Consider the following 70469-nt stretch of genomic DNA (forward strand, 5'->3'; position numbering starts at 1 on the left):
GCCGAAAAAGTGGTGGGTTCGATCCCCAGTGTCCACAGCCTAACCAGGAGGAAGATTCCTAACCCCTACTTGGTCCTTAAGGACATGTCTCTGTTTAGCGCGGGTCGCTTGGGATAAAAGTGATTCCACAAAATATATGGAAGTTTCAATGGACTTTTCTATAGTTTAGAGGCCAAGGGATAATCCACTTCCAGCTGAAAGGTACTGCTATTGATTCCCAGTGTCTGCGGCTGACCTGAATGCATCCTATCGGAATTCACTGTACTTCGATATGAGGTAGAGTTTAGGGCATCTTGCTCAAGGATGCTTCCATTAGATGGCTTCGGACATTACAGTTCAAACGCAGTACCCTTGGAACAGGGAGTTTGACACCTTAACCAAAACCGTTTTCCCTTCTCATACCAGTGCAGTGGTGCGAGGGTTAACGGCCCCCTCTGTCGCCCCCTGCTGGTTCTTCTGGTTCTGCTCCCTCTGCTCCTGCAGCCTCTTCTGTCTCTGCCGGTCCTGGTTCCGGGTCAGAATCCCTGTCATGCTCATCCGGGGCCCGGGGAGGTTAAACTGGTAGCCCAGTTTGATCAGCGTGTGGTTCTCCCTCAGGATCTTCACCATCTCCATCTCCACCTGAAAGAGGGGAAAAAGTGGATGGGTGGGTTGGTGAGACTGGTGTTTAAAAGGGGGGGTTGAGATTGAGAGAGTGGGGGTAATATTGCATGGAATAGCTATTTTAGATCCAGTTTCTAGTTTAGTTTCAGTATCTACTCGTTTGTCTAATAGAAGAGCAAGGAAGGACAAGGTCAAAATACATATTGCCACTTTCACTCCATCTCTGGTTTCATTAAAGGATCCCTATTTTACCAGGGTTGAGGTTAGGAAGTTGATCAGTTGATCATCAGAAGCCATTTGAGAATATACACACATCTGGCATCATCCTGAAGTGTCCTCCCATGGTCCCACCCAATCAAAAACCCTCAGTCCCCCTCCCTGGTGTACTGCACCAATCGGTAGGCTCGATTACGATGAACGAACCTCACACCTGTTGGTAAAATCAGTGGAGGGCGCTTTAAATAGCTGCAGTACGCATCCCAGGGAATCGTTCCACACCACCCGCGTCCATCCACCCCCCCATCCCCCTCTGTCCCACCACCCACCTGTCCTCCACACATGTGCCTCTGGTTGTGGAAGCGCAGCTGGGTCAGGGTGTGGTTGTGCGGGAGGGCTTGGACCAGTGCCATCACGCCCTTGCCGCTGACGTAGTTGGACTCGATGTTGAGGCTGACGATGGACGAGTTCTCGGCCAGCATCTTGGCGATGGCCAGGGCCACGGCGTCGTCCGCCCGCGTGTTGGCCAGGCTGAAGGTCTGCACGTGGCCGTTGGACCGCAGGGCCTCGGCGAAGCGGATCAGGTTCTCCTGAGGGACAAAGTGGGGAGCTTCACGCTGATGGATGGAGGCCCCTGGCTTCTGGATACATGGTTATATGTGTCAGCGTGGTTGCTAGTGGTTATGGTGTCGGACTCCTAACCCATTGTGACTGGGTTTGGACCATAGTGTGACTGCAGTCTACCTGTAGACCTCCTTGAGAAGCACTTCTTTGTTTATGTGTGTTGGAAAAGCGTCAAAAGCTACCTGATGAGATCCTAAATAGTGCTGCAAATGAGGCAACAATAGGCTAATCACTGTCCTAATCTGTCTTCCTCATAAGGCCCATGTCCTATGCTGTGTGAGGCCAAGTTGTTACTTCTGTTATCTGATTGTTTTTTGCCCAGCTGTTACACTCGCATGCTAGGAGGCAAATACCAAACAACGGAGGCCATTGGAATCAGCCGACACTGAGGTACACCTCAAACAAGAACTTAATGAAGCATTAATTACTGAGGAGATGTTAAGTCAACACAGTGGAACCCACACCTGTTATGCTACAAAGTTCAACAGCCACCGGACAATCAGCATATGGTCTCTGTCCTCACAGGCTTTACCTTGGAGATGTCATCGATGTTGTTGAGGTTGACCTCTCTTAGTTCCGGGTCGTCGCTTAGGATACGTTCCAGAACGTCGTCGACAATGGTCGGGTTCCCAGTGGCGTTGCAGTCCGCTGCTGGAGGGGGCGGAGTCACACGAATAGGCTCCACCCTCTGAGGTTTTAAGAGCTTAGGAGTGTCTTCCTGTGTGGAAAGAGCTGAGTCAGCTCTTTCCACAGAGAAACTGGAGCCGACCCCAGAACACTTTGGCTGTTCTGGTTTTGTTTTAGTCTCTTCCTCCTCCTCCTCTTCGTCCTCCTCTGTCTCAGCCTCCTCTTCTTCTTCCTCCTCCTCCTCTTCTTCTGTCTCCAACTCCTCTTCCTCCTCACTCTCTTTATCCTCTTCATCCTTGTTTTCATCTTCTTCCTCGTCTTCCTCTCTTTCATTCATCGATTTCTTTATTTCTTTCTCTGTGACGTCGTCTTTTTCGTCCTCTGCCTCGCTGCTGTTTTCCGTCACGCATTCTGTTTCCTGTTCCCCATCCTGTGATTGGTTGATTTAAAAGTTGAAATTAATTCCCAACAGTATTTTTAAGACACAAACACAAACAAAGGTTTGAAAAATGTCTATGCTCTTGCATACTTGAACATATTGTTTAATAGTACTAATGGTAAGTAGCACTTAAAAGCGTTACTTAATAATAGTACTTAACAATATTATTAAAGCAGATGTAGGTAAGAATGGAGAGTTAGGTTTAGGACAGCAGAAAAGAGCGGACTAATGAGTGTTTCTATTGAGCACCTGTGATTGGCAGGCAAGATGGATTCTCCGAACCAATCAGGGAAGAGATGCCTTGATTAGTCAGAAATCAAGGCATTAAATCTAACTTGGCTCATACAGAGGCAGGCGCAGTCAACTCAAACATATTCTCAATATTCTCTCAAATAATTTCACTCACTCAACGGCTTCTCCAAACAATTTGCCCTCAAATAATAGCATTTTAATCTGACATACAGCACCTTTAAATTCAACAATAACAACGACCCTGCAAAAAAGTAATTCCGAACCGACCATTTTAGGACTGCCCCCGCTGATCTCATCCTCCATCAGTTTCTGCGTCTCGCACTCCCAGTACTTCATGAGGGCGTCCCTGCTGAAGGTCCCCGTGGGGGTCTTGTCCGTCTGGTCCCTCTGTCTCAGCCCGGTGGGTACGTTGGCGTCCGGGTCGATGTCCGTCAGCTCCTTCTCCAGCTCGGCCAGCTCCTCCGGGCTGAGGGAGGCCAGGAGCTCGTCTTCGTCCACGTCTTCGTACTTGCTGAGCTCCCGCCGGTAGCCGAAGAAGCTCATGGCTGAAACGTAGTCAACCGTCGATCCCAACAGTTTTTTTTAAGAGGGTTGAGGCGCTCTCAACCTCTCAAAACGTTTCCCCCCCCCCCCGATTCAAAAACTTCCAACAAGCCCGGAGGACTTCCGAATGTATTCTCAACACCTTTTAAAAAAAGTTCCAGAAACGTTTAGTGTTTTTCCCCAGAAAACACTCCAGGGTCACCAAGTGAGTCCAGGGTGATTTGTGGGCTTCAAAGAAGTCAGCGGTCTGGCAAAGACGCCCTCATACCCAGCGGATCCGTCCAGACCCTTTGTCTCAGTCACTAGCTCTTGGATCAGGGGCCCGGGGTCTGATAACAGCGAGTCTATCCCCCCTTGGTCCAAACTAGATCGACTCCTGTCAGCTGCATCAACATAGGTCTGACTTGGGTTGCTGGCCGCTTGTAGATATGGATAAGTGTGTGTATGTGTGTCCGTCTTCCCCTCTTCTAATCTCTCCAGCTGCTGTTACGGCCTTAAGAGAGGGGCCGGGGCAGGGGGGCTGAGGGGGGAGAGGGGATAGGGTTGGGTTGTGCCCCCAGACCCCCCCCCCCCCACCCAACACCCTTCATGATGCATCGTCTGTTTTAGGACGCGCTGCACTGAGAGACATGGCTACTAAAAGATTGTGAGCTCAGAGTGTGTGGAGGACGTAGCAGCTGGTCACCTGCCGGACGGCTTTGTTCATGTCCAAAATAAGAGCGCGGTCGACAAAATAAGAGCATCGTGGGCAGATGCACGCAGCAAGAAGCACACATAGGTGACACGGAGGTCTAGACTCTAGCTAGTTCATAATGCCTTTTGAAAGGTAATCACCAGATCTCAAGAACATCTTAAAGTCGTCTATGTATTTTGCATGTCAGATTGAAGTTATTGGTTATAATGCATTTAATGCATAGATGGATTATTCTCTTATTGTGAGAACCGTATGTATTGTCAACACAAAAAGCAATACCAACTCCAAACACCAATGTTGTTTCTTTATTATATATTTATTCCTTATTCCTTTGCTAATCATTTATTCATTACAAAATAACAATAAAAAATAAGTGCTATCAGAATCACCTTCATCCAATGGTTATCAAATTCACAGCTTTGTAATCATTATTCTAGATATTATCAACAGAACAATGAACGATATTGGTATTACCCCCCCCCCCTTGAGACAAAATATTCATAGATGTCCAAAATGAAACGACATACATCAAACGTCACATTTTTAGAGAATCTATTCCCTTTGGCTTACGGAAGGAAGGGCATGCATTGTTTGTCCAGAGGGAGGTTATGCAGTTGTATTATCAATCCTAACTATTAATAGGCTCCATTCAGTCATTCATTCCTTTGACATATCCCCTCCATCAGTACCCACAAACACATTCTGATGATCGCTGATTGCTCAGGTGCTCTCTGTGTAGGTCAGGTAGGTCTTCAGCCGAGGGGGGAAGGGCACGCTTGCCATGGCAACGGGGTTGTTGAGGGTCCTGAGGCTCATGTGACCTCTGATGACCAATCGGCAGAGGTGTTGGAGAGGCCTTGGCTGTTCTATGGACCCACATAATGGATGGTGAAGATGTACATTGAGTGTACTTGGGTGTAGGTCAAAGGTCAGTCCCAGGTAAAGATATCTTAAATAGCTCATATTTTACCAGCAGCCCCTATAGTGTGGACTGTACCAACTATGAGGGCCGGATCAATCCATCATACATCTGGCTGGACACTCGCATGTGACATTTTGAAATGGCTTGTAATGGGTATTAGACTCCCAGCAGAAAGGTACTGGGTTCTAAATCTATGTCCGCAGACTACCTGTAGCTTTGGATACAAGTGTAATGATTTATATCAACTACAGACTCATCAACTGAAATAAACTGCTTTACCCAGAATGCCACAGATCTCTGGCCACTCGGGCGTGGTCTCCAGGATTGTCTGGAGGTTGGGGCAGAGGCGGACGTAGCTGACGTAGTCCAGGAGCATCCTGACCACACCACCCACCAGGTGAACCAGCCACGACACCGACACAAACTCACAGAACTGGGAGAGAGAGAGAGAGAGAAATGTGTTTAATTTAAAGAAAGGAAAGAAAGAAACAATCAAATGCTAGTAGTTTATCTGTATTATTGTTTACAGAGAAAGGAGCTAAGAGACTTCCTTTGTAGTAAAATGGTAATGGTAGGTCTGCTGTAAAGTAGTAGTAGTTGTATTAGCAGCATTTTTACAGCAGTAGTGGGTTTAAGGTATATTATAAGTTGGAGTGCAGTAGTTCCTACAGTAAAAGTAGTGGGTTTACTGTATAATATCAGGAGTGTAGTTTTTACAGTGACAGTATTAGGTTTACTGTATAGTATCAGTAGGAGTGTAGTATTTCTTACAGTGATAGTAGTGGGTTTACTGTATATTAACAGTAGGAGTGTAGTATTTCTTACAGTGATGGTAGTGGGTTTACTGTATATTAACAGTAGGAGTGTAGTATTTCTTACAGTGATGGTAGTGGGTTTACTGTATATTATCAGTAGGAGTGCAGTAGTTCCTACAGTAACAGTAGTGGGGTAACTGTATAGAGTCAGTAGGAGTGTAGTTCTTACAGTGACAGTATTAGGTTTACTGTATAGTATCAGTAGGAGTGTAGTATTTCTTACAGTGATAGTAGTGGGTTTACTGTATATTATCAGTAGGAGTGCAGTAGTTCCTACAGTAACAGTAGTGGGTTTACTGTATAGAGTCAGTAGGAGTGTAGTTCTTACAGTGACAGTATTAGGTTTACTGTATAGCATCAGTAGGGGTGTAGGAGTTCTTACAGTGACAGTAGTGGCATTGCGGTATGCTGCATACGCCTGGTTATGAACGTTGATCCAGGAGCTGTCAAGTTCGTCGCTGTCGTCATGGTTACACTCAAAACACCTACCGGAGAGATTATGGTTTCAGATTTAATTAGAAAATCTTCCTTCCGATTCGGGGTATATCTGAAGCTAATTTAGTGAGACATTGAACAAGATGGATTCTGCCTTTGATTCCCCGGGCATCCGCAGTCTATCTTTAGGCCTCCCTGAGCAAGACACCTTAACCCCACCTGCTCTTTAAAGGGGATCTATTATGCTTTTCGACTTTTATGACCTATAAACGTTGTTATAATGATTGATAGTCATGTTAAACCATACACAAAAAACAATGTCGATTTTCGGGAAACTCTTCCTCTCATCTGGGCGCTTTCAGCCTTCTCTGTCAACGCTCCGTTTCGTCCTTCTCCGCCCCCTCGCCCCCCTCCTGCCAACCCAACTCCGGTGTGATTGGTTACCTTCCTTGGAGCGCGCGCGCGGGCAGATTTGACCAGGCATATGGGGGCGTGGCAGGAGTGCCTCTACGTAGATGATTGCCCGGAAATGTGAACAAATTAATCGCAATCGTTGTCCCGAGTGTTTAGCGCTCTGCACAGCCACCCCAGACTGTCAGCAGGGAATACGTCGAAATGCATGTACGTCATTGTTTGACACTTTAGTATGGTTAAACATGACTATCAATCATTATAACAACGTTTATAGGTCATAAAAGTCGAAAAAGCATAATAGGTCCCCTTTATGGACCTGAAAAATCAACACTGAAAGTCTCATTTGTTATGAAAGCCTCAAAAACTAAAAGACATGGGATGGTATGATCTGGTAATGGTGGCCCGCCCCATCAGTAATCCTCGGTTTTTGATTTGTCAGTCGAGCCTACTTGCTGGCCCCGCCCCATCAGTGATCCCCGGTGTTTGATTGGCCGGTTGGGCCTACTTGGTGGTCCCGCCCCATCAGTGATCTCCAGTTTTTGATTGGTCGGTTGGGCGTACTTGTGGGCGTGGTACCCGTGGTCGAGCAGCAGGCGCAGCATGGCGGCGTCCTTCAGGGCGTACTGCAGGGCGGTGGGGAACGACGTGTCGTTGATGACCCGGAAGTAGCAGTTGACCTCGGCGCCGTGAGACAGCAGCAGGCGCACCATCTCATGCCTGGAGCCACGCCCCCCGGTGGAGGTCAGAGGTAAGACACACAGAAACGTTTGTCACTTATTTTTCCTCGCCATGCTGTTGCATACGTCAGATGTAGTATTTTGGATGGTAATCAGAATATAACATGTGTACACATATCTAGGAATCACTTCTGAAGTGAGACGATTTACAATGGATTAGATTAGATTTGACTGGATTAGAGTCGATTTCTGATGGTTTGGTGGTTTAACATCTATACATGTTCAGCTTTCTTATTTTTCATCTATGTTTTCTTCACTTGACTAGATGATTAGATACGTTTGGGTCCGATTGAACCAGACTAGCCTGGATTATATTAATAGGGATTCAATTGCAGTAGATTATTAGATTATTTTACATGTTCAGCTTTCTTATTTCTCATCTACGTTCTTTCGACTTGATCAGACGAGATTAAATGACATTGGATTAGTTCATATTTGGTTTGGTTTGGTCTAGACTAGTCCAGATTAGATTAGCAGGGCTTCAACTGGACTACATTATATTAGCTGATATTATACTGGAGGAGCACCTCTCTGCTCGTACAGCCACCAGGAGGCAGCGCAGGTAGTCCAGGTCGGTGCGGGCCCCGGCCTTCAGCAGCATCTCGGTGCAGGTCAGGTCTCCGTTGGACACGGCAAAGTACAGCGAGCTCCTCCGCAGGTCCCCGTAGTTCTCTACAACCCCCTTTCATACGTCAGTATCATGTCGTCAGCATATAACGACACCTTTCGATAGCGCCGCTACGATGTTCTACTGGGAGGATGTTGAGCTGATGAAATCGAATGATCGTTACTAGCATCCAAGCCTTAAATGACTCATATTACGAAATGATAAATGAAGGAAATGCTGATAATAATATTGCCATGACTACTTTCAACAATACTACTATACTACTGGATATGAAGTAGGGCACTATATAGGAAACCAGATTTGTGCACTCCCATTTCGGACAACCCACCCCTAAACAGTGCTCTAAATAGGGCACGAGTTGACCAATCCTATTCAAGCTCAGTCACCATGCTGGAGCACATTAGGCACTCGAAATTGTTGACCTGAGGAATTTGTTGAAGGGTGACATATTATACCACCAGGTTTGAGTTTGATTAGCCCTTGCAAGCCATTTTGAAGCCGTTCTTCTAGCATCACAAGCGTGTCCACCTAGATGTACTTTTGCTATAGCCCACTGGGTAGGCTGGTAGACTGATCTACCCAGCACACATCTAGGTGGACACGCCTGACGGCTAATCACGCTCGCACCGGATGGTATAATATGTCACCTTTAATTGGATAGCTAGGAAATGTTTAGTAGCCAGGCCAGGAGGAGCAATGTAGGTGGATAGGTGGGGATGGGCCCGTGGGCTGACCGGATATGTGGGTGGCCAGCAGGGCGTTGACGTCGAATCCCCTCTGGATGAGGAGCTCCAGGCAGAAGAGGTGACCCCCGTCGGCCGCCGAGTGCACCGGGCTCTGACCCGACAGACGGATGGCCCTCTTTGTGGTGATGGGGACCAGGCACCTCAGAGCTCTGGGGGGGAGGGAAGGGAGGGAGGGAGGGAGGGAGGAGGGAGAGGAGGGAGGGGAAGGGAGGGAGGGAGGGAAGGAAGAGGGGAGAGGGATAGGAGGGAGGGAAGGAAGAGGGGGAGAGGGAGGGAAGGGGGGGAGGGAGGGAGGGAAGGAAGAGGGGGAGAGGGAGAGGAGGGAGGGGAAGGGAGGAAGGTAGGGAGGGAGGGAAGGAAGAGGGGGAGAGGGAGGGGAAGGGAGGGAGGGAGGGAAGGAAGAGGGGGAGAGGGAGGGGAGGGAGGGAGGGAAGGAAGAGGGGGAGGGGAAGGGAGGAAGGGAGGGAGGGAAGAAAGAGGGGGAGAGGGAGAGGAGGGAGGGAGGGTAGGGTGGAGAGGAGAGGAGTGGGGAGGGAGGGGGGAGGTAGGGAGGGAAAGAGAGGGGGGTAATTGGAAATCATCGAAAAATGTTGGAAACAATTAAAAAAGATTGGTGCATATGGAGCAATAAGGAAAAATGATTATAACAACAATAGACAGTGAAAGAGCCAGTGACAGGATGAAAGAAAAGAATGACAAAAATAATTATAGAGGGAGAGGGAGGGATACAGAGAGAGAGACACACACAGCCAGACAAAGGGAGAAAGGACGAGTGTTTGGTAATTGGAATTAACGAGGGAGGAGAGAAAGCAAGAAAAAAAAAAAGTTCAGTTTAACATTGACCAGAGACGTTCCCTCCAGTCTAAATCACTCCGGTAGAATGTGAACTCTATCAGAGGATCCATTAATGTCTCTCTAAGCAGAAGAGCATAAAAATCAATGCTCTAACACACAAGCAAACATACAAGTCCTTCTTACAAGAAGTGTCCTTCATAAGCAGCTCTGTGTATAGGTAGCTGGCAGGCATAGCTTGCTATGTTAGGGTTAGCTCCGTTCTGCAGGAGCAGCTCTATGCAGTCCAGGTTCCCCGATCCAGCCGCATCATACAGGACACTGTCTCCGTTACTGGCCTGAGCATTAACATCGCCACCTGGTGGTGAAACGGTCAAACAGCACTGCATTAACATCGGCTGTTATAGGTATTTTGCATTTCGTTGGTCATTCTTTCGAGGAATTGTATGAATGTTATAATATATTTTATGCATCGTTTGGCTACAAGTTAAAATATTTTTTACTTAATTAATAGTTCAATACACATATATTATGTGGGATATGGCATGGATAAAAATCGTAATTTCTTTCACTGCTATGCTAACTAATGTCTCCACCAGAACTTGGATACGTTATGCTTCTCTCTGACTTGGTTTCTTAAGATACATTTTACGGCCCTGTCTGAAATTGCTCCTATTCCCAAATCCCTGAATCATTAACAATTCATAATACACCATTCCGAAAAACAAATAAGTACCGAAATAGGGGGAATTCAGAGACTTATTACTCTGCATAAATCAGTCGCTACGACGCGTAACTCATTCTCTTAAAAAGCTGAATTTGAACCGCACTGAACAAAATGGCGGCGCCCCCAAAATGGTAGCAATAGACATGGAAGCAGTCGGACGATGGCGCCTCAGTCCGCGGTGCTGACCATGCTGGAGCAGTATGTCCAGGGCCTCGGTGTGGCCGTATTCGGCGGCCACGCCCATGGGCGTGACGCCGTGGCCGTCGGTGCCCGTTGTCTTGCCCCCGTGTCTCAGCAACAACATCAGGATGGCCGGACAGCCCACCTAGAGACGCCATGATGGGGAGGGGAGGGAGGGAGGGGGAGAAGGGGGAGAGAGGGAGGAAGAGAGGGAGGAAGGGAGGGATGGAAGAAAGGAGGGAGGCAGGGAGGGAGAGAGGGAGGGAGGCAGAGAGAGAGGAATGGAGGGAGGGAGGGTAGAAGGGAGAGAGGGTTTGAGTGAGGGAGGTTGGGAGGGAGAGAGGGAGGAAGGGGTGGAGGGAGGGAGGAAGGGGTGGATGGAGGGAGGATAGAAGGAGGGAGGGAGGGAGAAAGGGGGAGGGAGGGAGGGTAGAAGGGAGAGAGGGTTTGAGTGAGGGAGGAAGGGAGGTTGGGAGGGAGGGTAGAAGGGAGAGAGGGTTTGAGTGAGGGAGGAAGGGAGGTTGGGAGGGAGGGAGGGAGGAAGGGATGGAGGGAGGGAGGGAGGTTGGGAGGGAGGGAGGGAGGAAGGGAGGGAGAGAGGGAGGAAGGGATGGATGGAGGGAGGATAGAAGGAGGGAGGGAGGGAGAAAGGGGGAGGGAGGGAGGGTAGAAGGCAGAGAGAGATGGAAGGAAGGAGGGAGGGAGGGATGGAGGAAGGGAGGGAATGATTGATGGAAGGTGACATGGGAGAGGGAGGGGGGGAGGGAGGGAGGGGGGGGAAAGGGAGTGTGGGATGAAGAGATTGATGGATGGAGGGAGGGAGGAAGGGCGAGAGGGGAGGAAAGAGAGAGGAAGGAAGGGCGAGAGGGGAGGAAAGAGAGAGGAAGGAAGGGAGAGAGGGGAGGAAAGAGAGAGGAAGGAAGGGAGACGCACGGAATGATGGAGGGATGAAGGAAGAGGGAAGGAGGAGGCATCAGTATCAGAGAGAGATGTACCAGAGTGGAGCACCATGAGGTGGTGTTGTGGTGGGGGTGAGGGGCGGGGTGCTCACCTGGGCAGCTTCATGCACGGCGGTGCAGGACTCCACCAGCGCTCCGCCCGTGATGAGAGAGAGCACGATGTCGTAGCACCGCTGTCTCACCGCTGCCAAAAGTGAAAGTAAAAAGTAAAATAGGGGCGTTGACATTCAAGATTCAAGTATTTATTTGTCACATGCTTAATTTGAGACACAAAAAGCAGTGAAATGGGGATTGCGACTGCAACTCCCAGCTGTGCAAAGTTAATTAATAATTGAAAAGTAAGAAGATTGGATTAAATAAACATCATTGACCTGATGACATAATGGAGTGAAGCGTGGGGAAGAAGGTTTTGTCGGTTAAATTTGTATAGGTGTTGTTGATGTTGCTGTGTCGTGTTATTTGTGTTGTGGTTGGTTGCGTTTCATTGTGTTAAAATGGCTTTAACTATGTTGTCTTGTGTTATGACGTCTTTGAGTTGTTATCATTGTTTTGCTGCCGTGTATTGGCTGGAGTGTGTCATGTGGTACGTGTATCTACCTATCATCAGCGGGGATTTTCTCATGCTGTTGTGTTATTGGTTGGAGTGTGTCATGTGGTGTGTGAATCCACCTATCGTGAGCGGGGACTCGTTCCTGCTGTTGGTGCTGTGCGGAGATGCTCCGTACTGCAGCAGCAGGCTAACGTTGAGCCCCAGGCCGGCGTGTGCAGCCAGGGTCAGGGCTGTCCCACCACAGCCGGCCTGCTCCTCCAGGCTCTCCTCACTGGAGGCCATCCCTACACACACAAATGCATATGCACACGCACACACACACACACACACACACACACACACACACACACACACACACACACACACACACACACACACACACACACACACACACACACACACACACACACATAATGCATATTTACACACGTGCGCCGACACACATCGACATGGATAGCTGCACACACAGAGAAAATCCCGCACACACACTCACACACCCACACACAGACATCAAATACTCATGCACACATTTATTCAGCCACATACACACAAACACTGAAGGATTTGTATATTTACGCCGGTATGCAGACTCACAATGTATGTAGGCTCACACACACACACACACACACACACACACACACACACACATAATCACTCATGAATAACCCCACATCCACACACACTGCACTTGTGTCTCATCTGTTTCATGAGAGTTATTAGAGAGAGAGAGAGAGAGAGAGAGAGAGGGAGGGAGAGAGAGAGAGAGAGAGACGGAGAGGGAGAGGGAGGGAGAGAGAGAGAGAGAGAGAGGGAGAGAGGGGGGGAGGGGGAGGGGGAGAGAGGGGGGGAAGGGGAGGGGGAGGGAGAGGAAGCCGGAGGGCATGCTAATGATGATCAGCCTCACCTGTGGCACAGTAAGAGTATTCTTTTATCATTATATAAGAGATATTCTTCACAATCTGCCTCCCACCTCTCCTCTGCCTGCGCTACTGCCTTCGGCTTCTTTTCACAGCCTTGTTGTTGGTTGGTTAATGTTAAAGTTGGTTTGTTTAGTTAGTGAAAAAAAGGCTCGGCCCAATCGCCCGTAACACGTTTGGATCCTGATCTGGTCACAGTGTCGTTCCTCTGGTTCTGTCTGTGCTCTCTGGCTGTTTATATTGCATTCATGGGTCTTACAGTTGTCACCAGGTTACTGTTATACTACTATCTTTTCTTTGTATATTTTGTTGTTTTTTATAGGCAAGATGCAACAATGCAGTCTTATAGCCCTTGTAGAGACGGGCAACATCGGCATGTTGAATCCAGCGGGCGATATTTTGGTTCTTTGAGAATGTCTTAATGTGAAATTTGAGAAATGAGAACTGCCACACGTTTCCTCATCGTTTAGCCGGAAGCCCAGAGCCAAGAGCTCCGTGGTCTTGGAACGAACTTTTGATCCGCACCGTTGAGGATCCCTAAGTTGAGAAATGACGCTATTTCATTGTTCTGAGCTGATCGTTCAGGCGGTCCTTGTTAGTAAAACAAGCAGAAATCCAAACAGACCATCTTAATCATCCTGGCAAAGAAACATTAAAACACATTGAACACACCAGCTGCCACAGAATCACCACCATCACTGACTGAATCTCTATCTTTATCTTCATCATCATCCTCAACATCATGACCACCATCATCATCATCATCAGCATCATGCCCCCCCCCCCCCCCCCCCCCCCCCCCCCCACACACACACACCATCATCAATCCCACCATCATCAATCCCACCATCATCATCACCATCCTCACCACCACCATCATCAACCCCGCCATCATCAACCCCACCATCATCATCATCATCCTCATCATCATCCTCACCACCGTCATCATCGCCAACATCGTCATTATACTCTGCATTAGCACCAGTGTCCTGACCTTGCAGGACGAGCTCTAGGACCCTGGGGCTGAGCTGGGAGGCTGCCCGGTGCAGGGGAAGCCTCCCCTGGTCATCCCTCTGCCTGAACCCCCATACGCAGCCAGACAGCTTGGCAATAGCCTCCTCGTCCCCTAAGGACAGCACAGCACAGAGGGTCAGCTTTACACAAGGGCTAAACATGTGCATATGTACACACAGACATGAACACATGTACATACACATGTATATTATGCACATGCACACACTCGTATGGGCAACCGCGTTTAGACATCTAGGCGCTCAATTACAAACAGGAGCATCTCATACACATAGACACACACACGTACGCGCACACACATATACACACGCTCACAAACACATTCACAATAACACACATAGAAACGTCCCTGGTACAGATGTGTTTGATCAAACTAATTTAATAATAATTCCAGGATTCTTGGAACCCTACCTTGATCAATGGCGGATAATATCTTCAGAAAGTCTTCATTTTGGGGCTTGTTTCTAACAACCAACCAACAAACAACAAATGTGTGTACAGAAGAAATTGTAAGCTATGCAATATTTATATACAATGTAATTCCCTTCACATCTGTCATTCATTATGGATTTTCTAGACAATAATCTAAATTAATTTCAAACCTTTAATCACACTCTTAGGGCATAATTTACAATGATGACACTAATCTTAAAATTCAACATGAAATGCTCATGTTTTTAATAAACAAAACCTAAAACTATACATATATTTAAAAACACATACACAAATGAAACATCAGTTTAGACTTGCAGTTCCTTTGGGTATTTTCACGGAGGGAAGTTGTGTTACCATCTGTCATTAAAGAGAGTCTATTAAAAACCTTCTCAGGAAGTGTTACCCCTTAGAGTGGGCGTCGCCGTTCCGCCTACAGGTGTCCCGGAGGCTCTGCTGAATGGCGTACTGAAATAGCTCTTCGTCGATACCATCATGTTCAGCGTCAGCCATGTTTGGAGGAGGCCACCATGACCGTTTATCTGCAACACAAAATGGAGGACAGATTTTTGTCCAATCCACTAAACAAAGTATTACAAGGTAAAAAGGGCGAAAATAAAGAAATATAAAGTGTAAATACTTAAAGGAGACATATTATACCACCAGATGTGAGTGTGATTAGCCTTACAAGCCGTTTTGAAAATCTGCCCCATACGACATCACTAGTGGGCGTGTCCACCTAGATCTGTGCTGGATAGATCAGTCTACCAGCCTACCCAGTGGACTGAAGTAAACGTTGCTCATCTATCCAGCACAGATCTAGGTGGACACGCCCGTTAGTGATGTCATATGGGGCAGATTTTCAAAACGGCTTGTAAGGCTAATCGTACTCACACCTGGTGGTATAATATGTACCATTTAAATACGTATGTATACAATATTTGATTGTTTATGTTATGAAATGGATTGAAAAGTGTGATTTACTTTGAATTTATTTTATCTGCCGACTAAATTAAGACAACTCCAGAGATAAGTTTTCTGTGTGTTTGGTTACAGTGCACTACTGAGTCAAATTATTGTAGTAAAACAGTTTTCCACTTCTCATGTGGTTGTCTTCCAAATGTCCCCGATATTGTTATAAACAAAGTCGTAGTTCTATTATCTTATCACTGTCTCTAAATCTATCCAAACTGGGGAAATCACAATGCAACATTATTTTCGGCATTTACACTCCCTTTCAGATACATTCTTAACTCTCAACTTTTTGGCTATCCTTTTGGATTGAGATGAGAGTTTCCGTTTGTTTTCTTTTTGACCTGTCCTATCATGCCAGACTATTGCTTATAGTAATGAAACATTATTTTTTAATGTCGGCCTTGGTGCCAATAACTAAAATTCAGCGGAAAAGAATTGTAACAAAGTGCAATCAAAGCGCAGTAGTTAGTTTAGCTCCCAATAAAAGGTGTTGTATGTTACTACTAGGTCCAATGAACACCACGTGTTAGGGTTAGAAACCCTAGTGTCAAGACCCTGAACTATGACCTTTGGTGAGCTATGGGCCAATGCAAGTACCATGCTCTTTCTCTCTCTAAAACTGCTTATACCACTACTACTACTACTACTACTACTACTACTACTACCACCGCATACCTACCATAACTATTCTACTACTGAAGCAAGTATCCTACTCCTTTCTCTGTAAAAAAAAATTACTACAGTAATACTACTACCATTCAATTCATTCTTTCTTTACGTTTGTCAAATTCCTCTCTGTCTGTCTGTGTCTCTGTCTCACTCTGTCTCTCTCTCTCTCCCTAATACAACCTACTTCAAACTTCTCTCACCCTCCCAGAGATCTCCATGTTATTCACATGCCCTCTAGTACAAGTACTCCCATTCCACAGCATATGCGTTTTGCAGTTCTCCAGTGACCTGTAACCTTTTAAACAGGCTGGAACACATTTATTCAATGCAAATATAGTCCGGTAGTAACAACGTCGCCCCAAAAGCCCACTCACCAGGTGGTGTGTGTGTGTGTGTGTTCCCGGTGCCCGTTGAATCCTTGCAGCTTGCAGCTCCTGTGTTTGTGTTTTGCCCGGTCGCCTGCCGGGGTATTTTTAGAAGCAAACGGCTTCCAGCCCCGCTGAGTCCAATGAGTCGTATGTGCACTACCGTGAACTGGAGGAAACGATTTGTTGACTATTTATTGAATCAAGCCTTAATTCAATAAATTATCGGATGAAGTGATACTGAAAGGGGAATTTAATGACGGCAGGGGCATACATACATACAAAAACATATACATCAGGTTCCTAACACAGATATATATGAATCTTAGAAAGACAACACGCTTTTGAAATACATGAGGAACACAAAAATGTAAATGAATTTCTGTGACATATTAATGAACCTAAATTTCACCCTGTAATTACTTTGACATCAATAACAGGGTGTGTGTGGATGATGACTGGTTTAAGCAGCCTCTCCTGGCCCGAGTCAGACTGATTGGACTCTAGCGCTGGGTGAGCCTGCACACCTGTTGCACATTGAGTAATCAGTGTGCACAGGTTAAACCAGCCATCACCTCATACACTCAGGGAGAGATCGCCTGCAGCCCATGCCACCTAGGTGGTGTGTTATTGCATTGCAAAGATAGTCTAATAGAAGTCTATTTGCAACTTTTCCTTAATGATTGCATGTGTATTTTACATTGTAACATTATACATTACGTATAAGACCTTTACAACTCTGCAATATTTAACATTCAAAGGCTACAAAGTTCAACTTTACTACTATGTTTCACATGTATAAATCTTGACTATAGTTCTGTCTCTGTATGTCTCTTCTATGTATGCATGTATCTGTCTCTGCATGTCTCCCCTTCGATTTCCTCGACAACCGTACAGCCGCCCTCACTGGCACGTGTACTGCTGTGGACCCCAGGAAGTGGTGTCAAGTTTGGATGAGCAGTTCCGGAGAAAGCTGCAGTCTACACAGTTAAAATGTTACCCCTTTACAACTTAATGTTACACAAAGGTAGACTTTCACGGTACAATTTTAGAAAGTTACACCTTTACAACTCAACGTTACACTAACAACTCGACAAATGTTTACGTGTACACTTGTACTGCACATTGTTACAAAGTTAAACCTTTGCAACTTTGCACTACACACTTACAGCACTACAAAGTCACAACCACTATGTTATGCTACAACTTCACTGCTATGTTACAAAGCACGTTTGTGTAAGTCTAACATAATATTACCACATAACACTGTGACATATTTTCAACATTACAGAACAAAAACGTTGCATCCTTTAAAAGTTACAGGAGGCGTCAGAACAGCGGCCGAGTTCCCCCCGTGCGTGCAAAGCGCCTTGCCCTTCTGAGAGGATGAGACGCGCGGCCGATTTCTCGGCATCACGTAGGAGTCTTCTGGAGAAGCGTGTGTAGCCGCGGACGCCAGCGGTGACGGCGAACACAACGTGGTCGTGTCACACAGTGAGTCAGCCTGTAGGCGGCCCCCCGGCCCTCGTCAAAAGGCTTCAGTCAACTGTCGTCTGGACTGGAAACAGACCGGCCTCCCATCCTCTGATCACACTCTGCTCGCTCTCTCTCTCTCTCTAACTCTCTCTCACTCTCTCTCTATCTCTCACACGCACCATCTCCCTCTCTCACACACACTCTCCTCTCCTCTCCTCTCTCTCCCACACACACTCGGAGCTCTATCTGATATCTCTCTGATCTGAACACTGATCTGAATTTCATGCCTTGGATTGTGGAAACCTTCAATTTTCGTTCCATATGAGGGATAAAGTAAGTAGTGCGCTCGTTGTTTCTCTTTATTACCATTTTGTTGGGCTGGTGGGATCTAGATGTCGGCTTGTAGTTGAACTGTTATGTGTGTTGTTGTTTGTGAATAGCTCTGCCAGTAGTTTGTGGAAGTCTAATTAGGCTGTGGAAGAAAAACCTGTATTTTGCAACGTGGTGAAGCATGATTTTTGTTTGAATGGTGTAAGAAGAAGCAAAGTGGATTCAATCACATTCTATTCTGAACTTCTATTTCAATTAGCAGTTTAATTACACGCATGAAATTCAGCTACATTGAAGGAATCACATTTAATTTATTGAAAGACACTTTAAATACTTTCATGATCCTTCGAACCAAATGTGATGGCTGCAAAGAGGGGTCAAAAATGCATCACACCATACTTTGTACAAATGACTGTGGTGGGTTTATGGTTGTTGTTGTTGATGTTGTTGTCTTTGTTAACCATAACCACCACCACAGCGGTAATGGTTTAAGAGTTGGGGCATTAGTGCACTATATGTTTTGGTTATGTATTACTGACGTGTTGAGCCAATCTTTTTTTGACATATTACAAGTGTGTTTAATTTTCCATAGCGCATTTTCCACTCGGTAATCTGGTAAATCTCATATGTTTTTGTGGAGTTGTTTTATGTTTTCTGCCACTTGATATTAGATGAAAAAAGTAAATTTATGAACTGGATAAACTGTCATGGCAGCATTAGACTGATATAGCATGGCCAATTATAGCCAAATTAAACTGGTCTTGCTTGACTTGCTTTTAAAATTAAAAAAGTGCTTACAATTCAAAAACGCACCACCAAAAGTAATGGATACTTTGAGGTAGAAAGGGCATTTTAGGTCATAACGATTCCTAGAATAGAAATCTCTTGGTGTTATGAAACTCTGTAAAGGGTCATTGCTCATTGATTTCTTTTTTTTTGCTGAAGCATCAAAAAATATGCTTTGCACATTTCTCAATTGGGTCTATAGTCATCAAGACAAGGTTATTTGCCAGCCACGACAGCAATATTTTTATTTCAGTTTCTTGGTTCACGGTATAAAACGAGTCATGAGAAAAATGTCATTCTGTGATTAAGAAGAAATATCTCGGTAAACTTCTAAATCCATATTCCATGTTATTGACACATCTGTCAGTGTGTCGATCTTCTGACAATCTGATAGAAAACCAGAACATCTTGCACCCATTTGGGTCAGAAGTTATTCAAGATGTTAATTTTCTTCCAAGGTTTTTTTTCTCACATTAATTTAAATATTTAGTTATTCCCCTTTAATAACACCAGACATGATGTAGACAAGATTGCCGAACAAGCCTAAAGCTGGGGTCGGCAATTTTGGAGGAACAAGACAGAGTAAACTAGATATTGAAGGTATCCAACCGAAAAAATCCCACCCCGCCCTTCAGGCCTCCCTCCAAAACCACGCCCCCAAAACACACAATTAGCTCCCTGGCTTTAGCAATAGCTCTGCCAAGCCTTGTGGAAAACTCTGGTCATGCGCAATGAGTGCACAGGCAAATTTCAGGCAGGCGGGTCATAAGGTAGACGGACAGGTGGGCCATCCAATCCTTTCATTCTGGGAGAATTAAATGATTTGACGGGCTTATAAAATGACTGCTAAAGAACCGGATACCCTTTTTTTTTTACCCATTTGTTTTATTAATGTATGTCGGGATGTAAAGATAACAATTGTGGGAAACAATGTTTATAACATTATATATCGTCTACGCAAGCATTACTTGGAAATGTTTTTCAAAACTGTGAAGCTGGAAATGCCCCTGATTTCAAAGTACAGAAAACATATCCTATCATGGATATTTATTGATGGCACTGATGTCGTTGGTATTTGTCGTTGGCTTGAGTATGATAAAGCCCTCAATGTTTACATTTTTTGTTAATGACGTGTATATGACGTTTTAATGACGGTATGTCCGCACAGTTGCACAATCTTTGATGCCACAAAGTTCCTTGAACACTTCAATGAAAACCACATGGGTCCCACCGCAGATCGGTCGAGAGATTTATTATTTTTAGCAGCACCGGAAAATCAATTAACTTGATGAATGGGACGGGAGTCACTTGTCTGAGAGGAAATCAGCATCCCTGAGCTGTCACATGTGGGACACCAAACAGCGTACACCTCAAGGGTAGAGAGACCTCACTGAGGAACGTTGTGGGGGATGGAGATAGAAGATGACAGACACGGTGAACAGAAAGAAGACTTTGGGGCTTAAAATCTCCCCAACTAAAGCTTTATCCCTGGTAATACTTTAATAGTCTATTTTCCTGACAATCTAATCTAATTACCTGTGAAGATGGATGGTGTGAAGATAGATGGTGTAAGTCATTTTAACTAACCAGAAACTTTGCTGTGCAGGCCTTTTCAATGTCTTTGTAAATATCAGTACATTTTGGTTGCTTTTCTTCGAATGGTATGACAAATACACAAAGAGCGTCATTCTCCTGTTTGGATAACATGACGGCTTGACGTAACTTCCAGTTTGCTCCCCAAACAAGGAAGATGCCTTCGAGTGACTTAAGTCCTATGTCATTAATTGTTAAACTGCACAGTGTTGAGACCACGGTGTATCGATCATACCTTTTTGCAACAAGCAGTTACAAAAAAAAGAGCCCTGTTGTATCTTAAACTTGTGATGTCCAAACTTGTGCCCCACCGTCACAACCAAGATTTTGAATAGAGATTCCATTTCGATCATCCAGCAATGCCAAAACAAGTTATACAGATTTAAACCATTCCTAAAGTCGCATTCATGCATTACAGATCCCTTTTGCCAAATTAAAACGATCGTCCTGCCAAGAATCTTCAAACGAGTCCACTTTCAGCTGACATTAACACTGGTCATGGTGTACGAGAGGAGATTGCTTGAAAATGCATAAAAATAAAATGTCACTCGGTTCACTGGTACATTAGAGTAGCAGACCCACCATTCGTTTTGGAAGTGTTTGTCTTATGGTGACACCTCTGTGAAAAGGATCTATATATCTATCTCACGCCATAGTTTGTACAAATGTTTTGGTTTGGGAGTTGGGGCGTTAGTGAACTTTATATGTGGTTGAGTATTACCCAACTGTTGTGACCGATCTGTTATGATATATTTTGTTGGGATGTAATGCAGGGAGATTTTGTCCAACTGGCCATAAATAACAGGATTTATGTGTTTTTGTGCTCAAATATCTGGTTTAAGTAAATCTCATGTAGGCCTATATCTATAGATATCGATCGATCTAGATCAAGAAATCAATCTATATATCTATCGATATACATAGAAATTGATATAAACATAATATTGGTGGATGCCCTTTCCCCATCTCTTATAACACATTTGAATACCTTCCTACCTAATTACACGCAACTAAAATAGGGCATCATTGTCTCCTATTTCTTCTCCCTAGCACATCTCTGAGGCTCCTTGTCTCCTATATCTCCTGTCCCATCTGTAATCCTAATTGCCTCCTATGTCTCCTCTCTTACCAGATCTGTAAGACTCCTTGTCTCCTCTTCTTTCTGCTCACAAGTCTTCACCACTGCTCGGGAAAGTTTGGAACGCCCATCACAGACGATGTGAACAAGCTGCTGCTATTGGTCAGTTTCACATCACACCTTGCTCCTGACTAAAATCGGAGTTAAGCATGTCTCATCGCCGTCGGAGATCCTCCACATAAGCTGCATGACTTGAGTAAAACCCACCTCTCTCTCTCTTGATTTTTCCCACCACAGCAACAGAACATTCCCGTTGACTATGAGATTCCCGTGCACTACATCCCAAAGGAAGTGGTAGGTAAACCCAGCAAAACCCAATAAATATGATTTGTAACGCAACTTTAACCCAATGAAACATGATGGTGTGTTGAATAAAAGAGTAGCCAAACAAAAAGTATTTAAATTGGGCAGCACCTTACAATCAGGGGTACATTAATTAACCATTGATTTATATTAGTTAATGCAGTTGTAAGCATTCACTAACGGTTAATTACCCTTAACTAATAATGTCTATCATCACCATTTACTAATGTTGTTCAGAATACTAGCACTAATGGGGCTATTAATCTATACCTTATTTAATTGGGTTAACTCTAAACCTAAAATCTGTCAATAACCCTAACTCTAATGATACCGCCATACAATAATTAACAATTATTTAAAGAAGGCGAAATGAATAGTGGGGAATAGCTATCCCCAACTTTTCACGGAGCCTTAGGTGAATAATTGTTTTAGTATATACTACACGTGAACACTCCAAAAATAAACAGGATACATTTTTTTGCCGGGATTCATTCGTTTTTATTAGCAGTTTATTTGTTTTTATTAGCGTGATGAGACGACCGTCACGCAATATCCAGAGTTTGAGATCTCAATCATTTGATATTGCCAAATATCCCGAGGTAGCGAACCAATCAAATTGCGGCATCTTAGGAGGTTCAAGTGTATCATATACTAATGCTTATTACTGCATTAACTTGTGCTTATTAGTGTTTGATGACTGTAGACTTACTGTAAGGCGTTCCTCTACATGGCTGTGGTTCCTCAGAGCGGTGTGTGCTGGGTGGTGCTGAACATCTACCCTCTGGAGCAGAGTCTCTGTAAACTGGCCACCATGTTTGGCGCCCTGTCCTCCAACAAGGAGAACATCATCGTCTTCATCGCCATGCTGAAGAGCCTGCGCTTCACGTTCGACCACGAGGAGCTGGTGAGACGGGCGTGATGATGATTTTTGGTTGCACTGTGTGCGCTCGTTTTTGTACATCTTTGTGTCGTTCACCGTTTCCACAAATTAGACACAAGAATACGAAACATATAATACAAAATTTGATTTGGCGGATTTGCATCCGTTGTAGCCTCGTGATCCCGTGTAATGTTTTTATAATAGCCTTCGATGTATCATATTTGTCTTTATAATATGCAGTGTTGATTCCCAATACATGTTCATGTACATTTCTTACATCGACAAATGCACGCATTGTGCAAATAGATAAAATTTCCTTTTGTCGTATGCCCATATATGTTGTGCTCTTGTCGTATGTCGTACAACGCATGCAGTCGAACTACACATGAACTTCATACAGAGTTAAATGTATAACAAATATGGCCCAGTGATCCCAGTAAGATGGCGACCAACATCCATTCCATCCCGTTCAATCTGTCCTTGTGTCGGTGTGCTCAGGAATCGGCGATGCAGGTCTTCCAGTGTCACTACCGCGAGAGGAACCTGCTGTCGGGTCTCTACTTCGACTACATCAAGGAGATACTGCATGCTGCGGCCCAAGGGGTGGGGGGCTTTCCCTGTAAGCCCCCCCCCTGCGTGCCCCACCAGGAAACCCCAGGTAAGCACACGCACGGCGCATGTGATCGAGTACCGACTGAGAAGTTTTGGGTTCGATTTGGTTTACCTGCCCCAAATCTACCTTTAGGCATCATTTACATTCACATTGAGCATATGGTTTTAACCAAAGCGACATTTGTCCGAAGAAAGAGAAACAATATATCGCTGTCGGTACAGTAAGGATGTTCATAGAACCAAGTGCATAACACTAACAATCGCTACCCATTCCTCCTTATACAACAAAGATGGCGCCCAACCCCTACCCTCACTGATGACCTGTATCTGAGTTCACTGTACGTTGCTTTGGACGAAGGCATCTGCAACATTGACAAAATATTATAGATAAACCCAACTAACATTGAACACCTTGCTTTCAGTCAGCATCCTGAGATGCATTGATTTCATTTGGTTCGGTGAGATCATGTCGATCTCATGTTGTCTAGGAAACACCATTGAGTTTTTAACTCTAATGATGTGCCTATTTCTATTGTAAAATCAAGCACCACCCCGACTATTTATATTATCATGACTCTGAGACCGCTATATTGTCAACCGCTACCTCAATCATTCGCCTCAAATGGTTTGAATAATATCATTTTGTTTTACAGACAAAATGTGTTCAGTATCAACATTCCTCTCAGAAAAGAGGCCGCACAATACCAATGTTGTTGTAATAGCCCTGGAGTCTTGCTCGATCAAAAGGGTCAGGAACACACAAACAGACACAACACACAAATTGAATCAAGGACTTGACCCTGAAAACTTTGAAATCAAAAGGTACCCCCTTTTGATAAAGTGGGTCTTGTCCAAACACACACACACACACACACACACACAAACACACACGTACACACGTACACACACACACGTACACACGTACACACGTACACACAAACACACACGTACACACGTACACACGTACACACGTACACACACACACACGTACACACGTACACACACACACACACACACACACACACGTACACACGTACAATTACACACTGCACACCGCACACTTGGTCAAAGTAAGTCTTTTGATTAGAGCGATTCGACCCCTTAAGCTCTGAAACACAAGCAGTGTACCTCCTGGCTTTAGGGGGATGTTTGCTCCACCTGAATCTAATCCTCATGTGCCTCTCTAGATGGGCGCGTGCAAGCCTGGCTGAGCAGAAGTCCTGTGCTGCTCATCCTGGTCCCCCTCACAGCATGTCTGCTCCTGCTGCTGTGGCTAGTGAGTACATAAATAAACACCATGTCGTGTCATCTGTTAATTTTTCCTGTTAGGGGACATTCGCGTTGCACTTTTTCGTTATTTCTGTTCGTCATATTTTTTAAGACGAAAATAGACTCTTCTTCAGACTCTCCAGTGGCCCCATTTGGCATTGAACTAGGACCAATGTATGCCTTGCATTCAAAACATGCAATATATAATAATATCTATCGTTTTGAGTAGATGAGTAAAAATATGAGTGAAAATAATGTGCATAGGGCTGTACATACAAATACACGCCCCTGTTTATAAAATAACCAAAGGTGCATTGATAGGACTCCAAAGATGCACGGAAAGCGTGTGTACATGACTCCTCCTGTTGTGGCTCAGGAGGTAGAGCGGGCTGGCTGCTGGTAACCGCAAGGTTTCTAGTTCAATCCCCGGAGTGTCCCTGAGCAAGGCACTTCTAACCTCTCCCGATGAGCTGGCTGTCGCCTTGCATGGTTGAAACCGCCGTCGGTGTGTGAATGTGTGCATGAATGGGTGAATGTTAGGCAATATTGTAAAAGGGCTTTGATTGGCCACTGGTTGGAAAAGCGCTATATGAATACAGGTTATTTACCATTCTATTTCGGTTCTTTATCTCCAGGCCCACTCCCGGAGGCGGCGGTTGCGCGAGTGTGACGTGGATCGGCGAGACGATTCGTTGTCGTCGCCGGCCAACGCAGTTCCCAGCGTGTGCATCTCCGTCCCGCTGTACAGAACGGACGATTCCACGTCCGCCACAGAACTGGTTCCCAGACCACAAGAACTGGGGTGAAGGGGACCCAACGACAATGGGGGGGGGGGGGGGGGGGGGGGTGAAAGAAGAAAAGAAAAAACTCGATAAAATTAGACAGACGCGCCTGATTGGTCTGTTGTTCTGAACAGCACTGCTGGACAAAAAGCGCTCTGTGTTTCACTCCCTTCGGACCCGGGGTGCAGCAGGGAAAACACACGAATCACAACGGCTGAAGGAACTATTTTTTTGAAGGACTTTTCCTAATTTTTTAACTGGACACAAATGTGTTTTCATCACCCCCCCCCAACCTGTACAGAGGGATCTTTTAGTAGTTGAGTATCAGTAGTATTTAAACACCAGTTAGTTCTTTTGTCGTTCGGTCAGTGGTTGTGTACAGCACAGGGATTGAGCTGAATGTTGGCCCGGGGAGAAAGGGTTGTCCTCAACAGCAGGATGAAAAACCAGTAAATGACAGCGGGGTTAACTTTGGTCCTATCGCCTTGTAAACTATAGGTCCCCTCTCGTAAACGCTAATATAAAAGAAAATCTGGGGGCTTGACATATTCATCCAAATTGAAACAGCTTCACCCTCTTCTGTAGAAAAAGGTGTGGAGTTTCAGTTCATTGCACAGGGTATAAATCCCAATTACAACACTTTAAATCTCCGTTACTATTTACTTTTTACTTTCACAATCATTAAAAACGTTTTTTGTCTATTTTGGATTAATGACAGTGAATAACAGTGAACCACAATGCATGTCATTAAGGGGCTGGTAGGGGTTTGGGTCCTCTTACACCCGGCATTCATGCAGACATTGGGGACCAAAGCTAGTGACTGGGAGAATTGAGCCGCACAGCCCGGACACTAATGCGATTCAAATAAAAAGCCAAAGGTACAGCAAACCACAACGTTGCGGAAGATTGTTTAAAAGAGTTCTCAGAGTCATGGGCTTGTGTTTAACTCTGACATTATCATGATCTGTGAACCCGCTCCACTCAAACAACACACTGGGCAAATTCCAGTACTGGCCCACTTTTCCTCATCAAAAGACCAGACCAGATGGCAGATCGCCACTGGCTCAAGCCTCTCTCGCTCACTCTCTCTCTCTCTCTTTCTCTCAATTCTGTCATTGTATTCTCAAGTTGTTGCTGCAGAGAGAGTGAGGGAGAGACAGACAAGGAGAGTGAGAGAGACAGAGAGAGATACAGAGAAGGAGAGGGAGAGAAGGACAGAGAAGGAAAGAGAGACAGAGAGAGAGTATGTATGATGTGCGGGTGTCTCTCTACCTTCGTTGAGCTGTTATTCTTCAGTCACAGACTCAATCACATTCAAGTCATGAGAGCATGAGTCGGCTGGGTGCTGCCACTGCCACTCATCTATGTGTCACCGGCACACCGAGAGAGAGAGAGAGTACATGTGTGCATGTGTGAGAGATAGCGAGAGAGTGTGCATGTGAGAAAGTCTGAGTGAGAGAGAAAGATAGTGCAAGTGAATGATAATGAGAGCAGAATAGAGAGAGAGAGAGAGAGAGAGAGGGAGGGAGAGGGAGAGGGAGGGAGAGAGAGAGAGAGAGGGGGGGAGGGAGGGCAAGTGATGAAGACCGCAGATCAGAGAGAGAGAGAGAGCAAGTGATGAAGACCGCAGATCAGAGAGAGAGAGAGGAGAAGAGAGATAAGATAGACAGAGTGTGCAAGTGCGAGATAACCACCTCAGAGCAGAACAGAACGACGGACAGAGAGAGAGAAATGGATGGATGGATGACCTCAGTGGAGAGGGGCATAAGGGAGGCTTGTTCTCCCCCACAAAAGAAGAGCCCGTAGGCTGGAGGAAATGCCAATTGTCCACTGGACTGATGTCCACAAGACCCCGATGAATCAACAGCCCCAACAGGCTGCCAGACCGCATAGCGCTCAGAGAATCATCCACAAAGGAAGGGGAAATGGGAGTTTAATTATTTTTTTTAAAAAAGCTTTTTTTTTTTTTTTTTTCAACAGTTGGAAATTCCGAAACAGTTGATTGAAGTTTTGGAGAATTAACCAAAAAAAGTGATGAATTATTAAAAAAACATTTAATCCATTCATTAAAGATGTGATCATGTAACAACATGTGAACCATACATGTAAATAACTGCTGTTTAGAGAGACATCTTTGTCATATTTTCGTTGTTACTTTGTGAGATTGTGCATCTGTACATGTTCATAGAAATGATATGCTGTTGTTTTTTTTCAACTCAATTAAAGTATAATATTTTCTGCTGAGCTCCTCGCATAGTTTGTGCGTAGACATATTCATGATTGGCATTATTATACACACATCCTAAAAGTATTTCATGTTTTATTACAATTATTGAACAATATTTGATGATTTTTTTAACTACGAAGCGTTTTCATATATATATGTATACATATAAATGTATTCAAATGCCATAATCTGTATCAACTGGGATGTTTATATTTTGCCCGAGTCGTGGATGCATACACTGTATAGACGTGCATTGATGTGTATGGACGTCGTACATGGATGCATTGAGGCTCTCTCCTATCGGAAGTAAACACGCTCTTATTTTGAAAATCCCCTACCCATAAGCCTTCGTAAACCTTCCTGGCTTGACAGCAGTTGCGGAGTTATTATCGCGTTTTAACGTGTTTCGGCTAAAATGTAGTACTTTTTAGTAAGTTTAAATCGTCCCATTCATCCCACTGCAACTATAAAGACGTGCAATAAATGGATAAACCAGTCAGGACTCGAGGTAGGCTTTGCAAAGCTAGCTGCTATGTTGTTATCTGCGTGAGACGCGTTGTCCTGGAAGAGCACGTCTCGATCAGTCCCGCAGATCGTTCATTCACAACAGTTCTTCTGTAATCTCAAACACGTTTATTTGGATCCATGTTCGTGACATTTCATTTTGAACGGTTTGAGAATGATACACATTTGTAATGCGGGGAGATAATCCGTGGACCTTCTGTGTTTTTGAGGATGAGCGGAAGTGGAGACTGCGTACTTCCGCCCTCCGTATTGCGCTGCACTGTGTAAAGATGTAAATGTGTTTTGTTTTATTTTAGTTGATTTATCGTTAGTTGGGATCCACGCCACGTTAAACTACGTGGTATTTGCAGCATGTTTCCAATTCATACAACCTGTGCATAACATGGTGGCTGCTGAGTTACAGAATGATTCAAACATGTGGAACATCTATTCACTTACATATAATCCCACACTGTTATAATAATAATAATAATAATAATAAATGAAATTTATATAGCGCTTAATATGGTACTCTAAGACGCTTTATGAAATAATGAAATTGACGTTATGAAATAATCTCCTCAGACCCGATCGACCTGCAGTCTTAAGGTAGTGGTGAACCCCTTCTAAATTTGGTGGTGAACCCCTTCTAAATGGGGCTTCCCTACCTTGACATCGTGTCAAACAATGTTTGTACCTTCTGGCGAGTTTGTACCTGTTGCTGTTCAATTAATGTAAAAGTTAGGCTGCAGAACTTCAATCATTCAATTAATATAACAACCTTTCCAAACTGCTCCTTTCCATCCTGCTCTTCCACCCACTGCTTCTCCCCATCTTCTTGAAGGTATAGTGAAAGAGCAATAAGAAAGTTGGCCTAACTAGTAAATAGTGATGGGACGCAACCTCATGGTACATTCACTGTATATTCATATAGCGCTTTTCTAGCCCGTTGCAAATGAAAGCGCTTTTACAATATTGCTAAACATTCACCCATTCATGCACACATTCACACACTGACGGCAGTGTCAACCATGCAGGGCGACAGCCAGCTGTCGGGAGCAGTTCGGGTGAGGTGCCTTGCTCAGGTAGTACAGGTAGCCTACACCTCGACACTCAGCTGGGAGGAGCCGGCGATCGAACTAGCAAACTTGAAGTTACCAGCCGACCCACTCTACCGCCTGATAGGGCTGAAAGATTTGGGGAAACAATCTAATTGTGATTATTTCATCCAATATTGCGATTACGATTTAGTACGCGATTTCTCTTTATAAAGTCCCTTATGTTGTAATATGACCACAACATTTGAAGCAGTCAACATATAAAATTAGCTTTCCTTTAGGCCAGACCTATGTGTTGAGAATTGATGAATTGATGCATGAATTGATATTATAACATCTTTATTATTTACTATTGAATTGTAAAAGAAAAATAAATACGAATCTTACTGATCTCGAGTCAGTAACAGCAGCTAATCTCGCCCCCCAAAAAAACGGACAAAAAAGATATGCGTTACTTTTTGAATCGCAGTTTTCGCGTTGTATTACATCGCGCTGTCAGTTTGAATCCGATCCATCGTTCAGCCATACCTCCTGAGCCGCATGGCGCTCACGGTTCTCGTTAATGTCCCGCCCCAGGTCCGGCCGCCGCCACCCTCCCCGGATAGAACCGGTAACCTTCCAGTTACCGGCCAACCCCGCTCACGGTTCTTGTTAATGCCCCAGGTCCGGCCGCCGCCACCCTCCCCCTGGCGTCCCTGCGCCTGCTGGCCTCCCCTCTGCAGCTGGCCTACTCCTACATCTGGCAGGTCATCGAGAGGAGGAACGTCAGGCGCTACGACAAGGTGGAGGAGTTCGTCACCATGGTGACGCAGACGGTCCCGGAGCTCATGAGCGCCAAGCAGACGGCCCAGCTGCTCCTGGGCCTGAGGGCGCGGGTACGGGCGCATCGATTGGTTGGGTTTGTGTTGATGGTGGGGGGGGGGGGGGCTTACATGTCACAAAATCGGTTGATTGATCAAGCAAATCCATACATTTTTATTTTATTTTATTCCATTTAATTTGTACATATTATGCAATCTGTATATTGCTGGTGTTCAACTTTCGAATAAAAAAAAGTTTAGCTCCTTTTGTTTGGTTTGGACTGTATCAGTCTTATCTTTAGTACAATAAATTAGGTACAATTACATGACCCGAACGAGGAGCCACATTTTGACTTCATGGGGTCTTTTCCTTTAACACCGGCGTTGTGAAAATATTCCCTGATGCATTTTTCTCCCTCTTCTGCAGATCATTTTGGAGTTGGTCAGAGCGGCGACGCCAGACTGCTTGGCCATCCAGACTCTCATCAACAAGCTGAAGATCCCAGCTGCAATAATAATAGTGACGATACCTAATTTTAACCGCCTCACCTAATCCAATCTAATTAAAGAGGTCATATCCAAGAGACTATGTTCTTGAAGGAAAGGGGGCAGGATCGTAAAGAGGCAGTTTGTCTCCCAGCCAAAAGGTTCAGAGTTCAAACCCCAATGTCAACAGCCTACCTGCAGGCATCCTGGGGCAAGACCCCCTTGGATGAATGCTAAATGACTCGATAGTAATCACAAAGAGGTACCTTACGCAGATGAGGATTTAGTGGTAAACTAACCAATGATGGTGCGTGTTTGCAGAGGGATGTCGACGTGGAGAAGTCTCAGACTAACTTCATGGTCCTGGTCCAGATTCTGCTCAAAAGCGCCGCTGAGAGACATCGCTTCTTCCAGGTGTGGTTGTTGATCTCATGTCTCATTACATCTTAGGGTGCACTCACACAAGGCCATCTGGCCGTGGCCTTTGGCCGTTTTCACACCTAACCGTGCTCAACTGGCCCCATTGTTCTCTGGCCTGCACTCACACTAGGCCATCTGGCCGTGGCCGTTGGCCGTCACAACTGTGGCCTGGCCACGGTAGGCTCTTGTACATACGTCATCACGTCATAACAGGTCATCACCAAGCGTCCGCTGCATGGACCATAATAAACTCTGCCGCCAGTCAGAGTTTTAACAACAATGGACAACAACACAGAGAACAAAGTTTGCACTTTGCTGAGTCTGAATAGCATCGTCTGCCCAAATGGCTAACATACACTCAACTTCTCTATGGGACCAACGTGAACCAAGAGTTGAACCGCTTGACGCCATGTTTACCGTTTAATGGGAAAGAACGAAGGCTTGTCGACTTTATTATGTCCGTGATCGTCGCATGGACTATACGTCATCCAGCTCAGGTTGCGTAGTCGTGCGTGTGCGTGTGTCGGCTCATTAGCATCTGTACCTTGGCGGCCCGTACCGTAGCAGCACACCTCTCCCAAGTGGCCAAGTTGGCCTGGCCTGGCCAGACTGGCCACACTCACACTGGCAGATTTGAGCATGGTTAGGTGTGAAAACGGCCACGGCCACGGCCAGATGGCCTAGTCTAGTGTGAGTGCACCCTTACTTACTGACAAACACACACTGCGTGCATGTTTCCGTTGACATGTATGTTTGAGTGAAACACATTGAATATTCACAGCTGCTTCACCAAGAACGTTTAACCCTGTAGAATTTCAGGTTTTTATTATGCATATAACTGATTATAACGTCACTAATTATTATAAAGTCATAGTCAGTCCTGTTTAATTTGCAACTTCTTATCCTTTAGAATTTCTGAGTGTATTATTATATTTCTTTATATACTAAATATGATCATTTTATGAATGCATCTATGGTCTCAGTCCCTTCGGCGAGGAGTCATCATGGGTCATTCCATTTGTCCGTCTGCAGGAGGTGTTTCCTGTCCAGTATGGGACCAAGTACGACACGGCGCTGCAGGCTCTTCTCGCAGGACTGGTGTACAAACTGGAGCAGCTGCTGCCTGTGCCCAACCTCTCAAAGGTAGGGCTCCTGTCCACCTGCAGCTCAGGGTCCCAGAGATCATATCGGCCCAGGGACATTCAATTGGGGTTCATTGGCTCCCTATTGTTTTAGTTTGTTGTCCTGTTTAGCCTAGGGGTTAATGTGTTCAATTCCGTGCCCAAAAGGAACTGGGTTCAAACCCACATGTTGGGAATCTTAGCTAGGAATCCTTGAGCAACTTACCCCTTATATGCTCCTTAATGACATGTATCCAAAAGCAAAAATATAATTAAAGTTACTTTGGATGAATGCGTCAGATGAATGGATTTTTTAAAATAAAAATACAATTTCATTTTCTTTCTATTCAGACAGTATCAATCAAATCATCAAACTGATCATATTCTGGAAGAAGTAAACCATGTGTTTATGTTCTTCTACTGTATGGATGGCGTCCTTGTTTTGCTCCATGTTTACGGGTAATAATGAACCCGCTTCCCTCAACCTCAGCTGGGCACCATGATCCCCAGCCAGCCCTCTGTCCTGGAGGAGTGCGGCCACTTCATCCCCGACCACGGAGACCTGAGGGTCCTGCTGCGACACCAGAAGCAGAAGGGCTTCCTAACAACCAGTGGTAAACTGCGCCTTTATTTTGAAAAGCACCCAAATTAACCCTAAATAAACACAGAGAATAAAATGATATATAGCTTGTGGTTTTGTCTTTGATTTTAGGTGTGTGAGGTTTTGCAGGAAAGGATGATACATGGGTCACATTAATTATATAACCATCGATAATATTAAGTAAAATATTAAGTAATATTAAATTTTATGAAAAAAATAATAAATATATATAACTAAACTGCATTCAATAGATGTTAATTGTCCAAAAAATGATATCAATATGAACACTGTTGCAAATGGCAAATGGTGCATCATAGTCTTTGCTCATTTAAAATAACCCCTCCAAAGACCCGGGGCATTGACCCCTGTTCAACTCGCTGCGCCTCCCCCAGCCATCTCCTCCACGGTGGGCGACTGCGTGCTCTCCTCCCTGTCCTTCCTCCCGCGCCCCCTGGAGCCCATCCAGCCGGAGGAGCCCCCGGCCCCAGACCCCCCCGCCGGCAACGACCCAGAGGTGGAGGTAGCGGGGACCCCCGACCCAACGGACGGCGGGCCTGCGTCGGACGAGGACCCCAACCCCGTCTCCGAGGGTCCCGTCGCGGCGGCCGTCGAGTCCACGGGCGGCGGGGGCGGGGCCCTGGAGAGCCTCTCCGCCGTGCACGTCCCTCTCCCTCCACAGGAAGCGCGCACGACTCCAGAGGAGTCGTGCGCAGAGACGAGCGGCGCCTCGCCGTCCAGCCCTCCGCCCTCACGCCACCGCGACGGAGAAGACACGGAGGCCGCGGCGCCGCCTGAAGCCCCCGCCACTGCCGCCCACGAGACAGTCGCAGCTCGGCGGCCCCCTCCCCCCCCGGAGAGGCCCGCCTCCCTCCAGGGGTTCCACACGCCCTCCAGACCCGCCCCCGCCGCCGCCGCCGCGGAGGGCGACGCTCAGCAGCGGCTGCAGATCCAGCGCGTCACGCTGCACCAGTGGGTCTCCCAGATGGCCTCCAACAGCCTCTCGCTGCCCCCCCTGCCGCCCCTCAGCCCCCCCAGGGCGGGCCCCGGCGGGGGCGGGACTAGCGGCGGCGGCGGGCACTCGGGCGCCCGGAAGGACCGGCGGCGGCGCGCCAAGTCGCCCGTGGAGCGCTTCACCTGCGACACGTGCGGCAAGCGCTTCGCCTACCAGTCGAAGCTGACGGAGCACCGGCGCATCCACACGGGCGAGAAGCCCTTCGCCTGCGTCACCTGCGGCAAGGGCTTCCGCACGCAGGCCTTCCTCAACACGCACCTGCCCATCCACAGCGCGGCGCGGCCCTACAACTGCGGCCACTGCGGCCGCTGCTTCCACCGCATGCCCAGCCTGAAGAAGCACATGCTGACGCACAGCGAGCGCAAGCCCTTCCACTGCGGCGTGTGCAACAAGGGCTTCACGCAGTCCACCTACTTCAAGCGCCACATGGAGTGCCACGCCAGCCGCAGCAGCTTCCCGTGCGGCGAGTGCGCCAAGGCCTTCCCCACCGAGTTCAAGCTGGCCAACCACCGGCGGTGGCACGCGCGCGACCGGCCGCACATGTGCGAGCGCTGCGGCAAGCGCTTCCTGGTGCCCAGCCTGCTGAAGCGCCACATGGGCTACCACGTGGGCGAGCGGCAGTACCTGTGCGCGCAGTGCGGCAAGACGTTCGTGTACCTGTCGGACCTGAAGCGCCACCAGAAGGACCACGGGCCCAAGACCAAGCTGCCGTGCCACGTGTGCCACAAGAAGTTCTCCAGCAAGTACTGCCTGCGCATCCACATGCGCATCCACACGCGGGAGAAGCCGTACGCGTGCCCCGTGTGCGACAAGGCCTTCACGCAGATCGGCAACCTCAAGGTGCACGTGCGGCTGCACAACGACGAGAGGCCCTTCAGCTGCGAGCAGTGCGGCAAGAGCTACAAGCTGATGTCGCACCTCAAGGCGCACAAGCGCACGCACCTCTTCAAGAAGCCCTGGACGTGCGCCGCCTGCGGGAAGGGGTTCTCTCTGCCGGGCCTGCTGAAGAAGCACGAGGAGCTGCACGCCCGGGACGCGGCGGGGATCCCCGGGACCCGGCCTCACCGCAGCAAGGCGCCGTCGCACAAGAAGCGGTACGAGGAGGAGGAGGAGGAGGACGGGGGCGGGGCCGGGGAGGGTTATTGATGGAGGCGGCGGGAGTTTTTTTTTTTTACTGGTGATGAATTGTGTGCTTTTTTTTTTTGCTTTTGTTGTCGTGAAGCCATAGCCTGGATCATGATGGAATGGTCTTTGATCTACTTGTAGGGCTGGTTCCTGGTCAGGGCTGGGACCGGCAAATGATGGCTGCCGCAAGGCTGGCTTTACATGTCTGTGATGGTTGAATGGGATCTATTCTGTTTCTATTCATGTGCTGAATCCGGTTGCATTCGTATGCATTGTTTTGTTAATAAGAGGAAATGTAAGCTTGTATGACACGCATCTGATTGATCTGTTCATGATCACACATTTTAGATCAATGGAAGAATTCTCAAATGATGGTGGAAATGATTCATTTTCATTGAATTTATTTAGCGCTTTTCTAGACACTCAAAGACGCCTACAGTGAAGGGGGGGGGGGGGGACCTCACTAACCACCACCAGTATGTAGCACCCATTTGGGTGATGCAAATGTAAGGGCATTTTGTCTGTATCACGTTTCAGACAAAGCTGTGGTATTTTAAATCACATTTTATTGTGAGACATCTTGATAACTGTAAGTGTTTGTGCTTACGGCTACTACCAGAATGTTATAATTTCTTCATACATGTACACCCTTTTTTTATATACCAGCCCACCCAATTGCATTTCACACGAAGATGAGCCAGTGTTATACATAACAAAATAACCACATAATATCTGCTAATTTGTCTGCATTCATGAAATATGTAACGTATGCATTTATATGCATATTATATCCCGTTATACCCAATAATTTAGATTACCTGAAGCTTCAAATATGGAATAGAATGCGGTGGGTCAAAATGATTTCAGTTCTGTTACATAGTTGATATTAATGAGCACTGAGTCCATGGCCATAGAGGAGCTAGCTGAATGTATCCTATACTTTGTATTAAAAATAGTGTGCATTTAAGCAATCATGTGAGCAGACTTGGACTAGAAAATATCTATTTGTACAGTTTTTTGTAGACGTGCTTCTTACCTTGCAGGGAAATAAACTTTACAACCAAAATGAGTTGTGGCAATTTGTTTGTCCCATCATGACATGCCACCATCTATCCGTCACACATCTAGTTGTACACGCCCACCAGTAATGTCATAAGGGGCAGATTTCCAAACGGCTTGTAACTGCTAATCACACCACACCTGGTGGTATGTCATGGGACCGATAACATTTCAGCACAAAGAGACACGTCTTGCATAAAAGTAAAACAGTATTTGAAAACTCTTAGACTATATGTTAAAAGTGAAGTGAATATGACAGGCCTACATTACAAGCGACGATTTTTAAGCATACCAGCGACCCCAAAAAACATTTTATTTTGAAAAAAACATTCAGGAAGCGCTTTGTCAACGATCGTTTGATAATTGTGATTAACACTAAAGTCAGCTGCCTAATGACAGATATTTGTAATATTCCCGGCCTCAGCCACGACTGGTCGCGCCAGGGGGTCCACGGTACAACGTGGTCCGTGAAAGGGTTGGAAATGTTTGTTCACGTGTGAGTAACACCCCCGACTTGACCTGTTTGTTGAATCTCTCTCCCTGTTTTGTTGCACTTTTTGTTCCACTCTACCTGTGTTCTGTTTCACTTTGTTGCACTCGAACTCATATTGGTATGGCCTAATAAGGATTACATTCCAAAAACACCATCATCCACGACTAGAAAATACAACTGTTGTTCTGTTACCTTCCGAATAAGCCATATTATAATTAAATAAAGACGATTTCAATTTCCCGCGTTGATGCGAAATTTGCTTCAGAAACGTCCAGAGTATCAACTTTAAATGCACGTTTATAATGAATGCTTTAGTGGTCTGAGGCTGGTAACAACACGGCCTATATCCGATCTCATCTATTTTTTGTTGTTTTACATCATTCCAAAATAATCAGCGTGTGTGTGTGTGTGTGTGTGTGTGTGTGTGTGTGTGTGTGTGTGTGTGTGTGTGTGTGTGTGTGTGTGTGTGTGTGTGTGTGTGTGTGTGTGTGTGTGTGTGTGTGTGTGTCACCACTGCCTTTGTGTCATAATACGGCCTCTTCGGCACTCTTAATGTATTAAGTCGGAATATTTGCCTTTTCTTGACTTGTAATTCACTACTATGTGGATCAACTCAATAGCCACAACATACCATTCCTCACCCACTTTCTATAACATCAACAACTTTGGACCCAATTGAAATAAGCACAGAAATAGAAAATAGACGCTTAGAAAATAGTGTATAAAGAGCTATATAAATGCAAGTTTTGTTGAATCCAACGGGTTAACCGACCTCTGTGCTCCTGCTGGTTTTGGTGTCTGTATTCCCAGTGTTTGGGTTCCCAGTGTCTGGACTCCCAGTGCAAGCTCAGCTAACCTGCTGGCCCATCTGGAGATGATTCACCACCACTCACTCAAAGACCACAACGTCTCCCCACATTTTCACAAACACACGGTCTTATTCATCGCCGACGGCCCCAATGCCGTGATGGTAAACTCGATGTTAGACAAAAGCTTCTATCATACTGTAGATAATCCCGCTGCAACCTTGACAATACAAAGTTTTTGTTTATTTTGCCTTTGTTTAAACAAACACAATTTCTTATTCAGCACTTCAACCCCAAAGACATCGTTGTGCATCGCGACAACATTACAATGGCCGACGCCATTTTGAGATCATAGCAGCACTGGAATGTTAGCTATTATATTTCTAGGGATTTTTTTGGTGATTGTTTAGTAAGTAATCGTGGAGTGATTTGTGATGGGGAAAAAAGGTCACAGCACTTCTCATGTGAGACTTGGCCAAACCATTTATAATAACCTAGCTTATTCTGAGCCTCATAGCATAATTGCCTGAGTCATATTTTGGCCAAATTGTGATATCTAACCTAACTCTACTCCCATGACACTGCTGAATCACTATGTCTCACTGGCTATATCAGAGTGCTTTTTACATTCCATTATCACTATCTGCCTAAGTCATTTATTTGACATAGGCATTTTTACACAAGACAAGATGAACCTAAACATATGTCTTAGGCAATTATTCTCTGAGGCAAATTTTATGGTATATTTCATTTAATTTCAAACCTTTATTTACACTCATAGGGCATTGAGGTTTCCCTCATTTACAATTTGAAATTTGAAAGCACCCAAACTCTCTTGAGACCTCTCAAAAAAATCCCATAATGCATTCTGACGTCCAAGCCCTGTTTGATTGTTAGCGTCCTTATAGCATTCGTGCTAACGGTGGGGCTGGATGTTTACATGCTGGCGACTTTCGTCAACTTCCCAAAGCTCTGTGGATTCTGAACCTTCAAAGCGGCTCCTTTCTGTTTGAATCCAGCTCAATCCTCTCTGAGTATAGAGCGGAGATTCACTTGGGGATCCTTATCTCCCCCCCGCCTCCTTTGATGGCATGTAACCCTATGACAGCTGCGGTAGGCCTTCTTGTTTACTCTGATTAGCTCCTTGTTAGTGTGAGTGCTTCTTCTGCCCCTGTGGGATTTGAACCCACAGACCGAGTGAAGGTATAGGATGCTTATAGCTCCCTTGATCCTTTCTGGATGTTGGCTCCCTTCTTTCTTTTCTTGGACTTTTCTCGAACCCAAGTTGGCGACACAGGGATAAACGGTTTTCTGTCGCAGGAGTTTTTAACTCGCAGTTGCCACGTGTTTTCAACTCGACACTAGGACTAGAGCCGTGGTGGCACGCATCGAGGGTCAGACGCTAAATATATGACAGTCTCCCAAGATGTTTGGAACCCAATTTGTTTAATGAGGTGGGAGGAAGTTCTTCTTGATGCCCTAATCCTCTCTATAAAGGGATTCATTGATTTGCGCCTTTGCTTTGTAAAAAGCTTGCTTCCTGTTGCAATCCAATGCTTGGGTGGTAGTGAGCGATGAGCCTCATCAAGTCTAAACCACTTCCATGCCCCTTTCTGTCCCTATTTTCATCTTTTTTTTCTTAAGTGGTCAATGCATCAAGACTATTTGAGAAATTACTGATTTATCAAATAGTTTTAGTCCACGACATCACGTCACACATTGATACAAGTAAAGTTGGTGTCTTTCACACACAGCCGTCAGAGTTGGGCGAGTCAGTATTTTCTATATTTACTCTTACCAAGAGTCTAAGATATGTTATACGCTGATAAAAAGTTTTTACTTCAGTATATGACTAGGCTATGTATTTATTAAAATAATTCAATCAAACTCTAAGTTCACTATCATATGAAACGGAGAAGTCATTTATTACAGTATATAAAGAATTTAATTCATATTATGAATGAGCATACATCCACAAATTTGCATTTCTTGCTTGATGACACACACACACACACACACAGACACACACACACTACAGCGTACTTATATGATGCATGGTTGCACTGTGTGGATTGCGTCACCAGAGGTAATGGTTGGATCTCTGGTTACCCAGCCTGCTTGTGTAACCCCACACACACACCTCACTTCCAGCAGTATTAGGTTCTGGTTTGGTGTCACCATGCAGTACGTCGAGTTCTGTGTTTGTCAAGAGCAGCAGCTGCTTTCCGAGGAGATTGGTTTGAGTGGATTTCCGTTCATGATTTACTTGGAATTCCTTTGTTTGTTATGTTAACATGGCAACCAGGTATATTATGTTTTTTTTTGCCTTTTCTAAAAGATCAGTTTGTATAGGGTTGAACGTCATCAAGGGATCATGTGGTTGGAATGCTTGATTCTTCATTTTCTGCGAGGACGTTGAACTGCTTTCTAGTGAAAATACCATTTGAGTGCCCAGACTGAAAGGTCAACATGAATGGCTTCCCTCCGCCTGTCACATATGGTTTCATTCTGCTCACTTGGTTGATGGAAAAATGAACCCACACATGCACCCATACATTAGCTACAGCAAGGCTGAGGAAGTTTGGGTGAAAGAAGTGCTTAGTCACGGTTCAACATTAGTGTCTATAAATCTACAATCTACCACAATCTATTTATTTCTTCCAGTAATACCAGGGCCGGTCAAATAGCCTGCGTCTATTCTTGGCCTTCAAGTCGCATACCTAACAAGATACACCACCTGGAACAACTCGGCTTAACACCTCAAATGTGTTCAAAGATAAATATAGTACATATAATTTTAAGTATCAGACGTATACCAACCTCAACCCAAGCATGATTCAGCAAAAAAATGTGATGAAGAAAAAAAAATGCAAGGGCACCGATCGGAATTGAAGTTCAACTGACAAATTCCGTTCCTCGTGCCGTCACATTGGAGGACATTGTAGCCATGGCCACAGGACGCTGCCATCAAAGGCTGACCCCTGGCCCTGCCCTCGGGCTCCTGCTGCTGTGGGGGAATGCGTTGCAGATGCATGGCGGGGGTCCGGCCACCATTAATGTGTCCTCGGTTATCTCCCCTCGCCACATTCCCAAACCGCTCCTCCGCCCACGCCGGCGATGCTTTTATTTTGAAACTCCCTTCTGTTCTCCTGCTCCTTCCTCTTCCTGCTCCCCGGGGGAGCGTGTGGAGTTACCATGTGAGTGGGGTGGTGTGTTGACGTTGGTTGTCACGGGAACCAAGGAAGATTTGTTTAAGATGGTGCCATGGCTGCCGAAGTATCAGGCGACACTTGCAGTCGTCTTCCACTTCAGCTGCCAAGGACTTCAATCCAGAAACGTTTTAACTTTATTGATAAAAACGACTCAACAACGTATACCAAAGTAGCATCAATAAACTACAAACAATAAAATACATATATACCAACCACCACCTGCCAACTCAATCAACTGCACACCTTTCACAACAAGCAATTGTCCAATTTACCCTGACACCAAACAAGCAACTAGAAACAAACGGGCCAGAGCAGGCTCTGAGAAATGCCTTTTTAATTGTATGCGGGTTTGCTTAAACCTTTCATGGTCCGGCTTTTGTATTACTGTAACCTTGCTTGGTTGGTAATCGTTGAACTAAAATAAATAACAAATATATACAAACACACAAGGCTACTGGTCTCAAAGATAGTACATCGCAGAGAAGTGACTTCTTAACGGATAGACATTTGAAACGATTCAAGTCGATCGATCTTCAAGATTGGGTTATCCTCCATTTTGTAATTGGCAGTTATCCTTGGAGGCTGGAGGAGCTCTGTGGCCCCACTGGATGGATTTCAGAAGCCTGTGGGGTGTACCATGTCATCGTTTCTTTTACCCGGGGACCATGTCGATGTCACCATTGGCAGTTTCATCTGCAAATCCTAAACAATACAGTTTAAGACACATGAATGGTGGTGATGGTTTAGCAACTATGGTGTTCAACTAAGCCAAACATTACTGGGTTCAATCCCCAACATCAGCAGGCTAACCTGTAGGCCACCTTGAGCGCGAGGCCTAAGACTACATGCTCCCTAATGACATGTGCCTTAATCCACTCTTGGGTTCCTTTTTAATACAAACCCAGCTGTTCTTCTCCTGTAATGTTTTTTTCATCCCATGCCAGGCAACATCGATCTGCAGATGAGCCGTCCGTCCGGGCCGGTCTATCCTTCCAGTGCCCTCCTGCTTCCCTGGGAGGCAGCCAGCGGTCGGCTCTGATCAGCACCGTGGCCCATTACCTCCACCTGTTCTCCGCAAAGATACCACTGGATCTCTGACGGAGGAACCTCAAGGTCTGCCGGCGAGGCGGCCCCCCTTGGACCCACCGCTCGTCCTTCGGTACTGAAGATGAACCGCAGGGGGTGGTGGAACCGGCCCTCTGGGTTCTCTGGAGGGCGGGATCCGGAGGGGCGGAAGGGGGGTCGGATTTGGCCAGGGAGCGTGAACATGGAACGGAGACGGGGTTAGTAGGGGAGATGGTGGACGCGCCCGTTGTGGGATGGAGGGTGATCTGTGAAGAGGTCGTTGGCGGGGCCTAGATATACGCCCACACCTTTCTCTCCTCCACCCCTCCTGGCTGTCCCTCCTCCACCCCCCCCCCCCGGCTGTCTCGACCCCCAACGCGCACCGTGGAGGATTCTGTGCATTCCTCTCCTCAGCGTGGGGTCAGGTGTCATTTGACCCCTCACATTCCAGGGTTACCGCTGCATGGAGGAAGGACCTCGATGGATGTGGATGAGAGTAGCGAAGGGTTCTCACAATCGCCACAGTCCCGTTTGACGTATCCCGAGCATTCGTTGAGTCCTCACCTCGACACTCACCCCTTTATCCCTGACCCCCCCACTAACAAGTTTGTTGCGTTTTCTGCCATTGAATCAAAAAAATGTAGTGAGCTCCAGTCCGTCCCTCGCAACCAAAACCTCCGTTTATCATTTCGCTATCAAACAGACGATTCTTCACCCGTTGACAAGCAATCAGATACCTTCCTCAACCAGCAAATAACAGTTACTTCAACCTTGCAGGCCCCTGTCTTCATGGAAATGTCATACAGTCCAACAAACAGCTCTTCAGAGCTTGACGTTTCAATGTCCGCTGTATCGTATGAATCTGTGAGCGTGTCAGCTGCATCTGCCGTGGCGGATCTACAACCAAGCCTCAGGAACATAAAGACGGTCTCAGAGAATACATATGCTGAACCCTCAAGCCTGGGATACAACCCTGAGCTCCTCATCACCCCCCTTGATTAGTACGACCCCAATGCCTTCTCTCCACCTGGAACCCGCCAGGGTCAGCGACCGTAGCCCAGCGCCAGATTCTACAAACCCCTCCTCTTCAGCCTCCGAACCCTTCCCTACTTCACCGTCCAAAAGCACGTCCACGCCACGGACCACCTTCCACCCAGAGCTGTCCGAGAACTCTCGGACCAGCAGTGACTCTCGCTCCTCTCTTTCTCAACCACAACAACAACAGTCCCCGGCTCCACCAGTGACACATGGTGGCAGCGGCGGCGGCGGCTGTGGCGACAGAGCAGCGCTTGTTAGCGGGCTGACTTGCCGCCGCTGTTCAAAAGAGCCCCCCTCGCCGGCCAGCCTGCCCTGGTCGGGCTACAGCACCGGGCTCGGTGACTCAGACGCCCCCCCCACATACTGGGTAGGTCTTGTGACTCGTCTGATCCTCTATATGACTATAGGTGATTGTTCCGGGGGGCTGCGTGCGGGGGTGGGGGGGTGGGGGGGGGGCGGCTTTGTGTGCATCCAAGAAGTCATATGTCCGAGTGACTCGAGCGTGGCGGCGTCTGAATGGATGTTTTCCCCGCAGCTGGATGGTAAAGGATGAATAGAGGCGGGTGATAATGGGGGTTATGTAACGGTGGTCGGAAGGGATGGACGACTGATGGGAGAGCTGTTTAGAGTGTATAGGAGCGATGTATGTAATGTAATCCAATGGTGACATGAGTCAGATTAATGCATTATTGAGTTCATGTCATGTGAACTCAATCTATACAAGTTCTGTATGACTATCTAACCATGTGACCAACATTTTCACTCTGTAGTTGTCTTTCCCTTTTATTTATATATGTTAAAATGCAACTAATGACACGAATACTCGTACAGCAACAACATCAGTCATGTGCAATGTATGTGCAATGGCATAATTACAATGATTCTCTCGGTGTGTGTGACAGGGTTCTGTATGACAAAGTGACCATGTGGCCATCAGTCATAGCATTGGCTCTCTGTCCCTTTACTCATCTATGTTGATAAACAACTAATACTACAGTAATAACACGATAATAGTACTTGTACAGCAACATCACGTGCGATGTATGTACGATGGCATAATTAAGATTACTCTCGTTGTGTGTGACAGGATTGTGTATGACAAACTAACTAGCTGTGTGGTCAACCGAGTCCTGATTGGGGGAAACCCAGAGGTGATTCATAGTGTGTGGTGGTCTGTGGTGGTCTGTGGTGGTCTGTGGTGGTCTGTGTGTGGAGGGGTGGTGTTGTTTGATGAATGGGAGTCAGAGTGGGAGAATGTGGACAATACCGTCCTTACATCGAACGCACGCTAGCTTTGGTGTGTTTCTGCTAATTTTATTAATGTATTTATGAAAATACGAAAGCCGATGGTTATGATACAATAATACCAAGACTATAACAATAATAGTGATAGGAATATTTATTACGCAAGGAGGATAATACAAATATTATTAATAGTAGTTGTTATAGAAGATGGTAGATATAATAATGATATTACTGTAATTATTTGATTCTAAAATTATAATTAATATAGCTTTCTCAATACTCCAGCTAGATCAGAAAGACATGGCTGCAAGAAGATGTAAATGAGTTTGAATTGCATTGCCCACTGCATGAATGGGGAGTTCTCAAAATCTTTAATCTTGTGGGGGGGATCGATGTGGGGGGGGGGGTCAAGTGCCAAAAAAGGGGGGGTGGGGTGTATAATTTCTGAAGTTGGTCTGTTTGTCACCGGCATCATAATAGGATTACATTATTGTGGGGTTGTATTCACTCTTGTTTGTTGTATCTTTCAGGTCCCAGGAGCTTGGGGGATGTCACCTACGCTGCCAAGTTCGCCCAGTCTCCAGCGACTCGAGATTTGACTCGGATGCTCACAGGCCGACACTCGCAGGCGACACACCGAGATTGACTCCCACAGGAAATGACATCATCGGTGCCCTCTGGTGCGACATCACACCGAGATATTGATCCGCGTCCTTCCTCGTTGTTTCAGACGTCGATGCCTATAAGCGCGTTTTCCCATAAATCCATCTCTAGCTACCAGGCTACCTACCAGGTAGGGAGACGGGCAAGTAAGCATTCAATAATTCCATTTGTCCCGAATGAAATGATTGAACAAGCTTAGTATAGGCCTGCAACATCCAAAGATGCCCCATTTTTAGCTATTTATTTTGTCTGAGCATTCGATTTATGTATCGCTGTTGGGTTGTAAAGAATATAGCCAAAATATGCTTTGTTGCCTACCCCAGCCTTAATACGGCATCGCTTCAATTAGTTCTCCCGATGACAAAACGCATCATCTTCTGGCAACTTCATTGCTCACACTTTGTGTGATCGGCATATCTACAAAAGAAAGAACTTTGAATTGAAATACAATAGTATGCATAAAAAAAACGGAGACGGCCCGACGTCTGAGCTCAGTCTGTTGGGTTAGTATCCAAGTGCCCCTGTGGGAAAACGACGTCGGGAGGAGAGCGCTTCCGACATCCACCGAGTCCTCCGCCTCCGTGGAGGGCGTGGTCCAGGGTTACCACGGTAACATGGCGGCGGTGGCTGCTGGTGTGAGGGTGTGCTGAGATCCTCTGGAGGCCTTCCCGTTTTCGTGAACGTCCATTCTAAGGCCGGGAGAGAAAAGGTAACGAATGACAAAGAATGCGAGGCGAAGCTTTTCTACATTAGCTTTTTTTGTATGTCGTTGGCCTCATAGCATAATTGCCTGGGCCATATTTTAAGGGTAATCTTTTATTTAGCGTGAAAAATGCCCAATCAAATAGATGAGTTAGGCAGATGGTGATTAAGGAATGTAAAAAGCTTCTGGTTGGCTTAAGACATAGCCAGTGCGGCACAGTGAATCAGCAGCTTTAGGAGAGTAGAGTTAGGTAAGATATCACAATTTGCAACTAAATCAGAAAGACATGGCTGCAAGAAAATGCAAATGAGTTTGAATTGCATTGCACATCTGCATGAATGGGGAGTTCTCAAAGTCTTCAATCTTGTGGGGGGGATGGATGTGGGGGGGTCAATTGTCAAAAAAGAGGGGGCGGTATAGATTCTAAAGGTGGTCTGTTTGGTACCAGCATCATAATGGGATTACATTAATGAGGGGTTGTATTAACTCTTGTTTGTTGTGTCTTTCAGGTCCCAGAAGCTTGGAGGATACCACCTACGCTGCCAAGTTCACCCAGTCGCCGACGAGTCGAGATTCCTCCCTGACTCAGACGCTCACAGGCCGACTCTCGCAGACGACACCCCGAGATGGACTCACACCGGAAATGACGTCATCGTGCGCTCTGGTGCGACATCGCACCGAGATATTGATCCGCGGCCTTCCTCGCCGTTTCAGACGTCGATGCCTATAAGCGCGCCCATGCGACCTTTGACCTCTGAACAGGGTTACTTCAGCAGAGCTAGACAGCCACAGCAGGAGGCCTTCATCGTTACCCGGAGAATCGACCCCAATCATGATGATGTCGTCGTTGCCACGGTCACGGTTTCAAACATGGATGACGGCTCTGTTGACCGATGTCGGGGGATTAACGGAGTCTCTGTCGCAAATGGATTGGAAACATTCCCTATCTGGCACAGAACTCTCTCGAGATAGCCTGAGGTACCTTCAAGTCAACAACATACCCGTCCCTGAAACAAAACGGAGAGATTTCCACAGATTTCACAGGTCGTGCCAGTCCTGTTAACAGACATGGAAAACCTGATGGATGATCAGACTCCCTTGAAAACATGTGCATGACAGTGATCCACATCTGCTAGAGAGCAAAGATCTCAGACCGTCCTCAACAGTACTCAACCTCAACACCCCCATGCTATCCCCAGGAATAGAGTTCAGCTTGCATTCAACAATGGATTTCTTAAACACAGAGAAACCTGGTCCACATTCTGCCAGGGTGACTCAAACCCTTGCTGCTACCCTATCAGAGTCCAATATGGCCCTAAACTTTGAGGTTTCAACAGTAGTGAGCGGTGAATTTGATCCTATATCACCCTCTGCTGTTCAAATACAGAACACCATCGCCTCCACTTCCACACTACTGAGTCTCAAGCCCCTGCTGGCTCTGTGTGGAACCTCTCTGGGGAAGGAGAGCGTGAATGGAGGTGGATGTACACCCCTGTACTACACCCTACTTCCGCAGACAACAAAAAGCATCTTTTCATCCATTTTCTCGACACTCATGCTGGAAAACAGGCTGGAACCGCACAGTTCCAACTGTCACTCTTCAGTCAGTCGATCTTCTCAAAGCAGGCACAGACCCTCAGAGAGACAACCAGTGTGTATGTGTCATTGTCTCCGATGAGCCACGACACAGTAGAGTACATGAAGGATGACTCGCAGCTGCTGGTCCTGGTGGCCCGCGACCGGGAGGGCCTCGGCGACCGGGTGGTCATCAGCGTGGACCTCCGCCGCCCGGACGCCAAACCCTGCCACCGCTTCACCGCCACGGTGCGCCGCAGCCTGGCCTGGGAGCTCCGCCGGCGCCTCCTGGTGGAGCTCCTGCTGAGCAACGCTCTCGGCGTTCTTCGACAGCCGCCAGCTCGCCGTGGTCGCCATGGTCCCCGGGTCGATCGTGGTGTCGTGGTACGACCGCAGTCTGTGCTGTCGCCGGCAACGGAGCGGTGCCGGGAGCGCGGCGGGGGGCGTTGCCACGGAGACCGCATCCGGCAGATGTGGGCGGAGATGAGCAGCGCGGACGGCGGGGTGAGCCCGGCGTTTTACCGGGGTGGGGGCGCTGGGTGCAGACCCCGACTTTTGGGCCGCAGACCCCCCCACGACCCCCGCTCCTGGAGCATCCACCCCCGCAGACTGCACCACCTCCCCAAACTCCTCCGTCACCCGCTCCCACCCCCCTGGATGCAACCCTCCTCATCAGACGTCGCCGTTGACTACTGCGTCACGACCGGGCGAAGGCGGCGGTGACCGGATGGCGGCCATGGCGACCGCCTTGCTGGTGTTCTGCCTCCTTATGCTCGCGCTCCTCCTCTTCCTCGCGGTGCTCTTTTGTTACAGAGCCGGCCGTAGGAGGAAGAGCCGTTGTGGGTCTGTGGGAACGCGGACCACAAGGCCGTGCGCCCCGGGCCCCCCCAGGCTGCTGTACCAAGACTGACCTCAACAGCCCCCGGGGGCGCTGTGGATCCGTCTGGAGGAGGGCGGCGTGGGCTTTGATACACGCGGGACGGATAAAATGTAAATGGTGACAGGAACTTGGACCTGGAACATAAACTTTTATTTCAATTTCGTTTAGGTCGATAAAAGGGGCCCTATTTTACAACCAGGTGTGAGTGTATTAGCCATTACAATCCGTTTAAAAAATCTCATCAGTTCATAGGGCGGTCTACTCTGTGGACTTAACCAATAGTTAGGCTTATCTTTTTTAACATCTAGGTGGACACTCCCACTTGTGATGTCACTGTCACAGAGTAGGGGCGATTTTGAAGCGGCTTGAAATGGCTGATCACACTCTCACCTGGTGGTCAAATAAGGGCCCTATAAGAGATGGATTAATCAAAAGTCAAGCTAGGCTGCGGACATTGGGGATCGAACTCTATTCCACTTTTGAAATTGTTCCCACAAACATGACCCCCCCCCCCCCTATGTAATCTGTTCAGTAGTATGAACCCTTGCATACTATTAGTTGCTGTGTCTGTTACAGCAGATCATTTGATATACGTCGCTGATATTATTGTCCCCTCCAGAAACGACTCCCCCTAAGTTACAAAGCAGATCTGCGCCCTTCCTACAAGGTAGGTAAACGGACATGTAAGCTATCCAATCATTTCATTTGGCCCGAATAAAATGATTGGATGAGCTTAGTATAGGGCTTCAACATTCTAAAGAATATAGCCAAAAGATGCTTCTAAAATAAATTGCCTACCCCAGCTTTCACACCGCATCGCTTAAATAACTTTTTCAAGGACGACAAAACGTGTAATCGACAACAATCGACAACTTTATTGCTTTACACAACTTGTAATAATTGATACACAAGTTTAGTGATCACACTACATAGTACCAAAGTCAAGATACATACAGCAGAAAAAAATAATGAAATAATTAGCTGAGAGGACGAAGGCAAAGGCAGCCCTAGATAGAAGAGAGCTAGTGTGGTTTGCAGCAAATGGCAAACCACCAGCTAATGAAAGTCACGACTCTTTACCGCCTAACCTCAGCCTCCAACACCAAGAGCAACTATGGAAACATTGAAAAAAAAAGTAACAAGTACAGCATCTATGTTCAGCTCCTGCAGTGACCAGTGAAGTCTTCATGTCATCTCCTTTTAAGAAGATAACACCTTGCAGTCAATCACAGCTCTTATCGAATGGCAGAACCCAAGTGTGAAACAAAACAACCAATGTCTGTTGGTATATAAAAAATAGTCACAACGAAATATTTTCATCCGTCATTTTATCTCATTATGTTCACAAAGCCCCCGGTTTCCGGCATCAGAGCTCGCATCTGTCCATTTATGTTTGGTGTCCTCCTAGTAGTAACTCCTTAAGCAGTTCTTGCCCTTGCCACCATCAGGTTTCCCTTTTCTCCAGGAGGGGTTATCCGCTGACAGGACGGTCCCATCAACCCATCTCCACAACCCTTCACTGGCCTAATTTGTCGCTCCGAGCCAGATGTACCTGCTAAAGAAGTCCATCTCTTCTTTACCGTCCATGTTTCACAATCAACAGATCTGCTCCTTGGGATACACAGAACTCCCTTCTCTTATTCCAAGATTCCAGCACATTGGGAAAAAGGTAACATTAACAACCAAACTTATCCCAACCACTTGGATAGTCACAAAGCAGTGAGTCTTTCTGCTCTGTCAAATTATTCAGCTCACAGGGTCCGGCTGCTGACTTCTTACTGTTCCCAGAGTATTGGAGGACTCCTCTGCCCCTACATAGTCCTGGTGTTGATCTCCGAGGCTCTCACTGGTAGCGTAGATCTCAACTATCCTCTCCTCTCTCTCTCCTTGTGTATACCTGGCAGTGGTTATCATGTTGGGCGTGGCATAAATCATCTCAACCATATTCTGGTCCAAACTGTTTTCAGAGTTTATCTTATCGTCCAACCCCTATGAGTGCTTGTTCTTTCTGTGCGTTTTCTATGCCAGCATGTCAGTCTTATTTCTATTTTGATCAACAGGAAGAATTTTGACGAGATGCTACCTGCTACCTGTGCTTGCAAAAGTCCCTTTGTATGGTTGGATACATCCTGTTGTCTAAATGGTATGTAGAGTGCATCACTTATGGTCATAACTGTAAGGTTGATTGTTTGATCAACATCACAAGGACAAAAATACACATCAAGACATTCTTCTAATTCACATTTGAGCCTTAGTTCATGGGTAAAATAAAGTAACATTTCCACAGTGGAGCCGACTGCCCATTTGTGAGAGAGTGGTTATGAATGCATGACAGATAAGGAACATGTATATAGAGAAAAGATTGCAGAAGTAACAGGAATTGATTTGTAGATAATTTCGCGGATGCTTTGTCCAATGCGTCAATAACAATAATGGAATTACAATAATTACAGATACATGAGTGACTGAAGAATTTGATTTAAGATGCCCCTGTTCTATGCAGTGGCGGCACCAGAAGGATTTGAACCCTGGCACTAGTTGAGTGACCCAGGATCGGATTAAAAGACTAAACCATTTTTTATTAGGTCCTAAAAGTAAATTAAATATCAATATCATTGCCCCTCTGAACAATGTCTATTCACAGGGACCATGTCCAAACGAAATCCAATTAATAAAATATCAGCAAAACATATGAATCAAGAGTTTCTTTAATAAAGGTCAAATTCACGACAGGAAACACAGCTGAATGGACACTCCATTTACAGATTCAAACCAATTTACAAATGACTTTATGTGCGCGAATGCATAGATGAATATGTACCTTCAAAAGTGTTTACAAAGTAACGCAAAGCTAATTGCAGACCTACAAGCTGATTCAGAAACAAGTCTACTGTTCCTCTGAACACCGTAGAACCACTAGATAATTGATACAAAAGTTTTTTGTTTTGATCACACTACTTGGTGACAAAGTAAAGATACATTTCAACAGAAAAATTATTAGCTGAGGGGCTAACACAAAGGCAGAAAATTCAGTCTAGATAGAGAGCTAGTGTGGTTTACAGCAACTGGGAACCAGCCAATACCTTACGGCTCTTTACCTCCTAACCTCAGCCTCCAAAACCAAGAGCAATTGTGTAAACATTGAAAAAATAAAGTAACTAGAACAGCATCTATGTACAGCTCCTGCAGTGACCAGTGAAGTCTTCATGTCCTCTAATTGTAATGAGATAACACCTTGCAGCCAATCACAGTTCTTATCGAATGGCAGAACTTAACAATTACGAAACATAACATTGAACGTTTGTTGGCATTAAGATTAAAAAAAAAGTCACAAATGTTTTCATTGATCATTTCATTGAATTATACTGTATTCACAAAGCGCATAGTTACTTTCTTCACAGCTCTCATCTGTCCATTTATGTGTGTTCTCCTCCCAGACCCTCATTAAGCAGTTCATGTCCTTGCCACCATCACGATGCCCGCTGAACCAGTAGGGGTTATCCGCTGACAGGACGGTCCCATCAACCCATCTCCACAACCCCTCACTGGCCTCATCTGTCGCTCCGAACCAGTAGGACTTGCCCTCGATGTTAATGAAGTCCATCTCCTCTTCACTGTCTACAACCACAAGATCTGCTCCGACGGAACCGCAGAGCTCCCTGCTCTTATTCCAGGATTCCATCTCATTGGAAATAAAGTAACACTTGCAACCAAACTTAGTCCAATTACCTGAACATTCCTGTTTGCAAAGCAGTGATTCTCTCTGCTCTATCGCAATCATCAGCCATTGGAGAAGTTCCTCCACCTCCATGCTTACGGTCTTGTGTTGCTCTGTCACATTCTTCAGCCTTTGGAGAAGTTGCTCCGCGTCTCTGCCCATGCTTATGGTCTTGTGTTGCACCGCAAACCGAAGCAGTCCAGCCAGCAGGGTAAGAGACAGCAGGACCAGAAGCACCACCACAGCCCTGATCGGCCACTGAGGGGGGCTCACAGGGTCCGGCTGCTGACTTCTTACTGTTCCCAGAGACTTGGAGGACTCATCTGTCCCCACATAGTCCTGGTGTTGATCTCTGAGGCTCTCAATGCTATCGTAGTCGTCCTTTATACTCTCCTCTCCATCTCCTTGTTTGTTCCTGGCCTTGATCATCTTCATGTTGAGCGTTACGTGAATCACCTCAGCCATATTCTGGTCCAAACTGTTTTCAGAGTTTCTTATCGTCCTACCCCTATGAGTGCTTGGTCTTTCTGTGCGTTTTGAATGCCAGCATGTCAGTCTTAAAACCTTCCTTGATCAAACAGGAAGTATTTTAACCAGAGGCTCCTTTCAACTTGGTTAAATACATCCTGTTGTCTAAATTGTACGTGCAGTGCATCAATTATGGTCATAACCGCAAGGTTGATTGTTCCATCAACATCCAAAGGACCAAAATACACATCAAGACATTCTTCTAATACACATTTGAGCCTTAGGTCTTGTCTAAAATAAAGTTATAGTTTCCCAGCGGAGCCGCTTGCGCATTTGCGAGAGAGGTGTTATAAATGCATAAAGGATAAGGTACATGTACATGTTTTTGTAACTTATTTTTCATCTGTCTTCTGGGAAAAGATGTCCGACACCATTTTGTACTGGCCCACCCCATGTTCTCTGCCTACGCCACCGACAACTTTGATGTCCGACTTGTACAGCAAACCCGGTATCACGCTTTTTCGAGCTGATGGTGTAACAGGATTGTTAATATGCTATTCAGGTTTTGAGAATTGAGATAAAAAAATCAATATCATTGTCCTTTTGAACAATGTCCGTTCAAAGGGACCAAGTCCAAACTAAATCCAATTAATAAAATATCAGCAAAACATATTAATCAAGAGTTGCTTTAATAAAAGGTCAAATTAACTACAGCAAACGCAGCTGAATGGACACTACATTTAAAGATTCACTGCATTTTACAAATTACTGAAAGTGCGTGAATGCATGTACAGTATGTACCTTCAAAAGTGTTCCTTCAGTAACGCAAAACTAAGTGCAGACCTACAAGCCGATTCAGACACCAGGACACAAGTCTACTGTAGAACTACTACACTGTAGAACCACTAGATAATTTGTACGCAAGGGTTTTGTTGCGATCACACAACATGGAGACAAAGTCAAGATACGTCAACAGAAAAAGAATGAAATAATTATGTGAGGGGGAAAAAGTTGCAAATGCTGCCCTAGATAGAGAACATATTGTGGTTTGCAGCAACTGAAAACTCTTTACCGCCTAACCTCAGCCTCCAACACAACAACTGTGGAAACATTGAAAAAAGTATTGTAACAAGAGCAGCATCTATGTACAGCTCCTGCAGTGACCAGGGAAGTCTTCATGTCATCTCCTTTTAAGGAGACAAAAACCTTGCAGCCAATCACAGCTCTTATCGAATGGCAGAACCTAAGTGTGAAACAAAACAACCAACGTCTGTTGGCATTAAGATATAAAAAATAGTCACAAAAATGTTTTCATCCATCATTTTTGTAAATTAAGTTCACAAAGCCCCCAGTCTCTGCCTTCACAGCGCTCATCCGTCACATTCTTCATCCTTTGGACAAGTTAGTTCATGTCTCTGTCCATGCCTACAGTCTTCCTCTTGTGTTGCACTACAAACCGAAGCAGTCCAGCCAGCAGGACAACAGACAGCAGGCCCTGAAGCACCACCACAGCCCTGATCGGACACCTAGGAGGGCTCACAGGGTCTGGCTGCTGACCTCTTACTGTTCCCAGAGTATTGGAGGACTTCTCTGTCCCCACATAGTCCTGGTGTTGATCTCTGAGGCTCTCAATGCTATCGTAGACGTCCTCCATACCCTCCTCTCCATCTACTTGTGTGTTCCTGGTCTTGAACATCATGTTGGGCCTGGCGTGAATTCCTCAGCCATATTCTGGTCCAAACTGGTTTCAGAGTTTCTTATCGTCCTATCCCTATGAGTGCTTGTTCTTTCTGTGCGTTTTGAAATGCCTGCATCTCAAAGACTTTAACACCTATTTTGATCAAACAGGAAGCATTTTAACCAGATTCCCCTTTCTATGTGTGCTTGCAGAGTCATTGTGTATGGTTAGACACATTATTTTTTCTGTTGGTGTTGGAGCTTATTGAACCAGGAAGTTTGTTTCTCCCTCATATCTTCATCCTTTCTTTTGAACCCTGGAGTTCAGGCCACTTAGGCTGTAGTTTATCCTGGCTAACGGGCAAAGGTGTTCTGATATGCCGACCCCCTCAATAGCTGTGCTGGGGATGATCCATGTGACAACGGGCTAGCCCTGAAAGCCATGAGTGCCTTGTGTGGATCCTCTTCCTTACTCAGGAGAGATCACAACGTCCACACAGCTCCTTCAGCTGCCCCGTTGCTCTGCGGATAACGGGGGCTGCTGGTCACATGGCCGAAGTCGTATTCTCTGAAGTCCGAAAGTTCAGTTGCAGAGAATTGGGGGCTGTTGTCGGTGACGACAGTCTCCGATGGCTTGTGATATGGACTTCAACTTCTCCTTTACATGGGCTGTGGTAGTTGAGGTGAGGTTAGCTTCTTCAATGTAGCGTGTGAAGTAGTCAATAACCACAAGGTTTTTGCGCACTACCACTGAAACTGATCTGCTGCAAAGCGCTGCCATGGTCGAGCAGGTAATGGCGTCGTCAGCAGTGGTTCTGGTGCATTGTGAACTTCCTTAGCACATATCACACAGTTTTCCACTTTCTGTTTTATGTGTTGGGCATGTGTGACATGCCCAGTATTTAAAAAAAAATGACAATATGGATCAAACTGATCCGGATTTGGAAAACCCATGTTTTTCTATCCAGGATCACCTGATCCATCTTACTTTTATGCCAGTGTTTTAAAGAAACATTGAATTGGATCACTCCAAATACCAAATTTCAGGATTACCAAGTCCTGTTTACCAGAGCCTTAAATGGAACCAACAGTGTAGCCTACTGGCTTAGCAAAGAACAACAGGTAGGCAAAAAAAGGGGTTGCCACAAATGGCAATTGTTTGTTTTAATTTTAAGAAACAAACGCTGTAATAAACAAACATTTTACATTCCTTATTTTGCTCTAATGTTAAATAACAAAACCAAAAGATACTAATAATATGATGGACAGGAGAGATATCAGCTCTGTCCATCTCTGCCTTTAGGAATTGTATCTCCATCTGCACTTTTGTCTGCTACATTTGGGTTTGCAAGATTTCTTCTTTACCCAGTTAAATTTGTACTTCTGCTCTTTCGGTTTCCGTTTCAGAAGCAACTCGTAGCTGTCACCATCCTGGTTTGTAGTTGAGGAACGTTTGCGTTTTCTTGTAGGAACGACTTGGACTTGAATTTTGGTCACATTCTTCTGTAGTCACAGTTTCTGAATTGTGGCCTCCGTAAGGTCTTTTGTTTCCTTGGTCCTAAGGTTCTTCCATCGTAGCATAACTTGTTTTATGGTCCATCTTCTGGCCAGACCCAAAGTCATTGACATGATTGGTAATGCCCTCCCAAATGTTGTATTTTCCTTTATTGGTCACTTCTCCATCCTTTGCAGAGCTGAAACCTCCTACCAACGAGGCAAAATTGCCCTGAACACCCTCCAGCAATGCATAGGTTTCTGCCACAGTGAAATGAGGCCCTTTTGAGTCCATGGTTCCGACTCTTTGGTGTAGCAAATACTGATCTTATAAGCCTTGAGCGTGATTGCTTTGGCTTGTTCTCAATTTGGCTCAAACCAATCAGCTCGTCACTGGTTAATGGGTGAGACCATTTAAACACATCATGTCTTTGCACACAGCTGATAGCTTTGAGATTTTTTTTTATTTTGTGTACCATATCTCATTACATGTGACAGGCTTCATAATTTGTATTTATATCCATGGTCACTGTCTTGATGAATGATTTGTAAGAACTGTATGTGTCATCAGTAACCATTGATTTTGTGATCATTCAATTAAAAAGAAAAAGATTTGATTTCATTCGAAGAAATCACAACTTCCGATTGGATACGGATAATCCTGTTTATTTTGGATCAAATAGATCCCAAACCGAGTTCAAAGTTTTAAAAAACCCAAAGGCCAGGTTTGATCCAGGTCAAATTAAGATCGGATAACATGATCTGATCTTAATTCAGAATCTCTCTTTTGCTTTGAAAAACCCATTTCCAAGATTTGATCCCACTGGATTACCCTTGGAAAAACTGGGCCCTGGTGACCTTCATGAATCTTGTTGAGTATTCCCCCTTGCATAGTAACGGGGATGACAAGTCTTTTGCCCTTCATTAGTAGACCATCTGCTACCAGCAGATCCTGGCGATACTGCCAGTCCTGTTGAAGTTCTGGTGGGGGAGCCTTTCTGTTAGACCATCCGGTCTGCACCATGTTTTTGTGTCTTTTGCTCAGGTTTATCTTTATTTTAGCGTGAAAAAATGCCTGAGCCAAATAGATGAATTAGTCAGATTGTGATTATGGAATGTAAAAAGCACTCTGATTGGCTTAGGATATAGCCAATGAGGCACAGTGAATGAGCAGCTTTGGAGAGAAGAGTTGGGTTTGATATCACAATTTGGCCGATATTACATCACTACTAATGGGTGTACGGTGTACGCCATACTACATCGATGACCCTTGACCTGAGATAAGCAGCTGAAGAATGATTCTGCATATTTAAACTGCGTATTTGATATTGTTTTATTATGACATTGAACAGAAAAACGTGTCAGGCGGCACCAGAGGGAATTTAACCCTTGCACTAGTTGAGTGACCAAGGACCGGATCAAAAGACAAAACTATTTTTTATTGGGTCCCGAAAATAAATTAAATATCAATATCACTGTCCATTTAAACAATATCTGTTTAAAGGGACCAAGTCCAGACTAAATCCAATTAATAAAATATCAGCAAAACATATTAATTATGAGCTGCTTTAATAAGAGGTCAAATTCCCTACCGAAAACACAGATGAATGGACACTACATTTACAGATTCAATGCAATTTACTCTGTATGTGTGCGAATGCATGTATGCACATGTTCCTTCAGTAACGCAAAACTAAGCTTCTAGCATTTTGAATTGAAAAGGTCTTGTTTGACCAATCAGGGTCAGTCTTGTACAGTTTGTATAATCAGCTAAAACAGTTCAAGTGCTGCAGACCTACAAGCCTATTCAGAGAACAGGACACAAGTCTACTGTTCTCTCTGAACACCGTAGAACTAGATAATTTATGCCACCACCTGGTGTCAGACCTGTACAGCCAACCGGTATCACACTTTTTTTGTTGCTCCCGGTATCATGAATTGATAGTAACAATTCATCTATTGAATGTACCCTCAAGAAAATACTCCCCCTAAGTTACATAGCAGATCCGCGCCCTTGCCTACCAGGTAGGTAAACGGACATGTAAGCCATCCAATAATTTCATTTTGCCCCAATGAAATTATTGGACGAGCTAAGTATAAGCCTGCAACATCCAAAGATGACCCATGTTTATTTATTTATTTTGTCTGAGCATTCGATTTATGCATTGCTGTTATCCTAAAATAAATGGCCTAGCCAAGCATTAACACCGCATCGCTTCAATTAGTTCTCAACCGACGATAAAACTGATAATCTTGTGACAACTTTATTGTTGTTGTTTATTATTCTGAAGGCCGGAAGGTAACAATTTAAAAATAAACTTAACCCATGCAATGAGACAGTTCGCTTTTTTGCATGAATTATCGCTACTTACGGTTGGACTGCATACTACATCGATGACCCTTAACCTGCCATAAGCAGCTGCAGAATGGCCAGGTTATTACTGCACATTTGATAATGTTTCACTTTGACATTGAACAGAAAAACACGTGTCAACTCCAAAGTCAAACTCAAGCCTCTGCAAAAGTAATAAAGAATATACAGAGAACAGATAGCGCAAGTAACAGGAAATTATTTGTAGGATAAATTTGCGGATGCTTTATCCAAAGCGGCTTAACAATAATGTAACTGCAATAATGACAAATCCATGAGTGACTTAAACATTAGATTTAAGATGCACCTGTTCTAAGCAGGGGCAGCACCAGAGGGAATTTAACCCTTGCACTAGTTGAGCAACCCAGGATCGGATTAAAAGACTAAACTATTTTTAATTGAGTCCCAAAAGTAAATTAAAAATCAATTTCATTGTCCCTTTGAACAATGTCTCTTCAAAGGGACCAAGTCCAAACTAAATCCAATTATTTCAATATCAGCAAAACATATTACTCAAGAGTTCATTTAATAGGTCAAATTCACTACAGCATATGCAGCTGTATGGACACTGCATTGACATATTCAATGCAATTTACAAATTACTGTATGTGTGCCAATGCATATAGGCATACTGTATGTACCTTCAAAAGTGTTTATTCAGTAATGCAAAACTAAGTGCATACCTACAAGCTAATTAAGTGTTTTGCTGTGATCACACTATTTTGTGACAAAGTCAAGTCAAGATACATTTCAACAGAAAAATAATTAAATAATTAGCTGAGGGGCTAAGACAAAATCAGCAAATGCAGCCCTAGATAGAAAACTGGTGTGGTTTGCAGCAAGTGGAAACCAGCCAATGTCTGTCATGACTCTTTACCGCCTAACCTCAGCCTCCAACACCAAGAGCAATTGTTGAAACATTGAAAAGATAATGTAACAGCTGCATCTATGTACAGCTCCTGCAGGGACCAGTGAAGTCTTCATGTCATCTCCTTGATAACACATTGCAGCCAATCACAGCTCTTAGCGAATGGCAGGACTCAACAAGTACGAAACAAAACAAACAACGTTGTTAGCATTAAGATATAGAAAATAGTCACAAAGAAATGTTTTCATTCTTCATTTTCTTAAATTATATTCACAAAGCCCAAAGTTTCTGGCTTCACAGCTCTCATCTTCCCATTTAAAATTGGTCTGCACCCAGTCCCTCCTTAAGCAGTTGTTGTCCTTGCCATCGCCAGGTCTCCGGCTCTGCCATGAGGGGTTATCCACTGACAGGACGGTCCCATCAACCCATCTCCACAACCCTTCACTGGCCTCATCTGTCGCTCCGAGCCAGAAGTCGGAGCACTTGCCGCTAATGAAGTTCATCTCCCCTTCATTGTCCACAACCACCAGATCTGCCCCGACGGAAACACAGAGCTCCCTGCTCTTATTCCAGGATTCCCACTCATTGGAGAGCCGGTAACATTTACAACCAAACTTATCCCAACCACCTGGACAGTCCTGTTTACAAAGCAGTGAGTCTCTCTGCTCCGTCACATTCTTCAGCCTTTGGAGAAGTTCCATGTCTCCGTCCATGCATACGGTCTTGTGTTGCACTGCCAACCCAAGCAGTCCAGCCAGCAGGGCAACAGACAGCAGGACCAGAAGCACCACCACAGCCCTGATCGGACACCGAGGAGGGCTCACAGGGTCCGGCTGCTGACCTCTTACTGTTCCCAGAGTATTGGAGGACTCCTCTGTCCCCACGTAGTCCTGGTGTTGATCTCCGAGGCTCTCACTGGTAGCGTAGATCTCCACTATCCTCTCCTCTCTCTCTCCTTGTGTGTTCCTGGCCTTGGTCATCATGTTGGGCGTGTTGTAAATCACCTCAGCCATATTCTGGTCCAAACTGGTTTCAGAGTTCCTTATCATCCTACCCCTATGAGTGCTCAGATCTTCTGTGCGTTTTGAATGCCAGCACGTCAGTCTTAACGCCTACTTAGAACAAACAGGAAGTATTGTGACCAGATGCTACTATCTGCATGTGCTTGCAGAGTTACTGTATATGGTTAGACACATCCTCTTTTCTTACTAAGTGGTACGTGCAGTACATACATTATAAACGTAAGGTTGATTGTTCAATCATCATCAAAAGGACCAAAATACACATCAAGATATTCTTCAAATACACTTTTGAACCTTAAGACTTGGCTTAAATAAAGCTATAGTTCCCCAGCGGAGCCGATTGCCCATTTGTGAGAGAGGTGTTAAAAATGCATGAAGGATAAGGTAGATGTGCATGTCTTTGTAAGTCGTTTTCATCGGTCTTCTGGGAAAAGATGGCCCACACCATTTATACTGGCCTAGCCCATGATCTCTGCCTAGGCTACCGACCACTTCAGTGTCCGACTTGTACGGCCAACCCAGTATCACGCTTTTTCGAGCTGATGGTGTAACAGTATTGTTAATATGCTCTGCAGGTTTAATAGACGGGGACACTCGTGTTGCCGGTGTAGCCTCGGGTACTTTATTTCAAGCTCGTTTACATTACAGTGTGTTCACCCCTGATCCTTCCCCCATATACTTACTTACAGGTTCCTGCGCATGTCACTACGTCTCCCCCTTTTAGTGAAGCTCCAGCATTTCTTTGAATATTTTTCTAATTTCTTTGTTTACTTTGAACATTAATAACCAACAGTAAACATACTCATACAGTATAACATTTATCCTCAACACTATAAACCTCTGAGACAAACCCACTTGTGTGGCGTGTTACATCTTTTAACCAAAACCAAGAATACAGATTATATGATTATTATCATTTTGTCTAGGGGTCAGGGTGAACTACCTGATTATCCTGCTCTGTTAAACCACGCTCCCTAACTGTATAAGACTGGTGATTACAAGTCCATCCTAGCTGGGTTTCTTATGACCCGCCTTGATCTTGTCACGGTAGGGGTCTCTGGAATGACCCTGATGTGGAGTCTGTCTCTCCGTAGACTCCCGAGGGCAGGTCAACGTTTTAAGGTCTTGGTTTTGGAGCTTATTAAACCAGGAAGTTTGTTCCTCCTTCATGTCTTGATCCTTGCTTTTGAAAGCCTGGAGTTCAGGCCACTTAGGCTGTAGATTCTCCTGGCTAACGGGCAAATGTGTTCTGATATGCCGACCCCCTCAATAGCTGTGCTGGGGATGATCCATGTGACAACGGGCTAGCCCTCTAAGCCATGAGTGCCTTGTGTGGATCCTCTCCCTTACCCAGGAGAGATCTCACCGTACACACAGCTCTATCTGACCCCCGTTATCCCCGTTGCTCTGCGGATCCCGGGGGCTGCTGGTCACATGTCTGGAGTCGTATCCTCTGGTGAAGTCCGCAAACTCAGTTGCAGAGAATCGGGGGCCGTTGTCGGTGACGACAGTCTCCGGGACTCGATGGCGTGTGAATTTGGACTTCAACTTCCCCTTTACATGGGCTGTGGTAGTTGAGGTGAGGTTAGCTTCTTCAATGTAGCATGAGAAGCAGTCAATTACCACAAGGCACATTGCACTCTACCTCTGAAAATGATCTGCTGCAAAGCGCTGCCGTGGTCTGGCAGGTAATGGCCTCGTCAGCAGAGGTTCTGGTGCATTGTAATCCTCCTTTGCACATATCACACAGTTTTCAACTTTCTGTTTTGTGTTTGGTCTGACCCGGCTGAAATAGAGACTGCTGTGCTCTGGCGATACATTTTGTCATGCCACAGCCCAGTATTATTTTTTCTTTTTCATCTCGATCAAATTTATCCGGATTAAGAAACATTGAATTGGACCACTCTGATCCAAATCCCAAGTTTCAGGATCACCAAATCCTGTTTACCAGAGGCTTAAACAGAACCAACAGTGTAGCCTACTGGCTTAGCAAAGAACACCAGGTGGGCAAAATATGGGTGGCCACAAATAGCCATTGTTTGTTTTAATTTTTAATTAACAGAAACATTTTACATTCCTTATTTTGTTCTAATGTTAAATAACAAAACAAAAAAATATCAAATAGTCCAAATATAATTGACAGGACAGATACCAGATCTTTCCATCTCTGCCTTTAGGAATTGTATCTCCAGCTGCACTTTGGCCTGCTGCAGCAAATTTTGTTATTAACCCAGCTCAATTTGTCCTTCTGGTCTTTCGGTATTCGTTTCAGAAGCAACTCGTAGCTATCACATCCAGGTTTGTAGCTGAGGAACGTTTGTGTTTTCTAGTAGGAACGTCTTGGACTATCTCCCTTACATCCACAGATCTCATTTTGGTCACATTCTTCTGAAGTCGTAGCCTCTGTAATTGTTGCCTCGCCATCTCCTTCTATGCCTTCAATGCCATGCAGAGCCTCAGATTTTTCTCCTCCTATAATATCAAGGACCATTTCAGTGAATTTCACCCCTCTTATTTGGCTTGTTACCTGTTTGGTTATTTTTGGCTTCCGTAAGGTTTCTCGTTGCCTTGGCCCTAAGTTTCTTCCATCGCAACATAACTTGTTTTATAGTCCCCTTCTGGCCTGATCTTTTTCCTGGCCTAAATGTTGTATTTTCCTTTATTGGTCACTTCTCCATCCTTTGCAGAGCTGAAACCTCCTACTATTGAGGCAAAATTGCCCCGAACACCCTCCTGCAGTGCACAGGTTTCTGCCACAGTGAAATTAGGCCCTTTTGAGTCCATGGTTCCAACTCTTTGGTGTAGCCAATACTGATCTTATAAGCCTTGAGCGTGATTGCTTTGGCTTGTGCTCAATTAGGCTCAAACCAGTCAGCTCGCTGCTGGTTAATGGGTGAGACCATTTAAATACATCATGTCTTTGCACCCACAGCTGATAGCTTTGATTTTATTTATATTTTTTTGTTTATCATATCTCAATACATGTGACATGTTTCATATATTTTATTTATATCCATGGTCACTGTCTTTATGAATGATTTGTTAGAAATGTATGTATCATCAGTAAACATTGATTTTGTGATCATTCACTTAAAAGAAATCCTGACTTTATTTGGTTGGAAAATCACAACTGAATCCACCCTTCCAAAGAGATCAGGATAATCCTGTTTTTTTGGATCAAATAGCTCCTAAACCGAGTTCAAAATCGCCACGGTACTGCTCAGTAGGGAGATGAGGGGTTTGTAGTCTGTCTGGATGAGAAAGTCCATCACAACTAAATAAGACTGAAAGCGCTCACACTCCCAGGTCTGCTCCAGCGCTTCTATTTCAATCTGGGCTCCTCCTCTGTCATGCTGCGTGAGATGAAGTCAACTGGACACCAGTCCCCTGACGTGGCTTCTGAGACAAAACCCCTCCGAGCCCAAATGAGGAAGCATCTGCTGCAACTTTTGTGTCTCTGTTGGGGCAGTACTGTGCTAGGACAGCGGGTGAGCTCAGTTCTCGACGCAGCACCTCAAAAGTTTGTTTATGACCCCCCCCCCTCAAGGTATCCTGCTCAGTGGTCTGACCCTTTGCATACTATTAATGGCTGTGTGTCTGTTACAGCAGATCATTTGATATACATTGGTGATATTTTTGGAAAATACTCAGGTAAGCCATCCAATCATTTAATTTTGCCGAATTAATTGATTGGACGGGCTTATTATAGGCCTGCAACATCCAAAGATACCCCTGATTTTATTTTATTTTGTGCATAGGATTTTTTAATGACTTCTAGAGATTTTTATGTAAACTACAATGGCAAAATTGAGATTTGCATATACACACTTGCATACATTTTGAGACTAACTTTCAGTAGATTCAAAGTAGGAGATGTTTGTTTGTTTGATTGCTTTTTTTGTATTTTAGAAGTGGTATGCCCACTGTGCTTAGCCAACAGTTTAGTAGTTTACATAAAAATCTCTAGAAGCCAATAGTTAAGTGGTTATTGTTTCTTTCGATTAATGAGTATTGTCTTGAGCAGGCCGTACAACTGAATATGTAGGCTATGAATTAGAAGGGATTTAGGATTTGGCAATGTCCAGCAGGTCACCATAAAATGGACTAGAATGCAGGAAATCGCATCTTAGAAATTCAACATTTTCTGGGGAGGACCCCCTGGCCCCCCTCAGGGCTAAGCTCCGGATGTACACAGAGTCTTGCTCCACCCCTGGACATAACACCTCACAGCCAATCACAGCTCTTATTAAATGGCTGAACTCAACAAGTATGAAACAAAACAACCACATCTTTTTGCATTCAGGTATAAAGACTGGTCTCAAAGAAATGTTTTCATAGATCATTTTATTAAATTATATTCACAAAGCCTATAGTTTATTTCTTTACAGCGCTCATCCATCCATTTAAAGTTGGTGTCCTCCCAGGAATTTCTTAAGCAGTTCTTGTCCTTGCCACCATCAGGTTTCCCGCTGAACCAGGAGGGGTTATCCGCTGACAGGACGGTCCCATCAACCCATCTCCACAACCCTTCACTGGCCTCATCTGTCGCTCCAAGCCAGAAGGTCCTGCCATACCTGCTAATGAAGTCCATCTCCTCTTTACTGTCCACGACCACCAGATCTGCTCCGTGGGAAACGCATAACTCCCTGCTCTTAATCCAGGATTCCTGCTCATTGAAAAGAAAGTAACATTTACAACTAAACTTATCCCAACCAACTGGACATTCCTGTTTACAAAGCAGTGAGTCTCTCTGCTCTGTCACATTCTTCAGCCTTTGGAGGAGTTGCTCCATGTCTCTGTCCAAGACGGTCTTGTGTTGCACTACAAACCCAATGAGTCCAGCCAGCAGGACAACAGACAGCAGGACCAGAAGCACCACCACAGCCCTGATCGGCCACCGAGGAGGGCTCACAGGGTCCGGCTGCTGACTTCTTACTGTTCCCAGAGTATTGGAGGACTCCTCTGTCCCCACATAGTCCTGGGGTTGATCTCCGAGGCTCTCAATGGTAGCGTAGATCTCAACTATCCTCTCCTCTCTCTCTCCTTGTGTGTTCCTGGCCTTGGTCATCATGTTGGGCCTGGCGTAAATCACCTCAGCCATATTCTGGTCCAAATTGTTTTCAGAGTCCTACTCCTTTGAGTGCTTTGTCTTTTTCTGTGCGTTTTGAATGCCAGCATCTCAAAGACTTAACACCTACTTTGATCAAACAGGAAGTATTTTAACCGGATGCCACTTTACATGGGCTTGCAGAGTCACTGTTAATGATTAGACACATCCTGTTTTCTTAGTAAGAGGTGTTGCGTAGTTTAAGCAGATAAGCTGCCCCCACATAGCCACAAGGGAGCAGGATCGAACACATAAGCTGCATCACCCCCACATAGCCACAAGGAAGCAGGATCAAACATATAAGCTGCAATAACTACTCCAGCCACAGATGGCAGCCCCTTTAGACAGGTGAGGAAGCCGGAACCAATACGTCACATAGGCCACGCCTACGTCACATAGGCCACGCCCACTTGATACAAACCAGAGCGGGAGTCAGATTTGAGGTCAGAAACGTACAGCTGCCCCGTTGAGAGACCTGTGGCTAAGCCCCGGGTCTTGAAGTAGCTCTGCGGTATTTTTCTCCACGTGTGTTAGATACAATTCCCCCCCTTTTGCTTCATAGTTACCATACCGAAATACTTTAACAAATAAAGTGTTACGACTCAAGACAGGGTGGACCCAAACGCACGGCACAAATGACCACAGACGAGGACGATAGCAATTGACTGGTTTATTGCTACACGGATGGTTAAAGGTGGTGCAGGTGGTGGCGGTCCACGTGCCGGGAGGCCCGAACCGGGGTTGGAGGAGTCGGCAGGCAGCCGAGCCGACAACCACACCCGACGACACGGTGCAGATGGAACTCCGGCAGCAGAGCAGGGTTGGAGAATGGACGTGGTGGAGATGACTGGTAGGGGGACAGACGGATTAGGAACGGAGACTGGAACACGAGTAAACGGGAATACAGAGCTCGAAGAATCAAGAGGATACTCAACCGGGTAAGTAGAACTGACGATCCGGCGAAGAATGTTTGGAAGGCTGGGGTAGATATGCTGGGTCCTGATTGGAAATGACTGTCGGGTGCGGGTGATCAGCGTGGCTGGAACAGCTGGAACTGCGCGGCCACGCCCCCGCACCTGAAACACTGAGACAGAGACGAACAGGGACAGACACGACTTACACAGAGTGAACTAGCGGAAGCTAGGTTATGGTCATAACCATAAGGATGATTGTTCGATCCACATCAAAAGGACAAAAGTACACATCAAGACATTCGTCAAATACACATTTGAGCCATAGTTCTTGGCTAACCGTTCGGAACCGTTGCATAAAGCACAGCCATGAATAGTATTGCCATATAGTATTCATGGCTGAGTCTGTTACAGCAGATAATTTGATAGACGTTGGCATGGACGGATTAACATGACCCCGGGCCCTCGACACAAACCAGCCATAGACCCCTACCAACACGCAAATACACGCACTAGCACACCGAATTTGAGAGAGAGAGTGGCGCAGACGGCGGGGTGAGCACGGTGTTTTTCCGGGTTAGGGCCGCGGACCCCCCCACAGCCCCCGTACCTGGAGCATCCACCCCCGCAGACTGCACCACCTCCCCAAACTCCTCCGTCACCCGCTCCCAACCCTCTGGTTGCAACCCTCCTCACCAGACGTCGTCGTTGACTACGGCGTCACGACCGGGCGAAGGCGGCGGTGACCGGATGGCGGCCATGGCGACCGCCCTGCTGGTGGTCTGCCTCCTCCTCCTCGCGCTCCTCCTCTTCCTCACGGTGCTCTTTTGTTACAGAGCCGGCCAGAGGAGGAGGAGTCATCGTGGGTCGCGAGGGGGCGCCATGTGGTCGGCGGGCGGGACCACCGGGTTTGCCGCCGTCGTCCCAGAACGCGGACCGCAAGGCCGTGCCTCCCGGGCCCCCCAGGCTGCTGTACCACGAACGACCTCAACAGTCCCCGGGGGCGCTGTGGATCCGTCTGGAGGAGGGCGGCGAGGGCTTTGATACACGTGGGACACACTACATGGTACCAAAGTCAAGATACTTTTTAACAGAAATACAAGTAAATAATTAGCTGAGGGGACAAAGGCAAAGGCAGCCATAACGAACGAGTGTGGTTTGCAGCAACTGGGAACCAGCCAATGACTCTTTACACTTAACCCATCCAAGGAGAAAGAAAGAAAGAAACCCATTTGATTTTTTTTATGTATAATCACAACTATAACGGGTGGACTGCATACTACATCGATGACCCTTGACCTGCCATAAGCAGCTGCAGAATGACCGTATACTGCATATTTGATAATGTTTCACTTTGACACTGGAGAGAAAATTATGTCTACGCCAAAGTCAAACTAGGTGATAGTGTATATATAGTGAACAGATGGCCCCAAGTAACAGGATTTGTACGATCATTTGGCGGATGCTTTATCCAAAGTGCCTTAATAATGTAACTGCAATAATTACAGATACGTGAATGACTGAAACATTAGATTTAAGATGCATCTGTTCTAAGCCGATGCGGCACCAGAACACCACTAACTATTTTTTCTTGACTCTGAATTGTAAATAAAAATCCATATCATTTTCCCTTTCAACAATGTCTGTTCAAAGAGACCAAGTCCAAACTAAATCCAAAAAATTAAAAATCAGAAAAACACATCAATCAAGATATGCTTTAACATAAGGTCAAATTCAATACAGCAAACACGGCTGAATGGACACTACATTTACAGATTCAATGCAATTTACAAATCACTGTTTGTGTGCGAATGCATTTATGCATATGTACCTTCAAAAGTGTTCAGTTAGTAACGCAAAACTAAGTGCAGACCTACAAGCCGATTCAGACACCAGGACAGAAGTCTACTGTTCCTCTGAACACCGTAGAACAGACAATTTATACACAAGTGGTTTGTTGTGATCACACTACATTGTGACAAAGTCAAGATACATTTCAACAGAAAAATAATTAGCTGAGGGGACAAAGGCAAAGGCAGCAAATGCAGCCCTAAATAGAGAACTAGTGTGGTTTGCAGCAACTGAAATCCAGCCAATGTCTTTCATGACTCTTTACTGCCTAACCTCAGCCTCCAACGCAACAACTGTGGGAACATAGAAAAAAAAATAATACAACAAGAAAAGCATCTATGTATAGCTCTTTCAGTGACCAGGGAAGTCTTCATGTCATCATATTTTATCGAGCTCTTATCGAATGGCAGAACTCGACAAGTATGAATCAAAACAAACAACGTCTGTTGGCATTAAGATATATAAAAATAGTCACAAAGGAATGTTTTCATCAATCATTTCATTAAATACATGTATAATGTACATGTTCATGCTCCCCCTGGGTAGTGTCATTAGCAGGCATGGCTTGTCTTACCACTGCTATGCTGATCAGATCATCTGGCAATGCTCTCCTCCATGTGCCTCGGTCAAGGGTCAAGCGAAAAGGTGACAGAGCCTTTGCAGTTGCAGCGCCACGGCTGTGGAACCAATTGCCCCTGGACATTAAAAAAGCTCCGTCCATCTTTGTTTTTAAGTCTAGGCTCAAAACTCACCTTTTCACTCTATCCTTCCCAGCTTCCTAACCCTCCGGCTGTTGCTCCATCTGTAACTCTGGATATGTCTCTTGTTGTCATTGCCGTCTCTGTTCCTGTTGTCATTGTTTCTGTTGATCTGTCTGCCTACTGTTGCTCGTCTCATATTGTAATTATTTGTTTACTTATTTTTATTTTACTTTATTTTATTTTATTTATATCACTATTATGTACAGCACTTTGGTCAGTGAAAGCTGTGTGAGATGTGCTTTATAAATAAATTGTACTTACTTTTACTTACTTACTTACTATACACAGCTCTACATCAGGACAACCCCCACTTCTTCTGCCCCCTGTTTTCTTAGTAAGTGGTACTTCTAACACACATTAGTATGGAAGTAAATCTATGTCCTTTTTACTTTGTTATTCAATACATTTTATTTGATTTGATTAGCATTTTACCGACCGATACAATGGATAGGGCGTTTAGTAAGGTCCACCACCGTTGCTTCTCTCCCCATAAAAAGCTACAGTCAGTGTTTAATGACATTGATTTACCTTTGAGCATTTCCTATTATAGGCAACTGTGTAAAATGCTGTTTAGAATTAACGTTTGTATCATGAAATAAAGTACCAGCGAGGGACGCTCTTATTCCCGCTCTCCGTGCTTGACCGCAATCTAGAATCTAGGATTGATTGCTCTTCCATAGGTTGCCGGATGTTAACACCGAACTTCATACATTGAAATTTGCAGGTGACTTTGGTATGTTGAATTTGGGGCCGTTGAAGATATTTAAGTTGAATTTTTAAACGTTGAATATTTGATTCAGAATTTTTTACAATGATTTGTTGATAATTGAAAGAGTTATATTCAGAGGCAAAAAATCCAGATGCGTTATTTCAATGCAGAAATCTTCCTTGCTTAGATTCAATGGCTTTTTTGTTTTCAAATTCTGATTACACAGATTTACTTCCATAGTTCTCCCTCCCTCATCATCCCTTCATGATCAATCAACGGCTTGTAACAGCTAATCACACTCACACCTAGTGGTATTATATGACGCCTTTAACCCATTCCCGGTATACAACAGTGGTAGCCGGGATAAGACTGTCTGGACGATGTGTTGATTCTTTGGTGAGAGAGCGAGGGACTCACTGATGTGGGGCTGTGCGATTAAACAAATTTTATGAAGTATATTTATTTTATTCATTAAATGTCTTTTGCAGAGCAGCTGGATGACCACTCCACAACTCCACAACTTAGTACATTATTTTGTAAACATTTTCTATATGAACATTTTGTATATTTTTTTAAGGGGGACATTTCCAAGTTCTCAGTTCCAAAGAGTTTTTTTCTGAGAAAAATGCCAAAGCGCCTTAACAGTAATGTAACTGCAATAATTACAGATGCATGAGTGACTGAAACATTAGATTTATGATGCAACTGTTCTAAGCAGTGGCGGCCCCAGAGGGAATTGAACCCTGACACTAGTTGAGCAACCCAGGATCAGATTAAAAGACTAAACCATTTTTTATTGAATCCTAAAAATAAATTAAATATCAATATCATTGTCCCTTTGAACAATGTCTGTTCAAAGGGACCAATACCAAACTAATCCAATGAATAAAATATCAGCAAAACAAATGAATCAAGAGTTGCTTTAATAAAAGGTCAAATTCACAACAGCAAACACAGCTGTATACAAATGACTGTATGTGTGGGAATGCATATATGCATATGTACCTTCAAAAGTGTTCATTCAGTAATTTTAAGGAGATCACACCTTGCAGCCAATCAGAGCTCTTGGCAGAATGGCAGAACCCAACAAGCGCGAAACAAAACAACGAACATCCTTTTTTTCTTTCTTTTTTTATCATCCTTCATTTTTTAGATTATGTTCACAAAGCCCCCTTCTCTTGCTTTCACAGCTCTCATCTGTCCATTTTAAGTTACTCGCCTCGCCAAACCTCCTTAAGCAGTTCTTCTCCCTGCCACCATCAGGTTTTCCTCTGCTCCAGGAGGGGTTATCCACTGACAGGACGGTCCCATCAACCCATCTCCACATCCCTTCACTGACATTATCTGTCGCTCCGAGCCAGAAGTACCCGCCGTACCCGCTAATGAAGTCCATCTCCTCTTTACTGTCCACGACCACCAGATCTGCTCCATGGGAAACACAGTTCTTCCTGCTCTTATTCCAGGATCCACGCACTTTGGAAAGCAGGTAACATTTATAACCAAAGTCATCCCAACCACTTTGACAGTCCTGTTTACGAAGTAGTGAGTCTCTCTGCTCTGTCACATTCTTCAGCCTTTGGAGAAGTTCCATGTCTCCGTCCATGCATACGGTCTTGTGTTGCACTACAAACCGAAGCAGTCCAGCCAGCAGGGCAACAGACAGCAGGACCAGAAGCACCACCACAGCCCTGATCGGCCACTGAGGAGGGCTCACAGGGTCCGGCTGCTGACCTCTTACTGTTCCCAGAGTATTGGAGGACTCATCTGTCCCCATATAGTCCTGGTGTTGATCTCCGAGGCTCTCACTGGTAGCATAGATCTCCACTATCCTCTCCTCTCTCTCTCCTTGTGTGTTCCTGGCCTTGGTCATCATGTTGGGCGTGTTGTAAATCACCTCAGCCATATTCTGGTCCAAACTGGTTTCAGAGTTCCTTATCATCCTACCCCTATGAGTGCT

The 70469-nt window shown here is 45.4% G+C and overlaps 7 protein-coding genes and 1 long non-coding RNA gene across 11 annotated transcripts in view; 3 read left to right on the forward strand and 5 right to left on the reverse strand.

Annotated features, from left to right (window-relative positions):
- lmod2b (leiomodin 2 (cardiac) b) overlaps positions 1 to 3784 on the reverse strand; it is a 6797-nt gene extending 3013 nt beyond the window's left edge. Inside the window, exons 1-4 of one of the 2 annotated variants that reach the window (XM_030342433.1) lie at positions 3029 to 3784; positions 1976 to 2488; positions 1149 to 1409; positions 403 to 621 (exon numbers count right to left, since the gene is read on the reverse strand). In XM_030342433.1, the coding sequence (XP_030198293.1) occupies positions 403 to 621; positions 1149 to 1409; positions 1976 to 2488; positions 3029 to 3304 (1269 nt within the window). In that variant the 5' untranslated portion in view covers positions 3305 to 3784. Of the gene's footprint in view, positions 1 to 402; positions 622 to 1148; positions 1410 to 1975; positions 2501 to 3028 lie in introns of both variants that reach the window. The other variant, XM_030342432.1, reaches the window with a different exon arrangement.
- A 517-nt stretch (positions 3785 to 4301) lies between these two features.
- On the reverse strand, positions 4302 to 16501 carry asb15b (ankyrin repeat and SOCS box containing 15b). Its single transcript, XM_030341135.1, has 14 exons — positions 16303 to 16501; positions 14691 to 14826; positions 14264 to 14316; positions 13815 to 13946; positions 12023 to 12187; positions 11446 to 11537; positions 10401 to 10539; positions 9674 to 9845; positions 8684 to 8844; positions 7849 to 7993; positions 7146 to 7301; positions 6118 to 6220; positions 5200 to 5353; positions 4302 to 4864 (listed from the first exon to the last, which is right to left on the reverse strand). Exons 2-14 carry the CDS (start codon positions 14795 to 14797, stop codon positions 4719 to 4721), a joined length of 1725 nt encoding a protein of 574 aa, XP_030196995.1. The 5' UTR covers positions 14798 to 14826; positions 16303 to 16501; the 3' UTR covers positions 4302 to 4718.
- Positions 16502 to 17627: 1126 nt separating this feature from the next.
- LOC115531825 (uncharacterized) lies at positions 17628 to 25493 on the forward strand. The gene is made up of 7 exons (XM_030341136.1): positions 17628 to 18102; positions 21611 to 21718; positions 21854 to 21910; positions 22665 to 22823; positions 23298 to 23457; positions 24599 to 24687; positions 25316 to 25493. The coding sequence occupies exons 1-7, from the start codon at positions 18091 to 18093 to the stop codon at positions 25484 to 25486; spliced, it is 756 nt and encodes a 251-aa protein (XP_030196996.1). The 5' UTR covers positions 17628 to 18090; the 3' UTR covers positions 25487 to 25493.
- A 2515-nt stretch (positions 25494 to 28008) lies between these two features.
- On the forward strand, positions 28009 to 35195 carry LOC115532235 (zinc finger protein 497). 2 transcript variants are annotated; one of them, XM_030341873.1, is made up of 7 exons: positions 28009 to 28197; positions 29828 to 30126; positions 30479 to 30571; positions 30859 to 30951; positions 31990 to 32100; positions 32569 to 32692; positions 33072 to 35195. In XM_030341873.1, the coding sequence occupies exons 2-7, from the start codon at positions 30052 to 30054 to the stop codon at positions 34835 to 34837; spliced, it is 2262 nt and encodes a 753-aa protein (XP_030197733.1). In that variant the 5' UTR covers positions 28009 to 28197; positions 29828 to 30051; the 3' UTR covers positions 34838 to 35195. The 2 variants fall into 2 exon arrangements, with proteins under 2 accessions (XP_030197733.1, XP_030197732.1); XM_030341872.1 differs by having other exon boundaries at positions 29915 to 30126.
- A 125-nt stretch (positions 35196 to 35320) lies between these two features.
- LOC115532245 (uncharacterized) lies at positions 35321 to 51814 on the forward strand. Its single transcript, XR_003974002.1, has 7 exons — positions 35321 to 36371; positions 41331 to 42856; positions 44265 to 45106; positions 45610 to 49224; positions 49306 to 49404; positions 49616 to 49698; positions 50993 to 51814. It is a non-coding gene; the product is annotated as an uncharacterized LOC115532245 (long non-coding RNA).
- A 6588-nt stretch (positions 51815 to 58402) lies between these two features.
- On the reverse strand, positions 58403 to 59807 carry LOC115532670 (C-type lectin domain family 6 member A-like). Its single transcript, XM_030342551.1, has one exon. The coding sequence runs from the start codon at positions 59198 to 59200 to the stop codon at positions 58403 to 58405; it is 798 nt and encodes a 265-aa protein (XP_030198411.1). The 5' UTR covers positions 59201 to 59807.
- A 3693-nt stretch (positions 59808 to 63500) lies between these two features.
- Positions 63501 to 64466, reverse strand: LOC115532243 (C-type lectin domain family 4 member C-like). Its single transcript, XM_030341885.1, has one exon. It carries the CDS (start codon positions 64272 to 64274, stop codon positions 63513 to 63515), a length of 762 nt encoding a protein of 253 aa, XP_030197745.1. The 5' UTR covers positions 64275 to 64466; the 3' UTR covers positions 63501 to 63512.
- A 4951-nt stretch (positions 64467 to 69417) lies between these two features.
- The window catches only part of LOC115532239 (C-type lectin domain family 3 member A-like), an 8015-nt gene continuing 6963 nt past the window's right edge, over positions 69418 to 70469 (reverse strand). Inside the window, exon 2 of one of the 2 annotated variants that reach the window (XM_030341880.1) lies at positions 69418 to 70243. In XM_030341880.1, the coding sequence (XP_030197740.1) occupies positions 69648 to 70243 (596 nt within the window). In that variant the 3' untranslated portion in view covers positions 69418 to 69647. Of the gene's footprint in view, positions 70468 to 70469 lie in introns of those variants that run through there. The other variant, XM_030341879.1, reaches the window with a different exon arrangement.

This window comes from Gadus morhua, chromosome 19 (assembly GCF_902167405.1).
Source record: "Gadus morhua chromosome 19, gadMor3.0, whole genome shotgun sequence".
Lineage (NCBI taxonomy): Eukaryota > Metazoa > Chordata > Actinopteri > Gadiformes > Gadidae > Gadus > Gadus morhua.

Coding starts and splice junctions, on each gene's coding strand:
- asb15b (XM_030341135.1), bottom strand. CDS start 14,797: ATGGCTGACGCTGAACATGATGGTATCGACGAAGAGCTATTTCAGTAC. Junction 12,188..13,814: donor CCTAGAGCTCGTCCTGCAAG/GTCAGGACACTG, acceptor TTGTGTGTGTAG/GGATGGCCTCCAGTGAGGAG. Junction 11,538..12,022: donor CGAGTCCCCGCTCACGATAG/GTGGATTCACAC, acceptor CACTTTTGGCAG/CGGTGAGACAGCGGTGCTAC.
- LOC115532670 (XM_030342551.1), bottom strand. CDS start 59,200: ATGATAAGGAACTCTGAAACCAGTTTGGACCAGAATATGGCTGAGGTG.
- LOC115532243 (XM_030341885.1), bottom strand. CDS start 64,274: ATGGCTGAGGTGATTTACGCCAGGCCCAACATGATGACCAAGGCCAGG.
- LOC115531825 (XM_030341136.1), top strand. Junction 23,458..24,598: donor GCCCCACCAGGAAACCCCAG/GTAAGCACACGC, acceptor GTGCCTCTCTAG/ATGGGCGCGTGCAAGCCTGG. Junction 24,688..25,315: donor TGCTCCTGCTGCTGTGGCTA/GTGAGTACATAA, acceptor CTTTATCTCCAG/GCCCACTCCCGGAGGCGGCG.
- LOC115532235 (XM_030341872.1), top strand. CDS start 28,173: ATGGATAAACCAGTCAGGACTCGAG. Junction 28,198..29,914: donor TAAACCAGTCAGGACTCGAG/GTAGGCTTTGCA, acceptor TTAATGCCCCAG/GTCCGGCCGCCGCCACCCTC. Junction 30,952..31,989: donor AGAGACATCGCTTCTTCCAG/GTGTGGTTGTTG, acceptor GTCCGTCTGCAG/GAGGTGTTTCCTGTCCAGTA.